General features: G+C 40.1%; 3 protein-coding genes across 9 annotated transcripts in view; all 3 read left to right on the forward strand.

Moving 5' to 3' along the window:
* Positions 1-9,840: 9,840 nt before the first annotated feature.
* On the forward strand, positions 9,841-24,328 carry IFNAR2 (interferon alpha and beta receptor subunit 2). 4 transcript variants are annotated; one of them, XM_080613695.1, is made up of 11 exons: positions 9,856-9,935; positions 11,220-11,564; positions 13,109-13,205; positions 16,404-16,445; positions 16,743-16,872; positions 17,061-17,224; positions 19,614-19,786; positions 20,526-20,688; positions 21,178-21,296; positions 21,602-21,739; positions 22,487-24,322. In XM_080613695.1, exons 3-11 carry the CDS (start codon positions 13,163-13,165, stop codon positions 23,165-23,167), a joined length of 1,653 nt encoding a protein of 550 aa, XP_080469821.1. In that variant the 5' UTR covers positions 9,856-9,935; positions 11,220-11,564; positions 13,109-13,162; the 3' UTR covers positions 23,168-24,322. The 4 variants fall into 4 exon arrangements, with proteins under 4 accessions (XP_080469822.1, XP_080469821.1, XP_080469823.1 ...); XM_080613696.1 differs by lacking the exon at positions 11,220-11,564 and having other exon boundaries at positions 9,841-9,935; positions 22,487-24,328; XM_080613697.1 differs by lacking the exon at positions 16,404-16,445 and having other exon boundaries at positions 22,487-24,327.
* A 562-nt stretch (positions 24,329-24,890) lies between these two features.
* On the forward strand, positions 24,891-38,842 carry IL10RB (interleukin 10 receptor subunit beta). Of its 2 annotated transcripts, XM_080613700.1 has the most exons (8): positions 24,891-25,195; positions 26,024-26,141; positions 27,241-27,364; positions 29,261-29,430; positions 31,631-31,794; positions 33,638-33,788; positions 35,303-35,460; positions 37,691-38,842. In XM_080613700.1, the coding sequence occupies exons 1-8, from the start codon at positions 25,085-25,087 to the stop codon at positions 37,901-37,903; spliced, it is 1,209 nt and encodes a 402-aa protein (XP_080469826.1). In that variant the 5' UTR covers positions 24,891-25,084; the 3' UTR covers positions 37,904-38,842. The 2 variants fall into 2 exon arrangements, with proteins under 2 accessions (XP_080469826.1, XP_080469827.1); XM_080613701.1 differs by lacking the exon at positions 26,024-26,141 and having other exon boundaries at positions 24,895-25,195.
* A 10,031-nt stretch (positions 38,843-48,873) lies between these two features.
* IFNAR1 (interferon alpha and beta receptor subunit 1) overlaps positions 48,874-70,853 on the forward strand; it is a 22,956-nt gene continuing 976 nt past the window's right edge. The window contains exons 1-12 of one of the 3 annotated variants that reach the window (XM_080613702.1): positions 48,884-48,970; positions 49,400-49,525; positions 57,583-57,703; positions 59,190-59,380; positions 60,068-60,225; positions 61,381-61,528; positions 62,438-62,552; positions 63,368-63,570; positions 64,677-64,831; positions 65,666-65,819; positions 68,178-68,332; positions 69,771-70,853. The exon at positions 69,771-70,853 is cut by the window's right edge and continues 976 nt beyond it. In XM_080613702.1, the coding sequence (XP_080469828.1) occupies positions 48,919-48,970; positions 49,400-49,525; positions 57,583-57,703; positions 59,190-59,380; positions 60,068-60,225; positions 61,381-61,528; positions 62,438-62,552; positions 63,368-63,570; positions 64,677-64,831; positions 65,666-65,819; positions 68,178-68,332; positions 69,771-69,998 (1,806 nt within the window). In that variant the 5' untranslated portion in view covers positions 48,884-48,918 and the 3' untranslated portion in view covers positions 69,999-70,853. Of the gene's footprint in view, positions 48,971-49,399; positions 49,526-57,582; positions 57,704-59,189; positions 59,381-60,067; positions 60,226-61,380; positions 61,529-62,437; positions 62,553-63,367; positions 63,571-64,676; positions 64,832-65,665; positions 65,820-68,177; positions 68,333-69,770 lie in introns of all 3 variants that reach the window. The other 2 variants (XM_080613703.1, XM_080613704.1) reach the window with 2 other exon arrangements.

The raw sequence follows: 70,853 nt of genomic DNA on the forward strand, positions 1-70,853 counted from the left end.
TTCTAATCCCATTCACTTGCTCTTTTCCCTGAAGCTACTCAAACACTCCTATGAAGCAAAAAAAAAAAAAAAAAAAGCTACCTGATTCAAAACTTAGGAGGAATATTCAAAACCCAAGGAGAAAGCAGAAATCTTTGCACCAGACTAACATGTAGGCCAGCCATTTGCAAACAAAATGATGCTGACAGCTTTTGTAGGCTGAAAATCCCGCTGCTGGGCAATGGAAGGTTTTACACTATTTCTTTACCATTTAAAGCCTTTTACTCACATGCACTCAGTAAGGATTTAGTAGTCTCATTTATTTCACTGACACAATTTGTGGGAGTAAGACCAAAGATGTATGTAAATGCTTGTAGGGCTACAGTAATACCTACATTTCATCACCTCTGTTTAGCAGCCATGCTGTGGTTTGCATGCATTTCATGTTAGGTACAGTGCCTGTCAAATACTGAGGAAAAACTTTGCAGGGGTCTAAGCAGGCAGTTTTCCAGATGCTGGAGTTACAGAAGGCAAAACAGAAATAAACCTCCCCCAAGGTACAATGTTCATCTGTCCGTCAAGTCAAGGATGTTGGGATTTTTCGTTCTTTTGCACCAAAGAGATCTGCTACACATCGTCGTTCTCCCAAAGGACTAAGACAATGGAGATTGTTACAGAGCAGCACCTGATACAAAATAAATCTGACTACTCTGTCAGCCTTCTGCAGCTCTAACAGTCTTTTTATTATTTTGGTATTTCTATGTCACTCTTAGTGAGTAAACAAAGCAAACCAGTTAAAATATAAGTGTTCATTTCATTTAGTGTGTAGAGTAAGAATAGTTGCCATCAATACCAATTAACCCTTGGGGACACCACTGAATTTAAAACCCGCAGACAGTGAAGTCACAGCTGATGCATGCTCTGCCTTGAGTAACACTTATTACATGCTTCTGTGTTTACATTTATCTAAGAAAACTGTGACACTAACGGTCCTACACTGGGAATAATATGTTGTCATATGCTCCAGGATTGTGCAGTTTCTGCAGCTCTCTGGCCCTACCAGGTGCTAGTCAGTGACAGACTGATTACAGTTCTTCCAAAACTGAGTATTCTGAAAATAAATAAATAAATAAAATAAAACCACTCCTGAGTGTTTAGCAGCCCCAGAAAGCATTTGATAGTCTTCTAGCTCAGTGCTGGTTTTTAATGAATATAAATCACTGGAGACCAGATTCTGTACCACCCTTCTGCAACCCGTACTAGGTTAATTGACTTCACTGAGGTGGCATGAGTTTATGCAGAATGTGGCTTAACAAGTCATACCTATATTAGTTTTACTTATTGCTCTATGGGTAGTGGAAACTATGGGCCAGGTACCAAATTCACTGCTGATGTGATACCAAATCCAATCCCACCTCAGTTATGGGATATACCAAGGCACCAAAGACTAGCAGAATCATTTGAATAAAGATGACAAGTTGTTCATGATATTAGCCAGGCAAATTAATTCTCTGTAACCTATCTGCCAATTAATAAGTATTAAACAAGAATTTTCTCACATGTATCTTATCTTTAAACTGTACAACAATTTAATCCATGGTTTACTCCACGTCTAGAAATGGATGTTTCCCTGTGGCTTTGTAGAAGAGTTCCCATGGTTGTTTTCATTATACTCAGTGCTGTTATGTGATGACACAGTATTGTGTTAAGTCACTGGAAGTACTCGTTATGGGAGACATTTTAAATGTAAGAAAATATTTAGTAAATGTCTTGATTTTGTGTGGGTTGTTTTAACTTAAGAACAGTTCTCTGTTTGCATTATAACTACCTCACATGCAGGAGAATGTATTTAATTAATAGGATGGAAAAGGGCATATTGCATTCAATCAAGTAATGACACACAAACATTGTTTTAAATTAAAACATTAAAGCTAAAAGTACTGACCTGTGCACTGGCTTGCAAACAGGCATGTCCAAAGCGCAGAGATGTAAAGTTGCACAGAAATGTAACCAAACTTTTAAGACTATTTAACAAGTGATAAGCTTCCGATACTGATTATCCAGCCAGAAACAAACGACTTATTCAGATCCCAATTTTCAAATGCAAACCACATTTTAGAGAGCACATAAAAGTCACTATAAGACTGAGAAAATGCTTCCCATCTTCAGTTCTTTTCTTACAGGAGCATGTAACAGATTTTGGGGTGAAAAGTGTTACTAGACAACAGGGAGTCACCATTCATTCTTCTACATCTCCCTAATCCAAGGAGGGAAGTGTAGCATCGTGTTTCCAGTTGTGATTCTCTATGCAATAAACCATGTAGAGATCAAATTAAATTTTGCAGGTCATGGTAAGCAAGGATTCAGTTTAGCACCTGCATATCCCCCGAGAAAATGATCAAGGTTACTTAAGGCAGCAGTTTTCAGAGAAAAGTTAACAGGTTCCCTAGAACAGTGTTGAAAGGTAGTGTTTGTCATTGCTCTTACAGAAGTGTCTCAAAATCCCAGCCAAAGATCAGAAATCAGCAGTAGTCATCTTTTATATGCACATGACACCCTGACAGCTGTCTTTACCCAGAGAGAGCTCATAACCTACGTGACCCAAAATACAACACAGGCAGAACGTTGAAAGGTAGTGTTTGTCATTGCTCTTACAGAAGTAATGTGTTGAAGGTAGTGTTGAAAGGTAGTGTTGAAAGGTAGTGTTTGTCATTGCTCTTACAGAAGTGTCTCAAAATCCCAGCCAAAGATCAGAAATCAGCAGTAGTCATCTTTTATATGCACATGACACCCTGACAGCTGTCTTTACCCAGAGAGAGCTCATAACCTACGTGACCCAAAATACAACACAGGCAGAACGCAGTGCGAGGCATGTAAGGCAGAAGCAGCAAGGACCTCCACAATGCAGGTGTGGAGGCTTAGGCAAGGACAAATCTGATGGACAATCCATTTTCTGCAGACATGAAACCGAATCTTTCCCTGTGCAGACAGTGCCACCAAGTCTATGAATTTTAAGTTTCACATGTCTTGGCATGCCTGCAGATTTTATTTCTTTTACATGGCAGTTGTATGTAGGATCACACTATATTCCTGGAGCCATTATGCTTATAAGGTTCATGTGGAGTTAGGGGCCTTTACAGTACCGGAAACTCTGCAAGGAACATCTGGGAGTTCACAGGCACTGAAACAACCCACATTCACAAAATCCTGTTATCCTAGGCTTGGATGTCCTGCAGTCTGAGTCTGTCCTCCACATTCTGCAGCTAAAAGGACACATACTCAGTCAGACTTCATCATACCCAAAATTCAGCTATACCCATGTCCTGTCTCATGCAGTAGTCAGCAGCACAGACCTCAGGAATGATGTAAAAATGAGTTAAGTGTCTAGTCATACCTTAACATTTAATTTCATCTGTCACATTAAACTATCCAGTATCCCACTGACAGCTGGAAAGTATTGCAAAATATTTCTACCCTGCATAACTTCACACTAGCAGTAAACTTTGTCTACCTGCTCCCTTTTCCAGGTGATTTCTGAACATACTGAACAGTGGAACATATGCCTATGCAGAAGAAAAGCATCCTGTACCCACTGTCTAACCTATCCTAGAATCCTGCACTCATGATAACAGAATGGTTGAGGTTGGAAGGGACCGTCGGCAATCATGTAGCCCAAGCTCCCTGCTTAAGCAGGGTCACCTAGATTACTCAGGATTGTGTCCAGACAGCTCTGGAATATCTCCAGGAAAGGAGACTCCATGCCCTCTCTGAGCAACCTATTCCAGTGCTCAGTCACCCTCACAGTAAGTAGTTCTTCCTCATGTTCAGCTGGAACTTCCTGTGTTTTAGTTTATGCCCATTACCTCTCGTCCTATTGCCTGGCACCAACAAGAAGAGCCCCACCCTCTTGGCACCCCCTCTTCAGTTACTTATATACATTGATTAGATCCCCCACTCCCAAGCCTTCTCATAATCATGGGCTGTGCTTGACATCCAACCAGAAATGTATGGCATCTCAGGCCCCACCACCAAAGGCGGTAGGTGATACCTTTCTCCACCTACCCAAGCTGAAGATAAGGCAAGCTCTCTCCCTCATCTTGATTAATTTGCCTGCGAGGTAAGACACAGGGGTGACACAGATGACACCTAAAGGTGACAGACCACATCCCAGAGATATCTAAAACTGAAACTGAATTTTAAGCAATCTTTCAAGAAACAGAAGATTTCTTAGTAAAAAGGAGAAGGATCTCTAAGACTACAGAAGGACAAGGAAGTTGGGTCAAAATTCAAACATATGCCCATATACTGCAATTTAAAACAAAAGACGGTGGTAAAAACTGAATCATTTCTGAGGTACTGAAGTAATACCCGAAACTTGCAGCTTTGCCCAGTTAAATTTCTCAAAACAAATAAGCATCCACATCTTTTGTGGGAACTTGCACAGAAACCACACTTCTCCCCCAGCAGCAGATCTGAAATCATGTCAGAGCACATGACCAACACAAGAAGAAGCATTAAAGATATGCATGAATAATAAAAGAAAAATCAAAATGGCTCCTATTTTTAGCGTGCTGGTCCATGATATGCTGGAAGGTTTAATAAAGTACACTTAAATTCTGCTGAGAGAGGTCACAGTCTTCCAAAATGTTGATGAAATCTTACTTACACAAAGTTGAAGAGCATAACTAGGTGTATATCTAACTTTAATGCAAGTACTTTCTACAAGATTTTCAAAGTACTCCTCTTCAATATCTTTTCCAAAGTTTTTTCCTAGAGAAACAGCATCACCTCCAGGCCAAAAAAAGATCACATTCCAATTTTTCTTTATTCAGGAAATACTAAAAATTACTTCTTAAAATCTTGTACATCTTTCATTTCTTTCTGATGCTAGATGGCAAATCATGAACATACAGAAAAAATTATAAGGCTGTAAACAAATAAAAAAACCCCCAAAATTAAAAAATATAAAAAATAAAACCCTAGCTCTCCTAGTTTTGGATCCTTGGAAGTTTCAGAACAGTCCACACAGCTGAGCTCAGAACAAAATGAAGATAGCAGGAACAGAAATAAGATTTTATAGAAAGAGACATGTCAGAAGTAAATAATCAGAGAAAGTTATATAAATATATATTCCTACATCTGGAAATTGTATGAATGTGCCCCCTAACAGTTGCACTGTTCTAATGCTGACAGTAAGCATAGCAATTGGAAGACAAGCTTGAAACACTTCAAACTACTTTTTAAACACCCAGCATTTATATGCTCAGTGAAACCCTGCCTTTAAAATAGTGGGGCTGTGGGGGCTGGAACTAGATGACCTTAAGGTCCTTTCCAACCCTAACTATTCTATGATTCTATGATTGGCTCTTACTAGAGGTATCAGCAGTGGAAAGGCAAAAGGATGTAAGGAGGAGAAATGAAATAATGCATGACATGGAAAAGTTGAAGGTATCTCATTTGAATGTGCAAGATGAAATGCGTGCCCCATGAATTCACAAAGAAAATAAGAGAACCTCAGTCCTGTCTTTCTACATCTTTCTTTATTCACTCTTTCTTTGCAATGGGCCAGTTTTACCAACAAACTTACCAGTAGCCAACTATTGTAGCAATTATTTTGCAACCTGAAATCCCCAGTAACAATAATACAGTTGAAAAAGTCAACACGGTGTATCAAAGGCAGAAAACAGGATGTGTCAGTGTGCAAGCAGAAGAAGCTACCAGCAGAAATTAGGTCAAACCAAATAAGACATGCACGCTAGGAATTTCCTTCATATCAGAGAAAGAAACAGAGGTACCAGTGCACAATTTCAAGACAAATACCAGCTTGTTGAGTTATTCTGAAATGATCATCTGAATTATTTTCATGCTGCTGCCAGTCTTGGGGTATGGCATACACACATGATTATCTTTAATAGTAAAAAACTATTGAGCACAATTAAGCTGAGCAGTCACAAGAGAGGGGGTGTGACAATGGTGCATTATTCCAAAAGGGCTGAGAAGTACCATTCTGTGCAGCATAGCGTGGGGACCACCATGGGTGTTTAGGACAGCAGCTTACTCCTTCAGATCTACAGCAGCAGTTGTGCCCACAGACCTGCCTACAGCTGGCAACTTTTTGGCTTGTCTAGATAACACAGTAGCTCCAGAGAGGACCTGAATGATCTTTCTGTCATGTCGCTGGCTGGCTGGTTGCGATGTACTGTGAATACTTTGGACCTCTGAACAAGCTCCACAAGCTTAGGCTTTTGCAGACAGCGGCGGTCGGACCTTGTGTCAGGCTAGACTGATGAGACTTTCCTTTCAGACAGCCCTACACTCAAAAACTGAACAGCAAAGTGTCAGCTGGAAACAGAGGGTGTGGATGATTTTCTGGCAAAGAACAGCCATGTACCCAGATCATCAAGTGCCTGTGTGGAGCTTGACATGGATTCAGGGTCACCCAAGAGCAAAGGAGGACACGAATAAGGGAGTGAGAAAGCAAGATAAGAAGGAGATGGAATTTACTGAGTTGCTAAATTGTGGACTGTTGGCAAGCTTTGAAGGTCAGGTTCTCATATCTGTGCTTAACCAATTATATGCTAGTTGTTAAGGGCCTTAAATCTATGTATCCAACCACAATGTACCACATTACTGTAAACAGTTTTGAGCTACAGTATATAAGGAGCTGATACTTTGTATTAAATGGCTTTTGCCTGATCACATTGATCTCCAACTGAGTCCATTCCACAACAAGAGGGTGTTTACTTTACCAGTGTTAAAATCTAACTTTTAACCCAGGTGAAGCATGAAATCAGACTGTACAACTCAAAGAGAGTTATAAAGCAGGTATGTTTATTACAGCGCCGGGTGCAAGGGGGATCACTCCTCCTAACTTGCACACCGAGGGGTTAAGCAAGCAGATATTTATTACACACAAAGATGCATATTCATTGGGTTCCCGAGAGTTTTGGGGGGGATATTACAATTAGTTGAGGTACTCATTATCATAAATCTCCTCCCTTTTGGCGCTTGCACAGTGCCCTTCAATGGTCATGGGCAGGGGTCTTCAAGATGAAGTAAGCAGTCTTCCTCATGTGGGCAGGGGCCTTCAAGATGAAGTAAGCAGTCTTCCTCAGGGTGCACTTTTCACCTTTGGCACAGTTAGATGCCCCAGTAATCACAAATTAGCTGAAACCAACTGTATCTGCAAGTTTCTGACAGCTGGCAAAGGTGTAGAACAGTGGGACCTTCGTAACAGGGTAGGGCAGACAAGGCGCATCCTAAACTAGCAGATGTTCAGAAGTCACTGTCTCCAAACTAACTGATAATCAGAAGGATGGTCCTCATTAGAAGGATGGAAAGAAGTAATTCACTCTTGTTAGTAGGACTACTTAATTCTGTTATCACACCACAGACTTACAACACAAACATTGTCCTCTTAGACCTAAGTTAAGTTGAAAGTATCTTAACCCTATCTATGTTTTCCAGGCACTTGCTTTCCTTATATCACAGGCATGGTGTGTTAAGATTCCTGCCCCAAAGTCAGACTTATGCACACAAATGGGTATTTATGAATAAACACATACATGTGTATATACACGCACATTAACAGAACTAACAAAAAAATGTGTCTGTGCAATTTCTTCCCAATTTTCTTTGAAGAATACTGTCAGTGTTTATTATGGCAGAGCCCAGGACCAGGCTCCTCATTTCACCTACAAATTCTACAGGCAGTTTTTCACATGAAGTGCAACAGATGGAGCTATTCTCTACATTAAAACCCAAAAGCAAATGGAAAAAAAAAAAAAAAAAAAAAACCAACAAAAAAACCCCAAACAAACAAAAAAAACCAAACCAAAACAAAACAAAACAAAAAAAAACCAAAACCACCACAAAACCCGCACACACACACAAAAAAGAAAAACTAAAAAACAACTGGAGTTTTCATTACAGACTTTTATTCTGTATATAGATGTTTATAGATATATAGCTGAGCATCCCTGTGCCTTCAGCACATTTTTTCTTTTATGGGAAATGCAAGCTGAGTTGCCAAAATAGAGAGGCTCTATATTTTGCACTAGCCACATCTTCACTGCTCCTTGCTCGTAGTCCTACCCTCGTCCCTTTCTGCCCTGGGTCATGACCTGAGTGAAAGTACTTTGCTGAGTGCTAGAATCAGCAACAGCTATGAGTGGAAGTAGTATTTCAGCATTCATGGATGCATTTACCTCTAAGTCACAGACAGATTGTTATGGGAGGCAATTTAGATTGGTAATAGCTATGACCTGCTGACTTGACCAAAATTTGTGAGAACTGAGTTCTAGGTCTCCTTCATCCTTCACTACATGTGCTTTTTCCCTCCTGTACATAAGTCAGACAGAAGACTAGACTCACTGAGTGCTGAGCGACCACAAGAGCCAGTGAATTTGTCTGACAGGCAGGAAGAAACTTTGTGGGAGCTTCTGCAAAAATGGCAGGAAATGAGATATTTTTGTAAAAGTAATTCTTAAAAAAAACCCAAACAAAAAACCCCAAACAAACAAAAAAATCCAACTCAAAACAGTTAACAAAAATTAGAAAGGCCTCGCAGGCAAAACAGCTTTAAACAGAAACTGGAAACCTCAGGTTTGTTTTTCTTTGTATGGCTTAAGGAGGTGCAGCATCACCTCCTGTCCAGCTGCCAGACAACTCCTAAGATTACATGTCTCCATCAGTGAAGAAATGGAGGCCAACTGTCCTGGGTTCAGCAGCAGCAGTCACTTTTTCTCCTTCTTAGTAGCTGTTGCAGCACTGTGGTTTTGACTTTCGGCCTGGGAAAATATTGATAAAGCCGATGTTTTCAGTTGCTGGTCAGAATGTTTATCCTGACCAAGGACTTTGTGAGTCTCATGCTCTGCCAGGGAGGAGGAGAAGCCGGGAGGAAGCAGGGACAGGACACCTGACCCAAACTAGCCAAAGAGGTATTCCATACCATAGCACGTCATGCCGAGGATGTAGAACAGAGAGTCCCCGGAAGGGCTGGATCACTGCAGGGTGGGGGTGAGGTACCGGTTGGTGAGCGGTTGTATTCTCTTCCTTGTTATTTCTCTTATCATTATTACTATTAGTGGTAGCAGTAGTGGTTTGTGTTATACCTTAGTTATTAAACTGTTCTTATCTCAACCCGTGGGAGCTGCATTCTTTTGATTCTGCTCCCCGTCCCTCCAGAAGCGGGGGGAAGAAAGGTGGGGGGGGAAGTGGACTTCGTGGTTCTGATTTACAGCCTGGGCTTAAACCACGACACCAACGGACAAGGAGGTGTAGTCAGTGGGGCTGCAGGTCCAGTGGGACATGGCCACTAGCCAGACCTGGTTTCTTACCCCTTGCTCACCTCAGGTAGGTACCGAGATCTTCTCATGAGGACCCCTCACGTTACATGATACAGTCTGTATTCAATACCACATGCTGTTGTTTCCACTATCAGAAAACACTACGGCAGAAAACGCCTAACTCATTTTGGCCTCCGTCAAGGCAAATATTTACAAAACCCCTATCAGCAGCACCGCACTCCCTCAACATTAAGGCGCAAGGAGACCAGCAAGCACTTTCACACCCTTCCGCAGACTTCCTTCACGACAACACGCATCGAACACCAGAGGATGGAAGTAAAAGCGAAACAAGGCTAGGAAGCGCTTTCCGCGGGTGCAGGAAGCTGTGCTTCACCAGCGGAACCTCCGGCCAGCGGCGAGGCGCGGACCCCGCTCAGGAAGAAGTGGCGCCCCGAAGCCGGCCCCCAACAGCCCTGTTAATGACCCAGCACCAACCCCACCGCGAGCTGCCCTATCCCCGTCTCGGGACGGCCGGCGGGGCGGGGCGAGCCGCCCGCCGCAGCGCCCCCTCCGCCATTTGCCGGGCGATGCATCCCTCGGCCTGACAGGACAGCCGGAGCGGAGCGGAGCCGAGCCGAGCCGAGCCGCCGGGATGCCGCCTGCTGCGAGGTACGGCTGGGAGGTGACAGGGTGTTCTGTGTCCCACCTCTCACCTCTCCTAGTGGGTCGCTGTCCGTGGTGCGGGAGTGCTCGTTTGTGTTGTGATTGTTGGAGATGTTTCGTTAAAGCAACCGGAGCGAGGGCCGGGGCGGACCGCAAGCTCCCTCAGGGCCCAGGCCGGCCGCGCCCGGCGGAGCTACGCGGTGTGCTCCGCGCTGTCTCTCAGCGAGGGGAGATGTGTGTGTGTGCCGGGCGCGGCGTCCCCAGCTGCGGGGGTTTCCTGGAAAGGCCGCTGGTTTGTGTTAGCTCTTCGGTGGGCGCGTGGCGGAGGCCGCTGTCGGCTGAAACCGGTGACCCCGCAGCACGGCTCGATGTAATACCAGCAGAATCGCACAAAAAAAACCAGCGGGTTATGGGGATTGTTCCTCCGGCGATGTCACTGGCTGCGAAACAGACCCTAGTGATGGCCTGTGGGTTGCGTTGTAGGTAATCGTGTAGCTCAGAGACAGAAATTTGTAAGGAAAAATGAGCAGCGGTAGAGTCTGACGAGGTTTGTTGGCACCGATACCGTTTCATTGTGTCCTCTCCGCCGTGGTGGAGCGGCACACCATAGGCGACGAGTCTGTCTGTCCATCGCTCTGTTTTAATGCTGCATGTCCCACGCTGGCTCCTCCAGAGGCACGTCTGGCTCGCCAGGAGCACTGCTGGCAGTGTATGCAAGATGGACTTGTGGTTAACGGACTTGGATTATTAAGGTTATTTCAATATCCTTAGAAGCGGCTTATCCAAAGTCCCCCAACAAAGTCAGGAATAGAGCATGGGCATAATACTACAACCCACAGCGTGATTCCAGAGTTCACATGGTTTCAGTAGTAAAGTTGTTTTGTACACTGTATTACCTGTGTGTAGATTTAGAACAATTCTCTGCTGACTTCTCTGCCTGAAACGTCTTCTGTGGTTTCTGTCTCTCTCTCTCTGTTTCTCACTCAATGTTCCAATAAGTAATTTATATAAATGAATATGCCATTTGATTATTTTGAAGAATAAGGTGTGTTTTCTGCTTTACTGATGTGGAGCTTTTCTGAAGTACAAGTCAGTGACTTTCAAAACCTGCTTTGTCTAGTTGGAGGCAAATACAAAACAACCCAGCCTGGGCTCCAGTTCAGGACTCAGCAAAGTTGAGTTTTGATAGCGCTGAGGGCTTCAAGCAGCTCTGAAGGGAGTTACTTTGAGCCCAAGCTGATGAGGTGAGCGAGGGCTGGACTCACAAGTATTTCTGTGGCTTCTCTCCAGGGATTGCTGGGGCTCTAAAAAGGAAGAGTAACAAGAGCTAATCGGAGTTCTGACAGAAATGGTTTTCTCCTGGAATTTCCTCTGAAATTTACCTGGCATTGATAGATCTGCAGATGACATCCACATTTAAATGACTGTGCAAAGTCGGAGATAACCTTAGGTTTTTTCACTTTTCTATATATATATATACATATATTCTATGGTGCTAAATACATAACCTGGCTCTGAACATGCATCATTTAAGATATTTGTGGTGTTCAGCATACAGAGCCCTGCAGGAGTCACTTCAGATTCCAACAGTGGGATAGTTGTTATCCACAACAGCATGTACAGCAAGGATCAAAGGTATGCAAATACATCAATTGCATAATACCATATATAGAGTGTTTTGAACATGGTTCGTGATTAAATACTAGGATTAAAACATAAAGGAAATATTTTGCTAAGTGAATTTGGGATCCTCAAAATTTTCCACTTAAGAGAAAATCCTGAACAGCCTGAAAATTCAGATCCCAGGGCTGTAGCTGTTCTCTAAAGTGACTGTGAAAGTAGTATTGTTTGGCACTATGTTTCTGTGTGACTTCTGAACAAAGCTGGTAACCTTGTTGAAGTAAAAAGGTTATTTTATATATATATACACACACACATATATATGCACACACACACTGTATAATCTGTAAACTTGATCCGAATGAGAAAGTTGAATGATTTTTTTTCTTCTGTCACATTCACTAGTGCCAAAACTAAATGGACTTGGTAGATATGTGACTTAACTGCTTTCTAGTTTGCTGATATTAATGATAAACTTTAAGATTTTGTGACTAGCAATTTATCTTCTTATCCATAGTTTTTAATTTTGATTGAAAAGAGGAAGACTGGTATTTTATATCTCCTAAATATTCCTCGTGCTTGAATGAATTAATAAATGAACCAAATTGAAATGAAAAGAACATTCTCTTTGTTTATGAAATGATGATTCTCAGTTGCACAGATACAGGTTCTCAACATTTATCTAGTGGCTTCCTATAGTCGTGCTAGAACTTCAAATAGAGGAAGATTGACATCTCCAATCAGATTTTAACATACTGTGCTAAGTTTGACCGTAGTATGCTTTGCCATGATTTTAAATTTTAAGCTGTGGTTTGTTTGGTTGTTATTTTCCAGAGAAAATAATATTTTTTAAAACACAATTTAAATTATTTTCTCTGGAAAATTACTTTCCAGAGAAAATAATTTAAGTTGTATTTAAAAAATAATTTTAAATGTAAAAACCATTTATTTATATTAAACCTGAGGAGAAGATTCTTTGGAAATAGTTATACCCTTGCCCAGACATCTATAGATTCATGGTTGTTCCTTCATACTTTGCCTGTAATTCAAAACCAGATCCTGCAAATATTAACGCTATGAGGATAATAAATAAAATAAAAATACAACATCAAGGAGATGAAATATTTTAATGGATCATCTGTATTAAAAAATGTAGCAGAAACTTAATAATAATTTTATAGTTGGGGGTTTTTTTCTAACCTCCCTCTTCATCTGCCCTCTTTCTGGAAACAATTTTCACAACAATGACGAGTTCTTGTAATATTTGAAATAAAGCCAAGTAGTGTTTATTTTCATTGTACCACACAGTGTTTTCTGTGTTCATTTAAAATGGTAGGAGACCTTTCCACTAAAAAAAGGGAAGTGATGTTGTCATAAAGTTGCCTGTCTGATGTGAGAATCCTGGTCCCACCCCCCAATAGCAGTAACTGTTTCAGAACCTCTGCCTCCCCCTAGACATTGAAGATGTTAAAGTAACTCTTTGTACATAGGCCTGCTTTTCTTGCAAGTAATTTACTCAGGTGATTTGCTGAATGTGGTTGGTTTTTATCTATTTGCAGGTACAGAAACAAAATGTTTGGTTTGCAATCAGTAGGTTATATTTCTTAATTGCCATGGAAGCACTGATGGATGTACCAATGCATTTTCATCAACTTGGTAAGTTGTCTGTACCTTTATATTGTAAGAGGAGTAATAACGCTAATTTTTCACTAACACTCCTCCTGAGTTACTGAAGTAAGATACCATCGTCTTATAGAGCTTTCGCTGGAATAATTCACAGTACCAACAATCTAGTGTATTGCATTCTACACACTCCATTCTATACGTAAACCTAGATTTTTCACATAATAAAGAAATGCTTTGACACAGCATACTGCATTCTGCCTATAAATGTCCAATGAACTCTTAGTTGGATATGTTGTTTTTCATCTCTTATTCCAACTTTTTCGGGATTCCTTAGTTTCTGAATTAGCAGGCACAACAGAACTAGCTTGTTAGCTAGGTTAGCTCCTAGCATGTTAGCTAGAAGCTGTAGTTATAGTGAGAAACTGCTTTGCTAGGAACATTTAATTCTGTAAAAAAGATAAGATGGTAAAAAAGTTCCACATTTGATTTGCAAATCATCTTTATCTCTCCAGTCTTAATTTTCCCTGTTATCTGGTCTAATTTTTTTTTTTTCTTGTCTGTGTCTCTTACGTAAGAGCGTAACCTACAAAGTTTTGCAACTCTCCAAATATATTTGCTAAGCATGTTTGTTTAATCAAAGTTCTGAGGCAGCTTGAACTCTTGATGAACGGAATTTGATTTTGAGCAGAGATGCATTTAAAAATTACAAATATTGGCATAAAATTGGTGTTGTCATAAGATTGCCTGTCTAATCTGAGGATCCTTGAATAGAAAAACATTATGTCGGCAGGAAATATATTGGCAAAATGGCTGACACATGTGAGGTGGCTGGTGCTAGAGAGAATGACAACAGACTGTTTACATCCCCTAATCTCCAAGGAAGTGTGTCATTACTAGAATCTGTACCCTGAAACTACCTGTTTCTATAATGGGATTAGTCTCAATGTGGTAAATGCTGTGTGCCTGTTAGTACATTAGGATTCCTCACATAAATGGCCGCAAATCTGAGCTTGTGTTCAGGTAAAGAATAATAACTGTTAAAGTATTGCTTTGTTATTCATACCCATAGGATGTTTTTTCCAGATAGGTGATCTATTACTATATGGCAGGAAATTAGTTGTTCTACTGTTAACTGCACTTCTCTAAGGGGATGTTTATTACTCAGTAATAATGTAGAAGAACAAGTACTGAAGGCAGACAGGCAAAAAAGAGGATGTCTGTGGTTTGGATGGCAAAATGAGGCTTGAGAGATGAGTTTTCTCACGTGAGTTGCACATGCAGCAAATTTATACTTCCACAAGTGAGCTGCTTAATCTCTTTGCATCTGATTTCAGAAAGGATGCTGGGAGCATAGTTTAATGTTTGTGAGACAGATATCTGAAGAGCCAGATTTATAAGAGATACTTGGCTAAATATCCATCCCAAATGACTTCCACCACCTTAGTGCTCAAGTGTATTTGTGTGTGCTTCTGTGTATGCCCACTGCTAATTAAAGGTCATCTTTTAAGACACTTCTCTGCAGCCGTAAAGATTTGGTACAGGTATCTCTTTAATTAACTGAGCAGGATTTTTTTTCCTTTCCTCTTCCAGCCCTCTCTGCAAAAGTAGACAAGGATTGCAAAATAACTGTATTAATCCGTCAGGAAATTCTCCCAGTGTCTTTGGGACAGAACAGTTCCACTGACCTGCTACTATTCTGAATCCCCTCTAATTGACCAGGAATATGTATTCTGGTATTATGATTCACATCACAGTGTGACACCTGAGAACCTTAGTTGTGGACCAGAGTGCTGCTGTATTAGTTGCTGTATAAATGTAAAGTCAAAGACATTTGTAATGCTACAGAAAATACCATTCTAAGGGAGATTAGGAGAATAAAAGAAAACATAAAGCAGTATTAATCAGCACAGTTAATCAGGCACAGCAGGCCAGTGGTGTTTTGGGTATTGCCATATTTTTGCGTAGAGGGTTTAGGTGTTAAGACAAAAGAGAGTTCATAGTGAAGAGTTTTAAGGAAAATAATGAAGTAATTTTGCTGATATTTCCGTGGAATTAGTCTATAGCATGAGAACAAGCATATATGTTTGAAATTAAACTAACTTCTTCGGCCAACTAAATATGGGAGTTGGCATCTCATCAGTAGAAGGATAGACCACAAAATGCCTTAAAAATGAGGATAGGAATTTTATTTTTGTTGCAGTCAGAAAGCGGAAGGGAAATAAAGGATCCTGAGGAAAAAATTAGAAAGGTCAGAACAATTATTTCAAGAGTGTCTTGAAGCACTGTGCTGAGATATGAATGATGCAAGACTGGGTTGATCAGAGAAAAGAAGTCTGGGTACAGTGAGGATGTGGTTGAACAGTCTCTTACAGAGGCTATACAAAAAGATGCGGGACATCTAAAATGTCAAGATCTGCAAGAAGGCTGGGTTCAAGAGTTTACTTGGATAGTAAGGCCTGACTAACAGTCTGAATGTGGCCTTAACCATGTTCTGTGGCAGAAGTGTTGTGGCATCTGTTGGTGGTATTCTTTCTGTTCTTTTGCAGGCGGAGAATAGAATGCTGTAGAGTTAAACACTACAGGGAAATGTTACTTCTGTAACATTTCAGGACACAAAATAGAGAGGGAGTTACAAAATAGAGACTGAGATAGGGAGTTACAAGTGTTAGCTGACTGGAGACAGTGAGTGATACACCGAAGTTGTTAAACTACAGCTTTGAGAACTCCCCACGTTTAGCAAAGAATTGCGTCTGTGAATTTGATTCAATAATGTTCTTCAAGCAGTAATAGTATTTTTTTCCCAGACCAGCCTTAAGATTCTTTTCATGACTTAAACAAGTGTTTAATAGGCAAAGTGAGCTACCTGAAATATAGGCAGAATCTTCTAAGAGGATATTTGATAAGAACATCCTAAGAACATTTATTCACACTGAGTCATGAACCTCATCTGGCAGGGATCAGCATAAGCCTGAAGCACAGTGTAGTTATCGAAGAACTAGCTCCTGGGAGCCTCCAATTAACGACAGATGTTGGAAGGGGTCATCCCATACTCTAAGGAGGGAAGGGTAGGGGAAAGTTGTAGGAAGAATATGGGAAAGAAAGAAACAGTTCCACTGATGGAATACTGAGTATTGTCTCTAATTGTTGGAAATTAGTATTGCTAATAGTAGGCTAGTAATCAGATATTGTAGACATACAAATGCATTAATACATAGTTTTATTTTCCAGTGTTAATCAGCATTCTGTATACAGCTTGTCACAGCTTGCCTGGTAAGAAGCTTTTATTGTCTTTCAAATGTTTTTCTTAACAGAGTTCAAAAAACTTGCATCATCTTAAAACTTCATGCTTTTTGAAGGAAGAACTTAACAAAGGAGGACAGTCCTTTGCATTATTGTTTCTGTTATGCTGAACTCTATTCTAGTTGCTTTATTTTGGGGCAAATGTGGGGCTGCTCTAATTGGGTTTATATATTAGAATTGCTGCAATCTCACATTTGTTTGCCATTCATATGGCAAACAATATGCCAAACATGCTGATTGTTTCTGGGTTCTTTTTCCCCTTTCTAGAAAGATTTCTGGGACAGCCACCTCAAAACTTACAAATGGAATCTTACAATTTTCAGCACATTTTGTCCTGGCAGGCAAAAAGTGATCCAATTATGCCAACATACTATCGTGTGCTGTACAGTGACCGCAGGCAAGTCATATTTTATGACACAATTTTTAATTTTAATGTTTATCAACTCAAAATATTAAGACTAGAGGAGGGTTTATTTGTCTGGTTTTCCACTCAGAAATGCTTCCTCCTCTCCCCCTGACACCTACTTTTTTATACCAGAAAACACAGATTATTTTGATCTTCTTTTAATTTGTCTTGATTTACAGGAACTGGAAGACTGCTAAACAATGTTCAAATATTACACAACTCTCCTGTAGTCTGACAGATGATTTTAAACATGTGAACACTCAGTATTCTGCATTGGTTCAGAGCTTTGTAGGAAATGAAGAATTCAATTCTTCTGTACTTCATTTTGTGCCAATTACTGACAGTAAGTTCTCTGCATTTGCTCATTTTAGTAGTTTTTATTCATATCTCATGTGTAAATTATATTCTGTTAACTTTACACTAAAATACAGCAAACTAACTGGGTCAGTAGCTTATTCTTTTATGTAAGAAAAGATGGATCGGTATATAATCTAGCACATGTGAGTTACAAGACCTGGAATATATAGGTAGCTTTCTAAAATTAGTGGCTACAGTAGTAGTTCTGGTAAATGACAAGGCTCGGGTTTTCAAATAAAATATATGTGTAAATATAGAGGATATAGGATCATATGAAGCATTGACAAGCAAAAATCTCTAAATGCTTGAAGTACATAACCCACAAAACATTTTTTTTGTGTATTCAAGTAGTCAGTGTTGAGAGTTAAATACTATGCCTGCACTAGGTGTAGGGGAAGAGATTTACTTGTTTGCTCATCAATGTGCTCTTCTCCCTTGCCTTGCTGACGGAAGATGCTTATTAGCTGTGACATCTTCTAATGCCAGAGGTGGCTTCACCCTTAGCTGTGCTTAGTATTCAGTTTTGAAGTAACAGAGTGATTGAGGAACAATTGGAGAACTATGGGGGAGAAACTGTATTACCCCTAAATTCAGCACAGAGTTAGCCACTGCTGTGTCCACTTATAGTATCGGAAATGATGAAAAAATAGAGGGGATGTGAAGAATAACCACAAGGATAACTGAAGGATTTGAGAACATCCCTCTAAGGTGGAGCTCTTCAGTCTTTCAGCAGTTAGTTTTTTGAAAGTGTAAGATCAGAAGGTGACTTGACCAGTAGTTAACATGGTGGCAAACTTCTTCAGTCTCAAAACCAAAGCATAACAGCATGCTCTGACTGGAAGCTGAAGCTAGATTTAATTTTAGCTAGGAACAAAAGCATATATTGAATTGACCACTGCAACAAACTGTCAGGTGCTTTGACTGGTTGTCCATTACTGGCAACTTGTAAATTGAAATTGGATGCTTTGCTAAGTAGTTCTCTAATTCAAACCATAAGCAATTGAGTAAAGTCGTGTTTTCCAGGGCAGAGGACTTAGATGAGCCCTGTAGCATTTTCTTCTTTTACAATGCCTAAATAGGAAAGAATCAATATTCTGAGATATTTTCCTACTCGGTATAGTTGATAGCTACCTTCAAATACCTGTGGTGGAATCTCACCCCCATTGACAGATGGATTTGAGCAAAGACAGAAAAGCTTCATAACAAAGAGCCAGCAATAAAAAACACTTCTGGCTGTAACCAGATTTAATATTTATTTGTAACTTAAAGCAAAAGATGAGAAAGGAATAAGTGTGTAACCATTTGACTAGGACATGCTTTCCTGTTTGGGAGTAGATGAAAGCTCACGTTTGTTCTGAGTATTAAACTTGTCTGGGTTTGGTTTTTTGATTGTTTTTTGTTTGTTTTTTCTGTTTTGTAGAAACACTATTTCAGGAACAGAAGTAGTTAGCAAATGTGTGTTGCTTTTTTGAATTTTGCAGAGGTTGGCAAACCAGCCTCTACCTTGATCAAAATCCACATGCCTCTGGAAAAGACAAAGTGAAATGCAAACTCTAAATTTTGATGTTTCCCCCCACCCTTCCAGTGAACTAAACAGAAATATAGGTTTATGGACATAGTTTGTTCTCCTGCCATTTTCCGACATTCCTGCTCCTTTATTGTGTAAAGATCTTAGGCTTGATTCACTATGGAAGTTCCTCCAATATTGATGGATATGTAGTTTTGAAGAAAGGACACAAGCAGCATGCACGGCGCTTGGAACACACGTGTGTTCTGAGGATCTGAATGCTCAGTGGAAGTTTCACAGAAGTGTAACTATGTTTCACTATGTTCTCTGTCCCACTTTCAGTAGAGTGAAAAGTCCCACTTTTCACTTTCAGTAGAGTTCTAGTATTTGGAGCTCAGCTGTTAAGTTCAGCCCTATAGCCTTCCTTGCAACTAGCATGAATATGTGCAGGGCTACACACCACTGAATTTCTACAAAAATTTCTTCCACAGGGTGGCTAGAAGATGATGATGATGAGCAAGAAAGTAAACAGCTTTTCCTATGCATTAACCTCGGCTTTGCTCTCAAATAGATAAAAAGCTCACATCTCTGTGGAGCTGAAGCAAAGCCTTTGTCACCTTTCTGCTTCTTCCCTCTCCTCCACTGCTTTCTGTTTTTCAAATCTAGTCATGTGGGAAAAGGCTTTTTGACTGTGGAACTCAAATGTTGCAAGGCCTTGTGGTTTTAAAGCAGTGAAATGCTCTGGAATCTGATTAGTCAGCTACATGTCTGTCACCAAAATAGAAGTGGTACTGAATACATAGTGCATATTTCTACCTTTTCATTTTTTCTTCTTTTTTTTTTTTTTTTTTTTTTTTTTTTTTAATAGCATTCCTGGGACCACCAGAAGTTAATATCAGTTCCTGTATAAATTGCATAAATGTCACCATAAAGCTGCCAACCTCTTACTTCAGAGAAAATGAAAAACTACTGTCTTTAATTGATATATATCAAGAGCTTGATTATGATATAACACTGAAAACACATGACGGAGAGCATAAGGTAAAGGATTTTTTTGTTTATTTATACATTAGAGGAGAAATATAGAAAACACAAAATGGCACTGATGGTTAGCAGATTCACAGAAGCAAATATGTGAATATATGAACAGAAGATACTTAGAAGGAAACAAAGAGAATGGCCATCATAACCTCAGTTTCCTTTTACTGCATAGTAGCAGGCCTAGAAGAGGAATGTTAATTGTCCTGTATCCTTACTTGAAATAAAACACAGAGCACTGGCTCAAGTGATTACTCCCTGAGAAGACAAGGGAAAGACGTTTTAGCAGAAACTGCTAGCAGGTGTAGGCACACTAGCATGGAGTGTCTGTACTGGAAGTTGTGAATGGTAGGTCAGACAGATACCTGTTGGGAATTTAATCTAACTCATCCTGCCAGGAGACACAGAATAAGGACTGCAGCTTTCCCACCATAGATGGTTTTTTGTCCTGATTTCTGAATCAGAATATCACTTGCAGTTTCAAATCTATAGCATCTATCTGAGGCTACTTCAAGGGGACATACAGTAACCAACAGTTGGGTACAATAGGCAATTTATCTTTGATAATACTATGTTTACAAACAGATGTAAGGTAGGCATCTTGACATCAGCTACAACTAGAGATGAAGCAGCTGTCTACGTAAACCAGTGAGTTACTGTGTCAGTCTTTGCAGTTTCACCAGTTGCTGGGGATCTTTTTTTAGGCACATAGCTAACTTTGAAACATTGTCTTTCATGGCAGAGGCCCCAAGAGAAAACCACTGAAGATGTTTTTAATATTGTCATTGAAGAATTGTATCCAAATAGAAATTACTGTATGTCTGTTACAGTCACAGCATCTCTAAACAAACATTCCATCCCATCAGCCTGGAAATGTGTAGCTGCAGGCTCTGTAGCTCAACAAGGTAACTGTCCTGTGGGGCAGGAATGGACTGTGTGACTTAGCTAGGTGCATGTGAGTTTGATTTTTGTTGTTGGGCTTTTTTCTTGGGTTGTTTTTGGTTTGGTTTGGTTTGGTTTTAATATAGACAGAATTACAAGTCAATTAATCCTAAAGTTACTAAGAGAGAAAGTACCTTTTCAGTGATAAACATTGTGGGGATTTTTAAATGAAACATAAACCCCCATCCACTTTGGGGCTATATATCTATTCTTAATCCTGCAAGCCATACAAATCTCCACTAACTGTGTTTATCTGCAGTTATCAATGATGCTGTATTTTCTTTTTTAATTCCTGAATTTGAGATTTGGTCTTGTTTTGACTTTAGACCAGATGACCTCTGATCACAGAGGTTCTGTGATTCTAAATAGCTGTTCTGAATGTGAAATATGAAATGCAGTTACTGGAAACTTCATTTATGTATGTTAATTGATTTTGGTTTTTTCACTTGCAGATCATCATGTAGTTGTTATCACATGTGCTGTATGTTTTTCACTGATGTTAGCTGGTACCTTGAAGTATATGCATGCAAGAGGCTATATTCTTCAAAATAAATCACTTCCACGTACTTTGGTGTGTATTAATTCTCGTTTTTAACTTTCCTGGTTGGGAGGAGGAAATTTTACCCTCTGAAATTTCTAGTCCTGTGCATTAGGTACAAGTTATAGATGTACATATGGTTTAATTTGCAGTTCACACATGTCAAAGATAGAACAGACATGATTCAGCAGCCTGTAGGCTATGGAACAAATATCCAGACATTTTCAAAACCATTTCTTGCTACTTCTGTGAGAAGTTACTAACAGATAGAGATCATTCCACCCTACTCAGCATTTGTCAGGCCACACCTGAAGTATATCTGTTTCTGGTCACCACAGTGCAGGACATATGTGTACAGAAACCTGAGTCTGCGGAGTAACATCACCAGTAGCTTCTCAGTCAAAGGAAAAATGCTACTAGAAAAATCTACTGAAAGCAGACATACTCTGCAAGTCCCCAACCTTCCAGTTTCACAGGTATCTCGTACTGTAGATTGGGATGCAGTTATGTGCAGATATGTCCCTGCCAGAAAAGAATCCTACTTGTTGCTTCCAGAAATGTTACTGATAAATTCAGGATTACTTCTCTGAGTCACCTGTCTTCTTTCTTCCATCTCAGTAATGGTTTTTTACTGTATTCTGATATACACAGGCAGTAGTGAAAAGAATGCCTGATTAGCAGAACACTTAGTAGGAAAAAAAAGGTAACTTGCATATGAATACCCCTGCTGGAATCTAGAGCTAGGCATAGCACCTTAGAAACTAACCCCTGGGCCAAGCTGTTGGGATCTACCCAAATAGTGGAGTTGGATGTTTCTTTTCCTTTATTTTTTATTTTCAATGTGGCTCTGGAAGAAAACATACTTGAGCTGGGGGTTGGTGGAAGGAGGTGCACGTACAATCAGATTGGTATCAACTCCTTGTGTTTCTGTCCTTTGCTATGTCCTTACCTTCACATCTGTAAGATTGCTGAACATGACTTTGCCAAGTAATGTCTAAGGTTATTTTTTTAATTATTGTTGGCATTTTCCCTCAGTGCTTTGAACATTCAGTACATCCGGGGAGGTTCAGAGCAAAGCTGAGCCCTGAAGTCTGCAGAAAAAGCCAAAAATGTGGCACAGAAGGGATAATTTGTTTGACAACCTTGTGACTGAGGGTATTTTTTCATATTTTGCATATGTGCAAATTTGGCTGATCTTTTATTTATTCACTTTGTTATTTTAGGTATTCATCAGGAGGTCAGCTTATACGCCTTGGACATTTGAATCTGAAAACATAGCCTCTATAGAGATCATTTACAAAGAGGTTAAAAAAAGGGCAAATAATTCCAGCGGTGGTGTCAGTGATGAAGATGAGAGTGATGACAGCGATGTCATAAGTAATCATGACTATACAGGGCGGGATATCTTAAACAGAGTACCTCATTCCTCTGATGTGCTAGATGCATCTGTGCAGTACTCTACAAATAGCATGTGTGACGATAGCAGCAGCCAGGCAAGCGAAAATCCAGACACTGACCCAGAAGATGTTGAAGAGCAGGAGCTGGACATTGAAGAAGACAAAGACACCAGTCGTGAGTTACTTAATCCTTTCTCTGAGGCAAATTGTAACTATTCTTTGAGGCCAAAGGACAGTGCTTGTTTTACCATTAACTTAAAAACTGTGCTTTTGGGAACCTCTGAAGAGAATGTGGATAGTTCTGCCGCTCTTCTTTCTTCCCAAGAGGATGCAGCTGACTGGCAATGTACTCATGCTGTTGAAGCAAAACTCCTGGATGACACAGAAAGTGTGCAGAAACCCCACTGTCATAACAACTCTCACGAGTGGCAAAACTCTTCTGATGATGATGAAAGTGACACATCAGATTCAGATATGTACCAAAAAAATGAATACATAAGAAGATGAACAAATAAAAACCACTATTGTTTTATGATGTACAAAAATCAATGTTGTCCAACACCATTGATTTATGGACTCGACACACAGATCTTCTTTTTGTTTTTTTTTTTAACATTCTGTGAGTAGATGCCTGAACACTGAAAATACACAACATTCATTTTTAACAGCTATTTTTCGGAGCTCACCAGGTTGCTGCAGGTATGGTTCAGGTTGGATGAGCCACAGAGAAACAGAAATGAGTGTTCAGATGCAGCAGAAAGAGTAGTTACTTCATTTTGCAGTTGGAAAGTGAACTACACCTTTTAGCTGTTCCAAAGCAAGTATTTCTTGTAACTGAAGTGCTGTTAGTTTGCAACACAGGGGCTGTGAGTGGCTGACCCCTCAACCAGACCACTTTTTTTTTCTTTTTTTTTTTTACTTTTTTTTACTTTATTAGCTCTGTTGCTGGATTACTCTGGAACCTGTTTTGCTGGATGGATTGCTGTGTTTGAGTCAGAGAACTGAGTCCTGCATTTGTGCAGAGAAACCTGATTAAGTGAAATAATTGAGACAGAGATAATAACATTCAGTCTTACAGAAGAGTTCTCCTTACTGTGAATCAAGGCATTAAATATACCTTTTTATAATTTTTTTAGTATAATTATGTGCAATTATTGGATACTACACTTTTAAAATATTTTTATTATGTTTAAAAGTTACTACAGTATGCAGTTTAACATTTGTGCTTCATAAAAAGAAAACTTTTTCATATCCCTGTCTGAATTTTTATTGTGGCTCTTACATGCTACATGAGTATGAGCATGTACTCCTTATGCTTTTAGGCATCACATCCTTGGAAAAAAAAAAACAAACCAGCTTTTCTCACCTGGGGTTGATCTGTTTAGGTACTAGTTTTCTTGCCCCAGTTCAGTAACTGCAGCAGTCAGTTATTCTTTTGGTCAGGATAGCTGAGACCAGTTTCAGAGGTGCTGGAATATATGCTGCTGCTGCAACTGCTTAGTTCAGAACGAAGAAGGTGTAAGTACCTGGCATCTTGAATATTGGCTAGCTAATTATTTGCAGATTTACACATCTGTAGCATTAGTAGATGAAACTTGCACTCACACTCACCCTGCGCCACTGCGTGCAGTTGGTGTGTGTATCTCCACAGCGGTTGGTGCCAGGGAAATTGTTCATATGTAAGTGAAGGCTGTGGGACTGCATGCGGGCCCATTTAATGACAGGAGGTGACAGATGGGCTGCAAAAAGTCTATTAAACCCTCACAAGAATTGGCATTTTCAGTCGGTGACATTAATCAGTTGAGAAACAACCGTTTTTTCTCTGTGATTAATAAAAATGCTCCCTCCTTCCACCAAGTTTATGCTGGTTTTGATCAGGGATGCTAAATGTTCTGTTAGAAGCACTAGTGCTGGCATCTGGTGCGGGCCACATCCTGAAGACAGAAGACAAACCTTTCCTCAGGTAACATTTGTACTGACTGCAGCAGAAATTTCACTCAAGATCAGGTTTGATGCTATTCATCGTCTGGCCTCTGTTTATGTGTTATTTATCTATTTATCCACTTTGTACCGAGCTCCCACCTCCTGCCTTCCCAGCTGCCCGCCTGAAGACGCTCTTTAGCGATCGTAAGTATCCGAGCAGCCAGCACCGCCGAGCTACTTTAAAGCACAGCGTCCATGACCCCGCTGGGAAGGTTTTACGCGCTGGGTGTGCTTCTGCTGGAGAGGCATCGGAACCGGTGGGATGAGGCGGCCGCGGTGCAGGCCGTGTCCCTCGTCGCTCGGAGGCGATCAGCCCCGCTGGCGGAGGGTTGAGCCCCGCAGCTGGGGGCGGCAGCGGAGCCGCACACCGCCCCGCCCCGCAACGGGAAGACGGAAGGGTTTCGGGGCGGCTCCGCTCCCCGCCGGAGAGTGCAGCGCCCGATGCCATGGCGCGACTGCGCTGGCAGCCCCGCTGCTGAGGGAACCCCGCGCCGGGAACCGCCATGGCCGCCGCTCTCCGGTCCGCCCTCTGTAGCTGCTTCCTACTCTGCGGTGAGTCCGCCCCAGGCCTGGCGGGGGACAGCTGTGGGTTGCGGGCCCCCCCCGGCAGAGAGACCGTCCTCCCGCGGGGAGCAAGGGGGGAGGCGGCAGCGGGGATCGCTAGAAGCGGCCGGCTTCCTTCTCCAGGGCCACGCTGCCTCGAGAGCTCCGGGACCGGCGGCAGCGCGGGGGGCGCCGAGGCGTCGGCGGGCTCTCAGTCCTGCTGCCGGCGGGCTTTGCCCCCACTCAAAGGCTGTATCTGTGCAGGGAAACTGAAATTGTCCTTTGGACGCTCTGCAAGTCCCGATGGTGAAACGCGTGTGTGGAAGAGAAACCGCGCTCCTGCAAGGCACAACGAGCGTGGCACGGGAACAGCGGTGCCTGCACGGCCGGCACCGGCTGGGCTGCTCCGGCAGCCGACGCTCAGCGGGGCCGGCCACACGTCCCCAGACAGGCCGTGTCTGAGGCTGCGGTGTGCTATGAGCAGTGTACAAACCTCCCACTTACAAAGTGCAAACCCACAGAAGTATATTCTCATCAATTTAGGTCCACAGTGCAGAGTAAAAAATTGAGCTGGGGGCTTTTCAAGTAGGAAACACGATCTGGGAAGCAAACCTTTCAAGGCATCACACTTACTGGGGATTTACCATCGCACTTCAAAGCTTTGGAGGGAGCTTTCTCAAAATGTAGCCAGCGCCCCAGCAAGGGTTCTTCATAGCAAGGATCACATCGTGCGGGACAGGAAAAGTCAGATGCCTCGTACTAGCCAGATTTTTCTTCAGCTGTGTTGTTCACACTGAGGCTTTGCAGTCCATCGTTACCTGTGCCCATCTTCCTTAGCGTCCTGCACACCTGGGGTTTTGCAGGGAGGAGACAACGTGGGAGCAGGAAGCCGGAGGTGCCTGCAGAGGGGCACAGTGTGTGCTCGGGCAGAGATCTCTGAAGGAGAGTGCCCGAGGTTGGTATGGGAGAGGGCATGTTTGTACAGGGATGACATCTCTCAAGAAGGCTGGGGTGTAGGGAAGCAGGCGACTCCTGCTAAGTGCATTCAAGTTGATCTGTTGGGTGCAAGGCGAACATTGTAGGAATTGAGTCTGTGAAACAGTTTTTATTTAAGCAGGGTCTAGATTCAAAACTCTTGTCTGCTAAAGGTGGGTAAGCAACATATTAATTTCATGCATTTATGCATCAACTATAGACATACAAGTTATTTATCTTAGAAAGCATGTAATTAGGTTTTATTCTTATGACGTTTAAGCACTAGTCTGACCTGATGGGGTTTCTTTGCATTTGCAAGAATGGGCCAAAATCCTTTCAATTTTATTTTCAATATCAACAACTATTTTAAAATGATTAAATCATAATAGTAATGGTCTGTTCATCAATACTAGCTTAGGGTTTCCTTTATTTGGTTTCAATAAAGCAAGACAATTGTGCCTCTGTCACTTGTGAAGAGTGCCAGTTAGTGATACATAGTGTATTTAATAGCTCTCTTGCCTTCCAAGGTAGTTTGTGTTTATCTCTTTCAAAAGGGTGGTTGAATAACACCATCTGTAAAGCGTTTAAAATGGCAATGCTAATCCATGCAGTGATGACACAAACATACTTATGGTGGGTGGATTTTTTTAATTTTGAATATATTTCAGTTTTATACACAGGTGAAAATAAAACCAAAACCAGCACATCAATCTGCACAGCATGTTATTTCCATAGTGCTAGGGAAAACAACTGATTTTGACAATCTCAGCGAGAGTTCGTCCACGTAGCTTTATGGGCCCTGAGTCTTAGGCAGTAACAAGTTAGTCATGCATAATAAATTATGATATCATAAAGACTGCACTTACTGGGAATCACTGATGCTGGCTAACTTGTTTTTGTTGCACAAGCTCACAAGGAAGGATAGGCATCAGGATTAAAATTAATTACATTTAAGTCTGTTTTAAAAATGTTTCCGAGGCAAGGTAGAGAAAGGAGGTTGTATTTAAGTTATGGATGATTGAGAAGTGGCTGGAGGAACATATGCTAAAATGTTTATTTGATTTTGATTGCTCCCACAGTATCTGGAATAGTGCCAAAACCCCAAAACACAAGGATTGCTTCAATTAATCTTCGTAGCATTTTACAATGGGATGCACCTAGGTTTTACAAAGAGAATATAAGTTACACTGTTCAATCTAAGAGGTAAGTCTGGGAAGTTTGCTTGCTTTAGTCCATGTTTTACAGCTGCATATGTTTGTGATTTGTTTCCTTTTTTTTTTTTTTTTTTTATAGGAAGGTCAGTAGCTGTCCCTTTCTTTTAGCTGGTATGAGGTTTATCTTCTGAGCTAAATAACAGGGCAGGGACATTTTCTAGACATTTCACACCCAAGGTGTTACCTGTTTGAAAGAGAACTCTCAAAACACAGTTTAGAGAGGAGACATTGTTTATTCTGCAGGGTGCTCAGTGCTGCATTTCCACAAATCAAGCGCACTGATGAGGCTTCTTTATTACATTTACACATAGAAGTTCCAAGGTAGTGCACTCCCGGTTACAGTGATTGGTCAGTAATCTACAATCGTTGGCTGCTAGATTCTCTGTCTCTGTTTAAAGGCACAGTATAGATTTCTTTCACTACACGTTTGTGAGTAAGGGTCTCTGTAGGCAAGGGTCTCTTATCTCAAGGGGGTGTGATTTTTAGTATTATAATGAAGGCAGTTCCCTTCAGCAATGCCTCAAAAGTTAGTTCCATTGCCAACTTCTTGCTAATGAGATGTATGTCATTGGTCTGAGGATGTTACCCTCCTCTGGGGCCCTTTGGCCGTTGTTCATTCAGTCATTATCTACTCAAAACAAGACAGTTCTTCTAAACCTTGACAGATATTCACATAGTTTCTCCTGAGGTAAGCTTCAATCTTCCTACTGCAAACCCAGCATCAAAGGCAGCTTTGTACATACTCCTTTTGGAACCAGAAACACTCTTTAATGTTGGCTATTATTAGCTGTTTGTGTGGGGTTTTTCTCTATCATGAAGCTGTTACCTATGATTCAAAGACTTAGTCCTGCAGAGTGTTTAGGACCTTATCTGACCTTTCAATCCAGTAGCAGTTTGTTCTCTGCTACCAATGCAGTCTTGTGCCTGTGCCCTTAGTGGAAATGCCTGATGAACTGCAGGCTGGTGGCTCATCCATTCAGTGCCTTAAACTTGGGACACATTTTCTGAGGTCTCTGAGGTTGATTTAGCTTTGATTTGGTTTTGGCACTGTGTCATTCCGAGTTGGTATCTCCTGTTGGGAAAAGTGGTCTGTGCAGCTGTACCAAGGAAGGTGGTCACTTCCCCAGCCCAGTGGTGGGCTCCCTACCTGCCTCTGTGCTTGGCAACGAAACCATGTGGTGGGGCAGAAGTCTTGTGTTCCTGCCAAAAGTTGAATTCTTTGGCCAAGACAAGGTAAAAGCCAAGACAGGATGTAAAGCGGAGATGGTAGCGCCCACAGGCAGGTGCCTTCTGAGGAGAAATCCCCCATCTTAGTTGAAAGAAGATTTTTCCTGGGTTCTGGTAGCAAATACCTTTTGATCACTACATTCCTGCATAGGCTTTTGATGCAAACCAGAAATAGTTATCATGTACCGAACGGCTGCAGTGAGTTTTCAGGCTCTGTTTTCTCAAGCTGGTCCTTATATGTGTATCTAAAATTTTCTCTGGCTTTTCCTGATATGAATATCTTAAAGACAGTTCTGAACAAAGTCCAAGGTAGACAGCAAAGCCATGCATAGTGACGTTGTCTTGATATTTGCAGACTTGTCTGATAACTACTACCTGTTGAATCAAGTTTTGTAACCAATGTCAATAAAAGGGCAGCTATTTACTGTATTGTAATTTTAATCTCTAACTTTACCATGGCTTTATAGATGCATATAAAACACTCGATGTGTGCGTACGCACTAGTAATGATGTTTCTTATACACTGGATCTCATTTTTCTTATTCATAACTGGTTGTATTAAAAAACAGATATTCCACTTTTCCACTTAATTAAGAGGAAACACATTTAGTCATATATAATTTAAACATCATAGACATGTTGTTTCTCTTCCATACAGCATCAATTTACCTGGAGACACATATGAAAATGTGAGCACAAATTTGAGACTCACAGAGTGTGATGTCTCATCTCTGTCTGCATATGGAGACTACATTTTACAGGTCCGAGCGGAGTCAGAAAATGACCATTCAGATTGGACAACCATCAGATTTAAGCCAATGGATGACAGTAAGCACTTTTGTAATCTTCAGGAAAATCCACCATATTGGATCCTATTAATGCACCTTTACGGTTTGGCTCCATAAGAAAACCTATAGCATACAGATCATATTTAAATGTAATTACATTGAAAAAAAATAAAACCTTAGTTGTAACATTTCCAGTTTTTGAAGGCAGAAGTTGCTGTCAGAAGGCACTGTAGATTCACTATTATAGCTAGATGTTGGTATTGGTACTTGAAACCTCTTTTCAGGAGGTTTTCAAAAATGTATGTCTTTCCCTTAAAACAAGGGTCATATAAAAACAAGGGTCATATATATTTTTCAATCAGGGAGAGCTTTTCTTCAAGGATTCAGATGTCCTGTATATCTCAATAAGTTCGATTACTTTCTTTTTCATTGCTGTGCCAGGCAAAAAGCTTTCTTTCATTTTTTTTATTGAAGAAGTCACAGAGAAAGGTTAATTTTTAAGTAAGAAATCTTCATTACACAATACTGCCATCCTTTTAGAGAAGCTTCATAGTCTTTCATGAGAAGCGATTTAGGCATTGCCTTGCATTAGAGTGTATAACAGAGATGTTAATCATGTTGCTGTCACCTGAGCTTGGGATTGAGAGGGTGATTTTTACCAAGTAGAGTCTTTTGTTTTGTACATTCTTACTCCACTCATAAGCAAAAATCAAATTATTTTAGATTGCGTAGCTAATGTTACCCAAGGCTTTTTTCCTCACAGCTGTTAATACACAACCATTCATGAAGCTTCTGTTGCATCTCACCTTTGAGAAAAAACTTTACATTTTTTTTTTATTCTCCTGTTCTGCCTCAATTTGCTGAAATTTCATCATTCTGCTCCTTGGATTTCAGAATGCAATTTTACAGTTTACAGCTTTGTTTTTCAAGATGCTTTTATTACCTCTCCAAAAGTGTAATGTTGATATAATTTAATCTGCCTATAAGGGAAGCACTGAAACATGGTAACATCAACATTTCAAGTATGAGCTACAGCCAAAAGAAGATGTAATACAAAAAGTATGGCTGGATTTTCAGAGTAGCGAGCAAACTTGTAAAACATTAACAGAGTTGTAGTTTGACATATAATTGAAATAGTGTGCGGCCTTCAGAGCAGGCTTGGCATTGGAAAGGCAGCTTATTCTTGAATGGGAAACTCTAGGTATAAAACTACTTGGAAAGAACTACCTGGGAGTACTGGCCAAATCTCTGAGGAGGACATGAGTAGTTTTAATGTCGCCATAACTGATCTGAGCAGGGTATCATGATCAAAATGTCTGATATTCCTTTCTGTGTTACTATTTCTATTAGTGCTTTTTTACTAAATTCCACTCTGTATTATAGGAATAGCCTAAGAAAGCAGAGCAACCAAGACCCTCCTCACATTATTTTTGTAAGTTCAACAACCCATTCATGAGCATTGCATGAATGTATGGTTCGGCGAGCAGCTTGTCTAAGGCTTTTTATTATTATTTTTAATTATAGAAGCACATATTTCTAGAGGAATGCAAAACCATCTTTTTTGAGCTTTTCCTTTCTTAGACACTTTATAGCGTGACTGCAGCCAGGCAGAACTTTGGTGAGGCAGCCAGGGCAGAGTTTTTCGCTGGAATGATAGGAGGCTTTAACGGAGAGCTCATTTCTGACACAACACAGTTAACTAAGGTGAAATCATGAAATAATTTAGGTAGCTGCACAGAAACATAATGAGGAAAAGCCATTTACAAATGGCAAGAATATAATATTCAGTCTAAGGAGTACAAGAAATGCAGAAATAATTCAAATGTGTCAGTTTTTCAAAATTATCACAATGACAGAAGCATTAAAACACTTCACTAGAGGTCTTCTCAGAAAAGACAGATGTTGCAACAGTTTGGCCCAGAAGGAGAAGTGAGTAATAACCTATAGAAATAGTCCTTCCTCTCCCAGGAGTCACACAGCTGGCAAAAGGGAACTGAGTTAACTTATTCTATGGGAAACATAGTCTGCAATAGCATCTGTTACCTAACGGCAAAAATAAATCCCTTTCAAGAGCAATTCTATAAGGAAAGGATTTATTTATGCCTGATCCATGACAGGAAATAACTTTTTTCTGATAAAATTCTTTAAAGTATGACTTGTCATGGGTTGTATAAAAATGTCAAACTGAAAACAACATGGAACTGAATTCTGTTCTTCTCTTCCACTGTTCTAATGTATAGCCATCATTGGGCCACCTGATGTAAAAGTGAAGTCAGAGTCTGGGTCCCTGCATGTGGATTTCATAGGCCCTTTTGCTGAGCGTGACAACTGGCCTCTGAAGCAGTATTACGGTTCATGGAGTTACAGGATACTGTACTGGAAGAAAGGCAGCACTGCTTCTGGGGTATTGTGATTCCATGATTTTGATTCTTGCTTTTCTTGGTAACATACCATACTGATGAATTTCTGAAAGCTAACAGTACTGAAGTAAAAATGTATGTCTACTAATTAGTGTAAGAAAGTCTAGTCACTACAACTGCAATTCAGAGCAAATGGCAGCTGTGTAGTTAAACGGTAGCATTGATATAATTTGCTCTTTCCATAATTAGAACTAACTGCTACATTATGCGAGTTTATTCTCTCAGTTCAGTGATGTGTTTATCTGTGATGCAGTCTTCCTCACCAAATCCCTGAATTTCATACATACAAGCAAGAGTAAATTTAGAAGCTGTAATGTCAGCAGTGTCTGTGATCACGGCTATAAACTGACTTAGATTCAAATCCCATGTCATTCAAGTATTTGTGCTCTTTGTGGGACTTTGCACTTTGAATACCACCATGGATGAGGCTTTATATTAACTGTGGTCACCTTCACCTCTTCAATTTCCATAAGTTGTAATTTGCTTCCTTCCTCTCATGGACAGCCTCTTCCACAGACAGATGTGTTACTCAGCTCCCCACAGAATGCATGAAGAAAGATCATAAATAATATATTAATTATAGGGTCATAGGTTCTATTACAGGAAAAAAGGAAGCTCTTTACTGGAAGATACCAGTCACAGTGTAATCAATGCTTCAATACATCAGTACAATTTTTGTATAATTGGACTCCACTACATATAATTGTGATTTGTATTTGTTATCCTGGAAAAATTCTTAGGGATTCAATTCCAGGAAATGAGGGATCATAATTTTCAAAAAACAGACTACAAAAAGTGAAGGTATTTCTGCATATGGAATGAAAACTCAGGCAAATATACAGAGAAAGCGAGAGGTTCAGGTAGAATCTGTGCTTATAACACCTCAGAGCAGAAGTCTGGGAAATTTCATAGGGATCAAAGAAGCAGAGGAATAGACTATGTAACTCCATAGGTTGTTTTTCAAACAGATCCTTGCTTATACTGTTAAAACCTAGCTATGCAGTCTCCTCATCCCTGAGAAAGAACCTGTTACTGCATAATGGACATCCTGTAGGAGCTCCTATACTCTTCAGAAACCCTATAGTTACATGGACATAACCAATCATGCCTCTAAAGAGCAAGTTGCATCTGCTGGCAGTCACCTAATAGCAGCCAGAAAGTCAGTGATATGAATGATCTCAGAGTGACCACAGCTGAAATCCAAGTAGAGTTATCAGTTATTTGACACAGGCAGGGAATCTCATTCTGCCTTTAAAAGCCTTGTTCACATTGCAGCTACAACTGCTAGGATTTGTCCTACTAAATGATGAGATGTCCTACTAAAGGATGATCAGAGGGCTGGAGCACCTCTCTTACGAAGACAGGTGGAGAGAGATGGGCTTGTTCAGTCTACAGAAGCGAAGGCTCCGGGGAAACATTGTAGCAGCCTTCCAGTAACTAAAAGGTGTCTAAAGGAAACCTGGAGAGGGACCTTTTACAAGAGCATGTAGTGATAGGATGAGGGGGAATGGCTTTAAACTGAAAGAGGTGAGATTTAGATTAGATATTAGTAAGAAATTCTTTACTATGTGGCAAAAAGCTGTGGCTGCCCCATCCCTGGCAGTGTCCAAGGCCAGGCTGGACGGCGCTTGGAGCAACCTGATCTAGTGGAAGGTGTCCCCTGCCTGTGGCAGGGGGTTGGGACTAGATGATCTTTAACCCAAACCTTCCAACCCAAACCGTTCTGTGATTCTAAATGTAACTGCAATTACTTAGCCAGACCACTGGACTCATGATTTTCTTTTTTTTTTTTTTTTTTTTTTTTTTTTTTGTATTCTCTGTTATTAGGTAACTCATGTAGACACTAAACATAACACTGAAATCCTATCTCAGTTGGAGCCATGGACAATATATTGTATTCAAGTGCAAGCAGTTATCCCCGAGTGGAACAAAACAGGGGAACTGAGTGAAGTGCTTTGTGAGCAAACAACCCACAACGGTAATATCTGGTACATCACAACAGGACACGCACTGTAGGGAGCTGGGAAATGTGTAAAGCCATTCAGAATGACTGTCAGTGTAACGTGAAACTTCCAAAAATGGATGTGTTTGTTACTTCGGTATTGTTTGGTGGTTAATACCTATGTACCTTTGGAGTGCAGGAATTAGAAACAAAGTGAAAACTACATGCAATATGGCACCTATAGCATGATGCTTTACTTCACTCCAGAGGCCTCTATGTTCCTCATACTCTGCAAATTAGAGTTAAATGGAGTATGTGCTCTTCACTGATCATGCTGTGTCTGAATTTCTTTTACTTGCAGCTGTATTTATTATCCTATGAAAGTCTTTGTTGTGTATTTATCACTGAGAAAGGAATTGGCCCGTTTTGCAGTCTGCTTCACCTGTGGTGACAGTGCCTGTGCCCGCCACTAGGGTAGGCCATGCTGCTCTTTCTCTGTGAAACGGAGCATTTCCTAATCAGTAATATGAACAAATATTTTGTTCAGACACTTTCCTTCTCATTTTGAAGGTAGTTATGTAAGAAAAGCACTTCCCAGCCATGCCACCTAGGCTGCTCTCTGTGGAGTCCAGCAATTAACTGCCATGTGGGTGACCTTGTTGCCTTAGCAGGGAACTTCGTGTCCCCAGTTAAAGAAAGGATGATACACATTATGTATCTGAAAAAGTCAGTATTTCAGCTAACACGCCCTCAAATAACGTGTGAAAAATCAAAGGCAGAGACACAAGAAGGAAGCTCTCTGCCAGAGCTGCTGGGCTAAGCTGTTTCTCATAAGTCTTTTTTCTTGTAAAAGGTTTCCTCACATATTCCTCCAACATGAATATTACCTGCATGTGCTGCAGTTGAATTGCACGTTGGTTTTGGTGGTAGTGTTCCTTGTTAGTTCATGGCTAGACCAGTGCTTATCATACATAGGTTGGTTTAAAACATTTATGCAGGGATGTATGGATACATCTCAATTCCCATTGCCTGTTGTGAAATCCCCAAGCAAGACCTTTATTTTTAATGGCTAAGCAGTTTTGAATTTTACGGTAATTTTTCCCTTGCTGTCTTTACCTTGCTGCCATTTTTACATGATACTGCCTTATGAATGCTTCTGTTGGTCTTTTTTCCTTTAATCATTTGCCTAGTCGCGCATGTAGAATCACCTGTATGTGTAACCGTAAATGTCTAAATATGCTGGCTTGTAAGGTTGTGTTGAGAACTTCAACTCAGCCTATTCAGGCTAAAAATTTTAAGAGCTAAGAGGTATTTTACATCTGGAAATGAAGACTTATTTTTTGCAGTTACAATTTTGTGATAGTTTGGTTTGGTTTTTTGGGGGTTTGGTGGTTTGGTTGGGTTTGGGTTTGGTTTTTTTTTTTTTGGTTGGTTGGCTTTTGGTTTGGTTTTAATTCCATGGAGAAAGTGACAATTTGAAAAGAATGTATCCAGAAATTCATAATCACAGTTTTAAGTTTGTTTTGGTTTGTTCTTTTCTTATCTTGCAGGTGTAACTCCTGTGTGGATAGTTGTGACCATTCTTATAGGATCAATGTTGGTCGTTGTGATATTTGTTCTTGTTTGTTTCTTTTTGGTTTTGTATCTGCATCGACTCATCAAGCATGTTTTCTGTCCTTCATATGTTTTCCCACAACACTTGAAAGAGGTTTGTTTTCTACCTAACACTGTTAAAATCAGCAGAAGCTGTTGCTTTTCAAAAGCTTTCTGTGCCAAAACCTTTAGAGCTTCTTTTATTTCGCCTTTTTTCATTTGCACCCAATCATGAGCCATCTGTGAAGTGCAGGCTGTTCTGAGGGGGTTTTAGACTAGAAGGAGCAATGCTGGTTATCTGTTGCCATACAGTTGTGTATGGTGAAACTCACTCTTCTGCCAAACACAAAAAGCCATTCAAATAAGTGTAAATGATGAAGTTGTGAACTTTGGGAAAAGCTGACAAAGGAAGGTACTTTTCCACGTGAGAAAGGTAGTGAAAGTTAGTTCATTTAATATTTAATTTCTGGCATTATAAGGTCATACATTTTGCATGTATGTTTTCTTGCATGTTCAAGTTCTGTGGAGCTGCACAGGCATAAGTAAGAAGCAGTGATATTAGACTTCTTTTTGAAGTATACTGATGTATAATAAACTCTAAAATACTGTCATCTTGAACTGTTCTGCACAGAATGGTCAAAAATGTTTAAAGCTGAACAATTTAAAAACCTGGCAAAGGCTTTTATTCCTAAAGTAACTGCATAATTTGCAATGTGAAGCTTTCTATGGCTTAGAAACAAGATGTTTTCTTTCATTTTAAAGTGAGAGAATAACAGGTGTTAACCTTCTGTTCCTCTTTTTAGATTGTAAACAATAGAAATAGGTCTCCCCATCTCATTTTAGACTTAAAATTGCACATTTAAAACGAGGTTCTTTCACAAACACGATAATGAGTCTTAACTTCAGTGAAGAATATAGTGAAGTCTGAAAGTTCAACATAAAATAAAAGCAGTGAATGTTAGCCATTACTACTGAGGAGTACCACTGACCCTTGTTACCCGTATCACAACATAAAAAGGCTGTATCAGAACCTCCTCCAAGAAACAAGGCTATAAAGACTGTTGCATACGCCAAAGTTAGCAGCTCTGCTGAATTTCCTGCAGTTTCTCTCATCTTTCATTTTGACTTAGAGTTCATCAGATCAAGGCTTTGCAGCAGACTTAGCAATTGTCTTGCCCTTTAAGTCGAGCGCATGCTCACTGCGCAGTTAAAATGCGGAGCAGAGCTGCTGGGAAGGTAGCATTGCTCTTATCAATACAGGATGCGGTCACATTTCATTTTGCTCACAGGCTTCTCACAAGAAAGGGAGAATTTGCATTTTGTGCTGGTGGGTTATAGTGGTAAATTAAAGTAATCAAAGTCAGTCTTGCTTACCTAAAATTACATTTATCAAAGGCAGTGGTTTCAGTACATGAACATTTGAGATTGCAGGTTACTGACAGAACATTTCAAATCACAGTTTGCTAGAAAAAGGTCTAATAGTAATATTAGGTTGGGGGGGGATGGTATTTTGCAAATACAGTGAGCGGGGCTCCTGGTACAGCATCTTGTTTCTTATGTAAAATAGGCTAAAATAATAGACAGAGGTCAGATCACAAGAACACAACACAGTTTTACTCCTCCAGCCACTACCATTAAAATGAACTGCCATTTCGGCTGCCAAAGCAAGTGGTTAACATGTTATTACGATGTTGAGTAGGTGTGCAGTTCTTGTTGACATTCAAGATGTTGACAGTCATGACATCCTGTGAAGTCCATGTTGATTCTTGAGGTTCCATCTTACCAGTAGAACAGAGAGTGGGAGGAAGTTGTGATTTTCTGGTTCTAAAATTAAGTCATTTTTCTCACTGAACTGCATAGCCCTGCATATTTCCGTCCCTCACCTTTACTTAACAAAAGGGTTATGGTTTATGTTGACATTTAAAGCATCACAATTTGATGTCTGCACAGACAGCTCTCTGAGATGGCAGGAAGAGTTCACATCTCTTGAATCTGTTTGGCAAATCTCTCTGTGAACTACTTCACCCACAGCCAAGTCACCATTTTTAGGGTTTTTTTTCCAAACAAAACCTAGGTATTTTATTTTTTTTAAAGAAAGTTTATATTCCAAAGAAATCACTAACACCTAGAGTATTTTCTTGCAAATAAAGGCACTTCTGCCTTGCTTCCAAGCCTTGCACGGGATGTTAAAGTGAGCAAGGAGGTTATTAGGTTGTTGCCACTCTGGGACTTCTTAGGATTGAGAAAAGTAATTGATGTGTGGAAAATAATGTAAAACATATTTCTAAGCAAACAGGATGGTATGGCTTGTGCTGTCTAACTCTCATTTCCTCTTCCCTTCACAGTTCTTGAACAAGCCTTCCAGTGGTTCACAGATTTTTTCTGCAGTCCCACAAGAAGAGCATCTTTCTTATGACAAGCTAACTGTAATTTCAGAAGAATCTAAAAGCCACAGTGATGAGACTGGAGGTGAAACCAGCAAGACACCAGAGCACCTTCAGGACTCCGAACAAGAAGATTCTGATTCAAGAATAGTATCAGTTTCAGAAAAGGCCTGAATGCACTCCTCATACTTCACTCAGACCAAAGGAAACTTGGCTAGGGATGTTAAGGATAACAGGAAGGGATTCTATAGATACGTAGCGAATAAAAGACAGACCAGGGATAACGTAGGCCCCCTCCGGAAGCTATCAGGAGAACTGGCTACCCGGGATTTGGAGAAGGCTGAGGTTCTTAATGACTTCTTTGCCTCAGTATTCAATGGCAAAGTCTTTGACCGCACCGCCCAAGTCTTGGAAGGCGGACGCAGGGACTGTGAGAATGAAGACCCTAGGCCCACTGTAGGAGAGGATCAGGTTCGAGACCATCTTAAGAACCTGAACGTGCACAAGTCCATGGGACCTGATGAAATCCATCCGCGGGTCCTGAAGGAGCTGGCAAATGAAGTTGCTAAGCCACTGGCCATCATATTTGACAAATCATGGCAGTCAGGTGAAGTTCCCGATGACTGGAAAAAGGGAAATATAACCCCCATTTTCAAGAAGGGGAAAATGGATGACCCGGGGAATTACAGACCAGTCAGTCTCACCTCCGTGCCTGGCAAAATCTTGGAGCAGATTCTCCTGGAAGGCATGCTAAGGCACATGAAAAACAGCAAGGTTCTTGGGACAGCCAGCATGGCTTCACTAAGGGGAAATCCTGCCTGACCCATTTGATGGCCTTCTATGATGGGGCTACGAAACTGATGGACAGGGGCAGAGCAGTTGACGTCGTCTACCTGGACTTGTGCAAAGCGTTTGACACTGTCCCACACAACATCCTTGTCTCTAAATTGGAGAGACATCAATTTGATGGGTGGACCACTCAGTGGATAAAGAACTGGCTGGATGGCCGCACGCAAAATGTTGTGGTCAATGGCTCGATGTCCGGCTGGAGACCGGTAACGAGTGGTGTCCCTCAGGGATCGATGTTGGGACTGGTCTTGTTCAACATCTTTGTTAGAGACATGGACAGTGGGATTGAGTGCGCCCTCAGCAAGTTTGCCGATGACACCAAGCTGTGTGGTTTGGTTGATACACTGGAGGGAAGGAATGCCATCCAGAGGGACCTCGACACGCTTGTGAGGTGGGCTGGTGCTGACCTTATGAAGTTAAACCATGCCAAGTGCAAGGTCCTACACCTGGGTCGGAGCAATCCCAGGCACAGCTACAGGTTGGGCAGAGAAGAGATTCAGAGCAGCCCTGCAGAGAAGGACTTGGGGGTGTTGGTTGATGAGAAAATGAACATGAGCCAGCTTCAGTGTGCGCTCGCAGCCCAGAAAGCCAACCGTATCCTGGGCTGCATCAAGAGGAGCGTGACCAGCAGGTCGAAGGAGGTGATGCTGCCCCTCTGCTCTGCTCTCGTGAGACCTCACTTGGAGTATTGTGTGCAGTTCTGGTGTCCTCAACATAACAAGGACATGGAACTGTTGGAACAAGTCCAGAGGAGGGCCACGAGGATGATCAGGGGACTGGAGCACCTCCTGTATGAAGACAGGCTGAGAAAGTTGAGGCTGTTCAGCCTGGAGAAGAGAAGGCTGCGTGGAGACCTCATAGCAGCCTTCCAGTATCTGAAGGGGGCCTACAAGGATGCTGGGGAGGGACTCTTCATCAAAGACTGTAGTGACAGGACAAGGGGTAACGGGTTCAAACTTAAACAGGGGAAGTTTAGATTGGATATAAGGAAGAAATTCTTTACTGAGAGGGTGGTGAGGCACTGGAATGGGTTGCCCAGGGAAGTTGTGAATGCTCCATCCCTGACGGTGTTCAAGGCCAGGTTGGATGAGGCCTTGGGTGGCATGGTTTAGTGTGGGGTGTCGTGCCCATGGCAGGGGGTTTGGAACTAGATGATCTTAAGGTCCTTTCCAACCCTAACTATTCTATGATTCTATGAAAAGCAAATGGTCTGTTGAATTTATCTTCTAATTGCCACGGTCTTAAGATAGTAAAAATGAATACACAAAGATGCGTACACAGGCTTTTGACAGACTCATACTATTTTTTTGAGTACAAGAAACTTGACTATAAATGAGGAATTAAGCAACACATAATTTTTGCTACGGTTTTAGTGGCTCACTGTTGAGTTGTAGCAATACCTAACACTGTGTCATGACATTAATTTAAAGAGCAATTACATATACTACTAGTTAATTTAACTTTGATGAACTATTTATTGCAAAAGTTAATAAAACTGAACTCTTATATAAGTTTTGTAAAAGAAAATCCTATTTTGTAAAGTAAGACCTGATCTGACTTATTTTTTGTAATGACAAATTGTGTGTATTTCTTAAGGATATCCCTAGTGGCGTGATATTTTTAATAAATGGGGTTTTTACCTGATGCGAAGCTGTAAAGTTATTCTGATGGTATGAACTTGGTATGAATAAACCAAACACAAATACTCAGTGTGTTTTGCAGTGCAAGGTGTTACTCATACCTCATTGCTAAGGATAATGGGAGCGTACCAGTGGACTGTCTGATAGCCCTCCACGTTCAGGTATTGCTCACTCCCCTGAGCCTCTGCCCCACAGTTTCTATGGCTAATTAAATTTTGGCTGCCTAATCCAGAGTCCAGTGGAAACCTCTGCAGTTAAAGTGGGAGTTAAAAGGTAGGTTCATTTTACCTACTGAAACATTGTCTTAATTAACAACAAAAGAAAATCCAGGTAGACTCGACTCCCATATTACATCATATAACCTCATTGGCTTTTGAAGGTTACATCTACGCTAACACTGGGGCATGAAGAGTGACTCTTGCACTGTGTACTGATTTTGTGATGTGAGTCTTTTTGTGTGTATTATTATGTCAAAGGAGAGTGAAAAAGAGAATTCTGTCAGCGGAAGTAATGAGTGAAGTTGTGCGTAAAGCATAACATTATGCTGGAATTGCAACATTTTTGGCTACGTTTTTGAGGTTTGTTAATTAATGCATACATACATGCTTATTGGAAACCATTGCAGGAAAAAACATGAGGAAAACAGGCATTGATTCTTTGTACCACTTTGTAATCTGCCACATCTTTTCTGCACTTTTTGGTTTTCATCATATTCTGGTTCAGTGTGGAATATGGAAAAAATGAGGAAGGGTTTTTCATTTGGTTTTTCTTTAAGGCATTTGTTTCATTGGTGCTTTTCTTCACATCTCACCAAAGCTGCTCTGTGAGTGCTGATCCCAATGACAGCCAATGTCCTGTGTCTCGTATGCCTCTCCACTGTAAAGATTCAGTTCCCGGTGTGTTACCACAGTGGCAGCTTATTCTGTGTAATGGTTTTGGTGGGGTTTTTTTGGCTTTCAGAAGACAAAAAACACACGGCATAGCTTGTGTGGCCAATGCATGCGCTAGCTGGCTGGCCAGCTGCTGTCAGAAGAGAAAAGGGTTGACATTTCCCTGCCTTTTCCTCACTCTTTTAGTAGAGCTGCTTTATCTATCTAATTGCTGATTTTCATAGAAGAGCAGGAAGTTGCTGTCTATTAAATATGGCTGAAATCAATCAGCTGGTTCAAAGGTTAGGATGACGGCATAGACAAGGCAGTTCTATGTGATTTGTCACTTCATTACAGGTTCAATAGTAAGCCAAATCGGGGGAGAGAAAAAAAAAATCTTGGCTATTCCAAGAGATTCTTTTTAGATTAAAGCAGGAAGAATGCGTGCAACTACAGCGCCTCTGAACTTTTTGAAACGTTGGCTTCTCCCATTTAAAAAGAGGAAGCGTTTCCCCTCATGTGTTTGCCAATACCAATTGTTGTGCTATCACATGAGAGGAGAGGGAAAGACTGTTCTCAGAATGCTGCTTCCTCTTTCAACGCATCAGACAAGGGGGGAAAGGAAGGATTTGTTCTGACCAGTTTCTTTGTTTAACTTTTCTTTGATATGGGACATGATGTCTTTAAAGAAACAGCTGCTTTAAGTTCAAGGGAGCCCATCTTCAACCTACATAAGATCTATATCATTGTCACAAAGCCTTTATATACTGAATTCCAAATTGCAAAATATGTAAGATTCCAGCTGCACCACAACTAGCACAAAATAGGAATGAATTCCACAACTCTGTATCTCAGTAGGTTGATGAAGTTTCCAGAAAGATCTGTACAATCCTAGCAAAGGTTCAACCCTCAGTCATATTGTCTGAGGACATCAAGCTGTTAGACTACACTGTCGCTGGTGGTGTTCTAATGCAGGTAAGTTGGTAAATAAAGTTAGGAAACTATATTCACACAAAACAGAAATGAAGTCTCCAATGCAGAATATATGTCTCTCTGAAAGGGCACAGAGACAACCTGTGATTGTCTGGTGCCAGAAATCTTACTTCACACAGAGCTAGCCTTGCAGTCAGGGCATCCTGCAACACTGATGTCTGCTTACTTGTCTGCTCATCCTTTGGTCATATAAGCATCCAGCATGTGCATTTGTGCAGTGCAGCAAAGCATTGTTAGTATTCCTGGTTATAAAGGAATTCAGAAGTAATGTAAAATAATGATTTGACTTTTGGAGGACTATGATGAATGCTTCGTTGCCGATTTCTCACCTCAGGTCATATCACTTGGCTGCATTGTCCTCCTAATTCCCTCAGCTCTTAAATGAGGGTTATGTTATGCAGGTACCACAGCGATGGGAGAGACAGATGCCTCCTAAGTAAGCAGACAAACATCATGTGAGTAATGACAGAGCAAGTAGGAGAGCAGCATGGCCTGTAGCTAACATACAGCACCCAAAAAATGTCAGCAAGGTCCTCGTGAAGGGGACAGGGGAAGCTGTACGTACAGTAACTGTTAGCAGACAAGTTAACTTGCTGAACCAGGCAAGGTATTTCTTGGATAACTCCAACGGTCTTTGCTAAATTCCACTCTTCTGACCTCAGAAGAGGGTTTATGACTAAAATAACAGTGACAAGCTGTACTTCAGAGCTCCTACATGTGCTGCTCATTGGGACCTGACTTGCAGTAAACATGGAACAAGTTCACCTCCAGGCATGACCCACAGCAGTTCAAGGAACCTGCCACAGACGAACAAGGTTCTTCCTTGCCACAGAGCAATCAGTCAGATTGAACTGCAAATTAGAATGAGAAGGGATATTGAAATATTTTGGAAAACTTCATCTGCTATTATGTGTCTTTCCCCAATGTGAAATACTCCAATCCCAAAGAGAATAAAGTCTCAAAAGCAAATTTTTTAACACATGAAGAAAGAAGGGGGGGAGGAAGGAGAAGGCACATACCCATTTTATGAAGTGGAGTTTCATGTAAGCACAGGAGTCCAACCTCACTTTGTCCAAGAAATGTAGAAATAGTGCCCAAACTTCCAAACGCAGTGCTGGGAAAAAAGTGGAAAGAAGCAGGGTTTGGTTTGGTTTGTTTTTTAATATATACTTCACTGATAATGTTTCAAGCTTCCAAAACAATGTAGAAAAACTATCACTCAGCTGCAGAGTATTAATATATTCACAAAAGTTTGCTCTAATTCCTTTCAATGAACACCAACAAACGCTGTGCAAGAGGCAGAAGCAGTAGGTGATATTTTTACTTTAATAAGATTTTTCATAATATCTTACAAGACACTGTCACAGACACATGAAGGAGTAATGAGTAATTTGTGCTATGTCCATGACAAAGATGAAAGCAGTTAGAAGACCACAAGACAGAGGTGAGGAAAAGTTTTCTAATGATGAAAACAGAAAAAGTATAGGAAATATTGTCTGAGAAGTGGCATATTAAAAAAAAACCCTACCAAACAAAAGCAACAAAACCAACAGCTAAGCCCAAATGACCATTAGGAAGGGGGGAGATACAACTGATCCTGCCTTGAGCCTGTACAATGAACCACTGGACTCCCTAAGGTGCTTCCTTCCTGAACTTACATTTCCATGCTTTTCAAACAAGATGAAATGCTGTATTTCCTTCTTTTATCCTGTTCCAGAGCTGACATGAGAAGAAACAGGCAAATGATTTCTCCTTTGTCTGTCAGCCAACTGAAATAAATTCAGTGAGGCCTGAGTGGCTTGGTTTCCTCCATCACATGTATGTTTTAGTATTGATGACCACAGGTGCACACATTGTCTTCCTTTCTGTTTGATTGCCTGTGTACTGGAGATAGAGCATCTCTTCTAACAGATTGTACCAACATCAGTTGCTGTTTCTTTATTCTATAATATCAGTGAGGAAACATTCAAACTTACCAGAATACAAACTGTAAATATTATGGTATATTTGGCAGGTTATGAAATATTTCTACACATAATAAAATAGTAAGCTACGTGTAGTTCATTAACTGGAGCACAAAATAGTTACAGTGAAGTGTGGTTTACATAAAATAACTTGCCATAAAAAATGTTTCCCTATAAACTGCCTGAACACAAGATAATAAATTATCACAAAATAAATCTGACTCAAGATCAGAAATGCAGTGCCATATCCCCCTAAGCACCATGTTGTAGCTGTGTATCTATCTTATAGAGGCTCAACCATAATGCATCACTTATTCTGGTAATAGCTCACTCTTGATGTGCAGAATGTAAATTTGGTTAGGTTTGGGTTCAGTCTGGTTTTTTTCTGGCAAGGCTTTCATAGTTGAGCAGACTTTACCACGATCAGCTCTGCCTTATAGAATCATAGAATCATAGAATAGTTAGGGTTGGAAAGGACCTTAAGATCATCTAGTTCCAACCCCCCTGCCATGGGCAGGGACACCTCACACTAAACCATGTCACCCAAGGCTCTGTCCAACCTGGCCTTGAACACCGCCAGGGATGGAGCATTCACAGCTTCCCTGGGCAACCCATTCCAGTGCCTCACCACCCTCACAGTAAAGAACTTCTTCCTTATATCCAATCTGAACTTCCTCTGTTTAAGTTTGAACCCTTATAGATGTTTTTAACCAAACATCATTTTAGTATCACAGTACTCTATACCTTTCAAGAATATATTTTGCATAATTCCTGCAGCCAACTCCTACATTCAACAGGCACAGATTTCCTCCTACTAAGATGAAAAAAACCCAAAAAGCACTAAGTATATATCTCAGCTTTTAGCAATTCACAACAGTTCTAGCTAAGAGCTGGTAGTCACGTACACTCAGTCACCAAAATCTTCAGTTGTCCAGAGCCTTCCTCTCGTCCCATAGCAACTGCTGCTAGCACAGCCCATAGCCCTGTGCTCCCTACCTTGGTCCCAAGAGTCTGTGGGAAGCTGAGAGAGGCCCTATGAACCATTCCAATAGCAGCAGCCTGCTCCTGCTCACCATTCATCCAGGTGTTGCTCACATCTCTGCAGCAACAGGCTGCAGGTGCAGAAGGTATCTGTCCAAGTGTTCCTGTAAGTGCATCTTGCATCAGAAAACATGACACTTCCAGGAAACAGTGAACCTTGTGTGCATGTTTTGCACACATGGTCTGCACACGTACAGGAAATCCAGCAGCCCTGGGAAAGGGAGGAATGACCCTTGTGGGACACATCTGCTGCTTGTTCACAGTAATGACCATCTTATGATGGGAAAGAGCTGTCTAACACTGGTCCTGTTGAACCCCATGAGGGTGTATTCCTCCTGATCTGGAGAAGCACAGCATCAATGATGCACAAAGTGAAGGTCTGTTTGGTGTCAGGCGTTAACACCATGGACATAACAATGTGCCACTTGAGTTACTTCTCAAGGAAACTGCCAACCTAGAGAGCCCTAGTTCTTGTAAGGAGCACAGCCACTCGAGATCAGTATTAGAAAACTACCAAAGAACTGTCCACAACAGACTGCCACCAGAAAGACTTGTCTCCCGAAAATGGCATTCCTGATTCCTATGAGCTAATAAAAGGTTGCCATTTCACCCAATTTCTCAAAGAGCACCGACAGTACAACTGATACGCTGAATGTTACTTTGAAATCCTCCTGTTGAGATTGCAAAGGCACTTCAGCAATGCCCATCTGCCAAGTTGGTTTGTTTTGCAGCTTCAGAAAAAGGATAAATAACAGCCTTTGTCTTAAAGAGCAATGAGTTTACACACAATCACACAGGAAGCTGTGGTGAAGCTGACAATACTTTACAGATTATGTCCTACTTTGCTACCTTCATCATAACATGCTTTCTCCTCACTGACTGTCTACTGACTATGTCATAGGATAATCATGCAAGACATAATGGCCCACACCAAGTGGTATTTAATAGCCTATTATTCTCTATTATTCTGTTACACAATAAATACAATTCCACAATGTATATTGCATTGCATATTTATTGATCCAAACAAATCAGTAATGGAAACTAGAAACTAAAATTACATTGATTGTTTAAACACTCCATAAACTGTTTTTTGTTTAAAGAAGTTGTGCTAGGTACAGGCACTGGTAGCATACTAGAGAACATTAGACATTGTGTGTTTCAAAGGACATGGTTATCCACAACCTCTTGTCCACAGAGTTCACTGTAATGGTATCAGCCTCTTCTCAATCATCAGATTTTTTGGTAGGACAACTTTGCAGCTTTTACATCCCTGAGTTGGCTAATGCTGCATATATGTTCATTCATTTACAGGAATCAGTAGCATCTGCATTTTGTAAGTACAATTAGATAGTAGTGGTATTGGCTTTTAACAAGCAAAACTGACATTGGGGTTAGCTGCTGATGACCATCTCAGAAAAGGAAAACATTGAAAGGTTATCATATAGAAAAAGACAATGCAAACCATAGAAATACTTTGGATCAAATTTTGCCATCTTAGGTGGTAGAAGTGATTTGCCTCATGGACTCAAGAAGGATGCCTGCACTTATAACCCAACATAAACTTAATTTTGTGGATTTTTGCATCTTGCCCTCTAGCTACCCTCAAATATTTCTTAAAACCTACAGGCCAAAAGAATAAAAGCTCCAGTTATGTATCACTTTATCAGTCTCCCAGGAGAGCCTGGGCTTAGCAGATGTGCTCAGAGCATGTGTAGCACCTCACAGGAAAAGGTGCATCAACCACAGCTAAGAACACTTTTATCCAGAAGTATGCCTGGAAAGAGTATCATCTCCTTAAGCAACAAAAAACTGTAATGTTTATTAATACCTAGGATGTAGAGGACACAGACCTTTGCCTACCAGAGTTTCAAATCCTCATCTCTGAACACATTGCTGTGACCACTTAGGAGCTTCTTGCTTTGAGAGGGTAGGAAGCGAAAGGTAAAACCTGACTTCTACCCTCCCAACCACTGCAGCTGGGCAATCTCATGAAAAACATGAAACAGAAAAGATGAGCTTTTTAGGCATAAAACCAGAACTTCTGCCTGCAAAAAGTGAGCTGGGTCCAAGCCCCACTTCAGGGACTGCAGCATGCATGCTACATTCAATACTCGCTGGAGTATTCTTTCAACCAGACTGCAGTACAACACAAATTTCCCCCAGACAAGTGCCCCATTGAACGAGAGGAATTACATTCCCTCTCCATGACTCAATGCATCTTGTGGTTTCCCAATTTTTAATTTTATTTTTGATTAAGCTGAATGGGGCATTTTTTGTAACCTTTGTGAATGGGCTCTATTGACATTTATAGAATCATAGAATAGCTAGGGCTGGAAAGTGCCTTAAGATCATCTAGTTCCAATCCCCTGCTGTAGGCAGGGACACCTTCCATTACACCAAGTTGCTCAAAGCCCTGTCCATCCTGGCCTTGAACGCATCCAGGGATGGAGCATTTCAAATTCCTTGGGCAACCTGTTCCAGTGCCTCACCACCCTCACAGTAAAGAACGTCTTCCTTATATCTAATCTAAACTTCTCCTGTTTTAGCTTGAACCCATTACTCCCTGTCATATCACTACAGTCCCTGATGAATAGTCCCTCTCTGGCATCCTTGTAGGCCTCCTGCAGACACTGGAAGACTGCTATGAGGTCTCCATGCAGCCTTCTCCAGGCTCAACAGCCCAAATTTTCTTATCCCAGGTTTTCTTTTTCATAGGTTGGGAGGAAGTAACAGTGACGAGAAAAGGGCAGAACAACGGGTGGGAACACACGTGCTGTTAAGACAGCACATCAGAATTGCACAGCCACTAACCCCTATCCGGAAGGGGTCCTGTTAGCCCTGCTTGAACCAGAACACCAAGCATCTGCGCTGCCAGTACCAGGCCACCTGCCCCCACCGAGCACAGCATTAGCTTGCATTTCTTGGCTCACACCCAGCAGCGCGAAGGCTGCTGCGCGCAGATAAGAAAGCGGAGCTGTGCCCACAGCGGGTAAAGCAGCCCTCCGAGGGACGCTCCTCTCCTCCACCCGCCGGGAGGCACGGGGCAGCTCGGCACTGCTGCCGCTGCCCACACACCAGGGATCGGCCCCTCCGCTGCTGCTTCTGCTTCAACCCGCCGCAAGGGACAGGTCCCCGTGCTGGGCGAACTGTACCAGTGTGACGGCAGTGAAGTGCAGGAGCGGGTCCAGAGAAGGGCAACGGAGCTGGTGAAGGTTCTGGAGCACAAGTGTGATGAGGAGCAGCTGAGGGAACTTGGGGGAGTTTAGTCTGGAGAAGAGAAGGCTCAGAGGGGACCTTAGCGCTCTCTACAGCTACCTGAAAAGAGGATGGAGTGAGGTGGTTGTTGGTCTCTTCCCCCAAGTAACAAGTAGTAAGGCAAAAGGTAATGGCCTCAAGCTGCATCAGGGGAGATTCAGACAGGATATTAGGAAAAATTTATTCACAGAGAGGGTGCTCAGGCACTTGGTGGACTTGGCAGCGCTGGGGTAGTGGTTGGACTTGATGATCTTAAAGATCTTTTCCAACCTAGCTGATTCCGTGATTCACGAGTAGGCGGCAGAACCTGGGAACGCGCGCAACTGCCGCAGCTTTCCTTGGCAGAGGAGCACCCAACCTCCCTTCCTCTGCTCAAGCGTGTTCCATTGCCGCCACCGGACAGCAAACGCCTAAAGCAACCCGGCTTCCCGCCACCATCCTCTGCCCACGGCAGGGAGCTCAGCGCTTCCTGCCCCGCCCCGCCTCCACCCCTTCCCGCGCATGCGCAGCCGCCCCAGGCTTCCTGTAAAGGGTGCGGGTGCTATTTGCGTTGAGGGATAGATGGGTGCGTGGTTATGGCGGCGTTTTTGTTCTGTCTTCTGGTCGCGCTGCCTCTGCGTTGCGCAGGTGGGTCTCGGTGAGCAGGCACGTCTCGGTGAGCAGGCACGGCACCCGGCTGGCATCTGGGGTTGTTGTCGTACCCGTTCTCAAAGGGTGGGGTGTCGCCGGCACCCACTCGCGGAGACGTGCCGCTGCGGGCGCTCTCGTTTCGGTCCTGCTGCGCTGGGAGAGGGAACGTGGTCGCGGAGCCCGCTGCGGGGGTGCAAAGGCTTGGGGTCTGGGTGGGTGTGCCTGTCTGCCTCGGTAAGTGGGGCCAGCTTTGTGTCGAGGGCCTTGGGTTCAACTCGAGTTTAGTAGCTGTCTTCATCTCGTCTGTCTTCATCTGTCTCCGTCTCTTCAGGCTTAATTTGCTATCTGTGGGTCGTAGTGGCTGTAGCTTGAGTGTGGGAGAAACAGGTTTTGAGTTTTATTGATTTGCTTCTGCTTTGGGTCCAGTGGAGGTCCGCAGGGATGGTCGGGGGTCTGGAGCATCTCTTATGAGAAGAGAATGCGGGAGCTGTGCCTGTTTGGTCTTGAGAAGACTGAGAGGGGATCACGTTAAAGCATATAAATATCAAGAAGGTGGGTGCCAGGAGGATGATGCCAGACTATTTCCAGTGGTGCCCAGCGACAGGGTGAGGAGCAGTAGCCATAAACTAAAACACAAGAAGTTTCATCTCAGCATAAAGAAGAGCTTCTTTCCATTGAGGGTGGCAGAGCACAGGAGCAGGCTGCCCAGGGGGGCTGTGGAGTCTCTCTCTCTGGAGACATTCAAAACACGCCTGGATGCATTTCTGTGTAACCTGCTGTAGGTGGCCCTGTCTTGGCAGGGGGTTGAACTGAATGATTTCCAGAGGTCCTTTCCAACCCTAATAATTCTGTGATTGAAAGGCATCTCAGTCTAACCTGACAGAGCCTGAAGTATAAATGAGGAAATAAGAGGAGTAAAATTTCAGGGTGAGGATTTTTTCTCGCAAGATAGTAATATGTGCCTCTTCTTACTTCCTTAAGCAGCAGGAAAGAACTATTGAACAAAACCTTTTTCAAGCAGGAAGTATTGTGTAGCCTGGATGAGCTGGGCTTAAGTAAATTCCTGCGTATTTAGAGGATATTGTGACATGCAAGAGAGAGTGTATGGGCTAAGCTAGTTTGACTAATGGAAATATCATAGCTGTGGGCTAGTGTGTGCGTGCTGCTTCTGATGCCACCTAAACTCTTGAATTCTGTAGAAGAGTGTATTATTCTAATTCAGCGTACCCAAAAGAAGACTAGAGAGAGGCTGTTTTCAGTGGTCTACACTTTACATTCATGATAGGATACAAACAGAGAAGCAACAATGGGACCTCTTTTCTCTCTATTTTCTTTCAGCTGCTTGGTTTGTAGGTGAACTCTTTGTGCATCAGCCCCAAATTTCATCTCCAAACTGGAAGCACGTGATACGCGCAGCTACTTTGATCAACCCGCACATGTTATAGCAAATGACTAGCATGCCACATACTAAGTTTAAAGTTGGAAGTAATTGCTCTGCTACAATGACCTCTCGCCTTTTACCTTGTCAAAACCAGCAGTTCTTCTCTGCTGCTCCTGTAGAAAAGTTCTTGAAGTGAGAGTTCTGCCTGGTTCTTTAGAGCCCCTGTGTGCCCACAGAACCAACAGCAGTTCAGTTATTCTGGTGTGTGTTTGGCTGTGGCTCCTTTTTTTTTTTTTTTTTTTTTCCTTCTTCTCTTTTAATGTCACATGTAACAGGCTTCCTTTTCTTCCTATGCTGAAAGGTTAACTTAAAGTTTCTATTGGTTCTGCCTCATACTGACTGTGATAATCATTGAGCCATTATGTACTCGTGGTGGGATTTCCCCTTTGCTCTCTCCTGAGGGAGTATACTTCTGTCTTGCTAAGACTTTCTTCTGATGCTGAATGTTTTTTGCTATTCTATAATGTTATTATTTTCAACCATCATTTATTGAAAATATTACTTAAAATGCTGTAAATTGTGATCTTTATTAGAACAGTTTTGTGTTTATTTTAGTTCATTAAAATTTGCCAGGGGAAGGAAGATAGGCAACCATGCTAAAAGCTTTTCTTTAACCTCTTCTTTCCATGAAGTCTTATCTCTCAGTGTTGTCCTGAACCCCAAAGTGTTGTTATGCTTTAAGTGTAGAAACATTAATTCAGTTTAAATTTCTGGCTTTTAATAATTGATAAAATAAGCAGGAAGATGTAGTGATTTTTAGATATTACTTTGCATATCTGGTTTCTAGCTAAATCACAGAATTTCTCCAGTAATTAAGCTTTACTGAGTTTACTCCTGCATTCCTGGATTGTTGTTCATTGGGATTTCAGAAAATTAATTAGAGAAGAAAACACAAAACACTGAAACTAAGGAGTATTATGTGAAAGGATGGTTGGGTGTATTGTCTATGCATGTCTGTAGTACTGAGAACAAATATCATATTAAATGAGTTTCTGCTATACTAAAGTAAAAGGCTGTTCAGATACAGGAGCTCCAGTTGCATGTATTTTGGTTTAGTATTGCTTTTGAATCTGTATTGTATATTAAATTATTTTTTCCAATATGCTTAAGATATTATGTATGATTTTTTCCCAGCTCACCAAAATTTTTTTACAGTTCACTGTCAAGAGGGAAGGATTTGGGTTCTGCTAGTAATATGCATGATAGAACAGTGTAAACTTATTAAATCCAGATATAACTAAGTGGGAGGAGCTCACAATGGTTTTGAAAAGCAGGCTTAGGATTGAGAAGTATCCCAACAAACTAGAGAAATACTCTAGGAAAAAGTATGCTAGTACTGGAAAAGGACATGTTGGGGCCTTTTAGAGAGGATGACAAAGGGTGGTCTAAATATCAGTTCGAGGGAGAGAGGGGAAGATGCAGTGTTACAATGCCTTGTAGTTTATGTGTAGAAGTTTAAGTGCAGTGCTGTATAAAACCCCCAAAATATTGGGGCACAGCAGTGCTAATTAGAATGAAGATGGTGGGTCATGTGTTTTATAAGCTACATTTCCATTTATTAATCTCAGCTGGAGTATTGTAATTTTCTGAAGCATACTGTTTCAAGCAAGTTCAACCATTTGAAGAGAATGCAAAAGAGAACAATAAAAGTCATTCAGAAAGCTAGAAAACTTGTCTTGAAAATTGAAAGAATTGTTGCTGCCATTCAGTTTTTATTGTTAGTCATGTTTAACATAGTTTTCAAGTATGACTGACTTAAAGAATAATACACTTTAATATCCATTGACAAAGTTACATGGGCTAAATATGCTTAGGGGAGATGTAGGCTTGACTCTGGATTTTGCAGTATGTAAACTCATGGACTATGAACAGCAACTAAGCAAGTGTCCTTGCTGTAAGGAAACTTGGATCTGTTCTGCAAAGATTCAGGCCTCCAGTAGAATCTATTAGGAAATCTGATTTGGGAGTTATTTACTTTTGATTTACAGAAAGCTTTCTCTAATTTGTAGTGGTAAGGATAGCAAAATATTTCAGATCAGACACTGGTAAAAAATAGATTATTTAGTGGTGGAAACCATAGGGCATCTTTTCACAAACATCTGTTATGTACGTAGAATTGGCCACCTGCTTTCTTCAGCGTGAAATACAGGTGACCTTACAAGGTTTCTTCCAGCTCAGTTTCTGTACTTCAAATATATGAGTGGGTGATTATGAAGTGTTAAAATTTATGGAATCACAGAATGGTTTGGGTTTGCAGGGATCTTAAAGCTCATCTAATTCCAAGCCCCTGCGATGAGCAGGGACACCTTCCACTAGACCAGGTTGCTCAAAGCCCTGTTTGACCTGGCCTTGAACAATGCCAGGGATGGGATATCCACGGCTTCTTGGGGCAATGTGTGCCAGTGCCTCAGCACCCTCATAGCGAAGAGCTTCTTCATAATAGCTAATGTGAATCGTAGAATGGTTAGAGTTGGATTTGATGATCATTTAGCTTTTAACAAATTTCAGCCATAGACATTCCTCAGCGTATAAAATTACAGCTGTCTCTCTGATTAGATCCCTCTTTTTACCTGCAACAGGAGATGAACAGATGAAAGAGCATAATTGTGACCTGGAAACCTCAATAAATAGGTATTTGAATTTGGATAAGATTTGATTTCGTGGTGAAGGTAGTTTGATTGTCAGTCAGGACTGGGAGCCCCTTCTGAAGCAATCACCTGGTTTTCTTACCAGGGCAAGGAGGAAAGTACCTCATCAGGCTTGAGATAGATCTACAAAGAGTGCTGTGGGGTTTTTTTTCAGGGTGGTTTTTTTTTTCTGTTACGTTTTATACTAGATGGAGGCAGAAGGCTGTCCAGTCCAGTGTTCATCTACAGTAGTGGTTGGTAGCTGAGTAGGTAAGAATAAAAAATCAAGTATATAGTGACGCTTCACAACATAGTGTTATGGCAGTCTGTAGTGTTGAGACTTTGTATTTCACTCTTGAGTTCATAAGCCTGGTAAGAGTTGAGCATTCAGAGTCCTAAGGGAAGGAATTCCACAGGTTGACTAAGCATCCAGTAAAGAAACAGTTCAGTTTGTTTGCTTAGAGCAGAGTGGTGCTTGATTTGATGCTTCCAGCTTAGTGCTAAGAACAGCAAACTATCTTTGGCTGCTTGCATTCTTCATGCCACTCACTAGGTGCCTGTAGATCTGTCATAGCCTCCCTTCCATCTCATTTTCAGGCTGAAGAATCATGTTCTTATTCCTCCCAGGAAAAGAGCTGTTCCGTATCTTGAGTTGTCCTTGTCACCCTTCTCTGTCTTGTTCTGTTCTATAACGAGAGTGGGCACTTTACAGCTGCATGCCGTGTTGGGAAATAAGTCTAAAATGAATTTATATAATGACGTTAAGCTTTCTATTTTACTCCCGTAATTCCATATGAGTTTCTAACTTTCTTCCTTTTTGACCATTGCTGTGCACTGACTGTAAGTGCTCTCACACTTGTACATTGTTGTTGAACATAATACTGAACAACTTTTTGAGAATTCCCTGAATTGTAATTGTTACCGGTTACTTTTAACCCTGTAGTGGATTTTAAGTTAATTTTACAGGTGATATCTCTGAATAGCATGTTTCTGTTTATTAAAGTAAAGGTAATTGTGTGCCATTGAAAACAGCTCTTAATACCTTGTTTCAGCAGTTTGTAAGGAGGATTAAAAAAGGGTAAATGTCAAGATGGAGTCCAGCTTTGTTCAAACTTGCATGAGGAAGTTCTCAGAGAAAAAGGCAGTCAAACCGGAGGCTTGCGACAGTCGTCTTTTGGGCCTGTAACCAAAGCTGTTCAGGAATAAATCCCTTTAGTTCTCTGTATGTGCTCCTACTGCAGGACTGGAATACTGCATCTTCTTCCAAATGTTAGAATCCAGACCTGTTTTTTTCACAGTACTGTTCGTATCCAGGGAGAGGATATGATTATTTCCTGTGGTATTTACCAGCTTTAGAAAAAGCTGGCCTAACTTAAACGTTATTTGGATGTCTTACATAAGCATGTTTTTTGTAACTTGGCAAGAAAGTATACCTTGTTAGAGCACGAGTCTTGAAACCGTTTTGTTTCTGCTTCCAGGCTTCCTTTTTCTTGTCTGACCTCAAATGAAAAATACTTATTGTAAAGCTTTATGCTGTGTATAAGATAAGAATTTGAAAATGTGGAAAGGCTCCTTTGGAAGTGCAGTGAATATTTTATTTCCTAACAAGACAAACAAAAATAATAGTCTTAAGACACAGTAGCATTTTTTTTCTATGTTGGAGCTCTGTAGGTGCATTGTTGTTCTCAGCTAATACTATGTGTTATCTAACCTTATGTTTTTATGGTTTACTCTGAGGTTTTATGTTGTTCAGGGTAAAGAATCTACGTTGGGAATCTCCTGTTGTAAAGACTTTTACAAGTTTAGTACTGCTATGGCAGGTTTTTAAACCTGGTATGTGTGCTACTAGAGAATTCAGGAAACCAGATCTTACTTTTGGTCTGCTCTAGGAGGCTATTCAAATGTCAGAGATTGAATTACATTCCAAACAGATGGTTTGAAACAGGTTTTTCATCATACTGTTTAGTGAGATAAATATTTAAACAGTTTGAGTGTATAAATTACTGGTTTTTTTAAGTCTCTGCAAATACATGAATAGACATATTTACGGGGAGAAGTGCTACCCTGGACTTTAGATGTGAATGATGTCAAGCTATTGATGTTTCTTTACAACTGAAATTGAAGGTGTTATGCTGTATCACAACACTTAAATAATCTTCCACTGGCTCATGAAGCAATGAGTTTTTCTAAGCAAGATTATAATGTTCAATCTCTCAATTCCTGTAGGTGGTGGTATTTTTCAGACAAATTTGGTGGCTCTGACAGGCTTCTACTTTCCATGGTAATAGTAGAGTTGGGGGGGGGCTTGCTTTAAATTATTATTATTGTAATTATTATTATTATTAAAAGCCAGTGGAACTTTTTTGTTCTGGACTTTTTGATTCTTAATCCAAACATTCTGAAATAAAGTGAAAATAATGTTTTCCCATGAAGTGAGCATTTCCTTTGTGAAGAGCTATAAATATTCAAAACTGCTAGTTTTTGCAAAAATCTGAACTAGCTGCCTTTGTTATCATAAGCTTTTTGGCTGAACTGTAGCCATCTGTTAGATAAATGTCTGAAAAAAATAGTTGTTTGCTTTCTTATTTTCTGATAATCAAATGTGGTTTGGCGCTCTCTGGGCTTATTTTAGTCTTTCAGCTTAGAGGAGTAACAAATTAATGCATTGTGGAAGAAACTCCTGTAGTGGGACCCACAGGGTTTTATTGAATTACTTTTCTTTCAAGTTTTGTGCTTTCAGGAGTCATTTCTAAAAGTCTGTGGATACCGCTTCAACTCTGAGACTCCAAAAAGATCTTGGATACTTCAGTTTATAGATCACTTTTCCATATACCTTTCCTTTTCATAAAGAGAACTTGGTCATCATGTAAAATATGAAACAGTTTTTGCAAGGAAGGGCCAGTGTGAAAATCAAATTCAAGATAACCCGTTAGATGTGCAAACAGACTTTGGTTGCCCGGGAGAAATAGGATGTATTTATTGATTTCTTCCTAATATAATCAAAAAGCAATTTCAGAAACATGGTCACTAATGTATGTTTTTAGAAGTTGTAGCCATTGGGAGGTGATAAATAATGTGACACACAAGTGGTTAAAAATAGAGAGTCAAGCCAGAAGTGTCTGTGATGATTTGATTTTTTAAATTATTTTGTTGATTTTATTATTTTTCCCCTGATGTGTTAGAAGATTGAAGTGCATTCCTAGAAGACGGAGGTATTTGCTGGCTAGATTGTACATAGCCTGGGTTGTCAGCAGTACCTGGTATAGGGTAGCAGGCAGAAGGATTTAGGTGAAGCTTAAGCTCTGTAAATCTTGGTTTGTGTGTTTGGTATAATTTTAGTGACTTCTGCCTGAGGTTTCCTCAGTTCACACATACTCCCTGTGCCTTCACACTGTTTCCCTTTGCTCTGTAAGCCGCAGCCTGGTTTAGTTTCTCGTAAAGAAAACTTTCGGTCCGGACTTTCAGCCTGATCAGAACTTTCTTGCCTCACCGCTTTGAAGCAGTGCCATATACTGCTGTGAAGTAATTCAAAATAAAGTACCTTAGAAATAGCTGGATAAGCTTCAGTTTCTGTAAGTATCAGAGTAATTCCTTCTGCCACAGCATTGTTACCCTCATCTGTCCTCTGATACTTGAATTGTATCTCAAATGGGACACCTAGGATTCTGCATATCTCAAAGTTAATGGTAAAGGAGTCTTCTGTAGGAAGTGAAATGTAAGGTAATTATGAGGCAGTTGGGGTTTTTAAAGTATTTTTGAAAGGTGGAAAATAGAGGAGAGAGCAAGCTCTCCAGCAGATGATCTAGCATGCATGCTTCTCTCCTGTTGGCAAACTGCTGGTTAAGCTTTCTCTTCTCAAGGGCTGGTCCGTTCCTTGATGTTATGGATGTTCTTATACATGTCCTGAGACTTAGCACTTGCCCTCCATAAGTCCACAAGCACTGCTCTTTGTGTAAAAGAAAACCCAGGATTACTGTGAGCAAGATACAAGATCTGCCATGTGATGAAGCATTGCATGAGGGGGTTTATGCTCAATACATTTAATTTATGGGAGTAACACGTGACATAAAACAAGTCTGCTGCACTCAGTCTCTTTTGCAACTGTAAAATGATAGTGTTAGGTCAATCCCTAGCAGTGTGCAGCTGAGATCCAGATGTTGGATCTAACTAATAAAATACGAGCTTAAAGGCATTTCAGACTGCTTATGATTAACAGAGAACACAGGCCTCGAATGTTACAACTGTATAGACCTTTTTTAAAGGAGTGTGGGGAAAAAGATTTTAAGCACAGAGGAAGGTGCTGTGTAGTCAGACAAGCAGAGGAGCTACCTGATGCACCTCTGATAATACATATATATGACACTTGAGTATATACCTCCTGAGCTATATATTGAAGTGTCATTTGAGTAGTGTGGTGTTTTCTTAACTCTTTTGTTATCTCACTGTAAAACTCTACTTCTTTTTTTAACAGAAGTTACTCTTGAGTCATTTACAAATTATTTATCCCAATCTTTATATACGTTTATGTTACTTTCTTGTAGGCCAAACTAATCTGAGGAGTCCAGAGGATATTAAGGTCTATGTTGTAAATACAAATTTCACTCTAAATTGGAACTACACTGGGAATGATACCAGTGTGACATTTTCAGCAGAATACAGGTGGTAAGTAGTAATTTTATTCTAAGCCAGCAATGTCTGACACGTATTTGTGTGTAAAAGAGCATATTAATTAATTACTATACTTCTCAATACTGTCACATAAAACTCCTGGAGATGGTTTGAAATCCAGAAAGTAGAGGCTGGGAAGACCAAGTCTTGAAATGAAGTGGAATCTGAGCATTGTCCTTCATTTCTCTAATTCATATTTAAAATTAGACTGTTCACCAGTTGTGACATATTATAAATGCAGGACACCCCTGGTAGTAATGCTTAACAATCAAGTGGTTCTTCAAGAAGATTAACCTGTGCACTTAGAAATGTAGTATTTAGATTTATTTATTCTCTGGTGATTTGGATTGGGTTTGGTGTTTTGGTTTTCTTGGGGAAGGTGGGGGGGGACACACATTGTGTGTGTTTGTTTTGCTTTTAAATTAAGGTATATTGTGGCCACACACAGATTTTGAGAGAATTTTCAGTGTATTTTTTGAGTAATTTGTTGGTGTTTATGAATCTAGATTTCTTGTCTGTTTAATCACCAGATGTGAAATCATTTTTGTTCTTAAATGTTTTCTTGGTTTTACACATTTGGTATTTTTAAAATATTTGTATTTTTCTGACAAGAAACTATCAAAAAACACTTCTGTGACAAAACCCCTGAAGTTCTTTATTTTAGGATTGCCTAGTGTATAATTTTAGGTTTATTTAAAAAGAAAAAGCCAACACCAAACACCTCCTCATCTTCAATGTGTAGATGAGAGAGCTGCTTTGAAAATAGTTTTATTTTAAAAACATAATACTGGTCTGAAAGATAAAATAGGGATTGAGGATAAACAATTACTATTTCAAGTCTGTGCCTCTTTTCTGGGCAGGACGTACTTAATCTCTGTACGAAATGTCTCTTTCTTAAGTAAGGTGTGTATGTTTGTTAACCCACAAGAAAAATAGCTTCTGTAAAGCTAATTATTCCAACACTTAGTGCTGAACTCCCATTTTCTCCTTTCTTTCTTTTCCCCTAATCTACATTCTTTGCTAATGTCAGAATTTGGATTTATTTTGGCTGCTTTTATGCTCTTTTAAGCACATCTTGCCATCAAGACTTTTAAATTTCTTCCGACAAATTGTAAAATCTTTGGCAGCCTGGGATCGTGTGCTAAGGATATAAGTCTGGATTTTGACCATTCTTTGATGTTGTTTTCTGGCACCGTGTGTTTACATGGTGACTAAAGCAAGCTGGTGTCAGACTTTTCAGAGTGATAGTTAACCTTTGGCAATAAGGTTAACTTAATACATTAATAGATTCAACTAATGAATTAAAATTGCAATATGAATTCCAGGGTAACTGAGTAGATAACAGTGATTGCATTGGTGTTGGTGATAAAACAGCATTAAATGATGTGACATATGCTAGCATTAAGAAGAATAGGAAAAAGAATCTCAAGACTTAAATTGCGTCTTAATTTTATTTTGGGGTGTGTTTTCTTTCTTACAGGCTTGATACTGAGACAAATGGAACGGAGTGGAAGGGGTTGCCTGGGTGTCAAAATGTTACTTGCACAGAATGTGACTTTTCCTCAGCAATAACTGAATACTATGATAAGTATCATGTGCGTATAAAGGCCGAAAGAAGGGAAGAAGTGTCTCCGTGGTCTAGCACTTTTGAAATGATTCCATATCTTATAGGTATGAGCTCCATATATACTGTAACATTAAATGTTCTTCAGCACATTATTGTGGAAAAAACTTGTATGGGTTCCATTGCTCATTACAACAGGAGCTGGTGGTTTTCTCAGCCTTAACATAACTTAAGGTGTTTGCCGGTCATGGAATGTTATGATTCTCTCTTTCCAGAAAGGGGAAAATATTGTAAGTGATGCTTCTTCCTGACAGAGTTTTCTGTCAGTCTGTATTTTTCTAGAATTCAGAAAAATCCTTTTTGACATCGGACTTTTCTGGAAGTTTTCTTCCAACCTTGTGACTTTTCAGTAGTTACAGTATAGTATGCCATTGAAGCCTTCCCTCAATATTGGATTGATTTCTTTGAGCTAGGTTTCTTGCCTTGCATGTTTGAGAAAAACTTATGCTGATTTTCACTACAGATTCTAAAAACCATTTAATAAGTAACACTGCATTTTAACTCCATTGCTTTTAGAACCAGGTAGCAGTGCTTGGTTGTTAGAATAGATTTCTATTAGATGCTGACTGAGATTCATGAAAACTAAGATCCTATAGGCAGTTACTGTGATCTTGTTATTGTCTTAGAATAATTAAAAATAAGATACTATAGGCAATTAGTGTGGGTTTATGAATGTAAATTACTTTGATGTTTTTAAATAATCACGCTTGACTTTTTTCTTTTAATATTTGCAGCTCAGATTGGACCCCCAGGAATAGTGTTGCAGTCCATGAATGGAGTCATAAAAATTAAGGTTTCTCCTCCAGAAGAAAATCAGGACCGAAAAATGTGGATAACCCCTCTAGATTTTAAATATAAACTAGTTCTCTGGGAAAATTCATCAAATTCAGAGGTATGATCACTTGTTTTATTATTATTATTACTTTTTAACCTTAACATAACTGTCAGAGATGTACTTTAATTGCTTCATGCTCTAAAATAGAGTTGTTTAATTAGGTAACTGTGTATAACTGTTGTTATGCAGGCTAAAATTTGGGAGAGGGTGTTTGCTTTTTTGGTTTTGTTTTTACTGGAGGATTGCCTTAGATATTTTGTGAGATGAGTCTGTATTTCTATGAATCCGATTTCCAGTGCATGAGGAAGAAGGTGAAACTATCTCAGATGTGTTGGATCAGGAGCTACCCTCAGCCAGCAGGAACGGGGAGGGAAAGAGTTCAAGGCAGTGGGAGGAAGCATTTACAGTAAGGCGTAGGTATAGGGGAGAAGTAAGAGGCTAACTTGATCTTACTGAGGCCATACAGCTTGACTAAAGCTGTCAGTATACTATTCTGTGTCATTAGCTATGGTCTGTGTTTCTACACTGTAGGTTGGGGTTTTTAGGGATTCTTTTGAGGTCTTGACTTTGTGAACTAGTTTCCAAGCTATAATGTGCATCTCATACAGCAGCTACAGCTGTTCTGTAAAGACCAAAGTAGAAGCAGTCTTTTTTTTTTTTTTCCCCCCTGTACTTTTAGGGGAATGGGTGCCAGCTAGCGTAGGGCAGGAATTGAAGAGTATTTATGTTCCTTTTGAAGACCTCGTTATAATCATTACACATCAAAGTGTGGGGGGGGAAAGCTTTCATTTAAGTACAAGCTGTGTACAAAGGTTAGTCGCTGGAAGGTCTGGTAAACTGAAAGCAGAGAGGTAGCGGGAGGGGGAAGGGGAAGTTTTTGCGTAATTAATTGAGGGACGGAAGTGTACTATTTCTCTTCTGATTATATGCCTGAATCTGTGTGGTGAGTAATGCATCATGTAGAGTGGTGCCACAATCCCTCCACACTTTCATGTGTTTAAAGGAGCACGATGTATTCCTTTCAGTCACGCGGCTAAGTTGGAACTTCCCTTTAGCATTTATTCAGCTTATGTATTGTCCTCAGTTCCCTATTTTAGCACTTTTAAGGCATAATACATAAATGGGCTGAAACCTGGAGAATGAAAAAAAAAAAATACTGCTCACAAGGAAGAACAGTTCTCTTCAAATGCTGTTTGCAATTGTTTCTTACAGTTCAGAAGTCAAATTATTTTTCCTACTGACACAATTGATGATCTTGCACCAGACACTACCTATTGTTTGAAAGTTCAAGCAACGCTTCCTTTGGAACTGCAGGAAGGCTTATTCAGTCCCATTCATTGTATAAAAACAACCCATAAAGGTACAGAGTAAAATCATCTTATCTTAAAATGCTTACTTAAACTGTTGTAAATTGTTCTAAAGCAATAGAAATAGGCAGAAGTGCTACATTCTTACTCATTTTGGTATAACAGCAATCTTGACAGGGATGTAAATTTTCTATTTTAAATCAATATAAAATATGTTACCTATCAATATTAGCCTTAGTTGTACAAAAAAGATTTTGCTCTGAGGCAAATTCTGTCCATTAATTTGTATTGCAAAAGCTACTTTCTGTATTTTGGAAAATTGAATATTTTGAATTTGTGACTGAATCAGGAGGAAAGGGATGTGTATGTAGGCAAAACAAAAGCTTTTGGTATACTTGGCAGTAAGTGAATGCATATGAAGTTGTGCTAAGCTTAAAGTAATACTGGTTTTTAAGCAGGCCTTGGTGAGTTTATTATTACAGATTTTGAAGAATGGCTTAGCGGCAGTTTGCTATCAGTTGCTTGTTTTGAATGTCTAAATTCTTTTGTGTGTGTTTCAAGTGTGAGTTTAAGTACTTCTAAATGTTTGTTTCAGGAAAAAAATTACTGTGGGAATGTCAGAAGTGAAACATTGGATTGAATGGATGGTACATCAAAATTACTTCATGTTTATGCATGTGTATTTTACACATTCTTCTCATCAAGTTATTGCTCAACCAGTTTGTTTCTACTAATCTCAAGTTTCTTATTTTTTTCTGCATTGATTTAAGTGTTTTTACTAAAGGCTTAATATGCTGTATATTGTATCACTGACTTTGATTTGCCATCTTTATAATGAATGAAAACAGACTATTTTTTTAAGTATTGGATCATTTACATGAGAAATACCCATTCAGTGAGAAACTGTTGTACATAATGTAAAACTTTTCAGTAATTGTATATTTCCTTTTCATTTTGAGCAGTGTATGACCTACTCTGTGCAACAAATCTGAGAATTCTTGCTTTGAATATGGAATTTCATCTACATTGGACTAATCAATATAAACAACATGTGAGCTACAATGTACAGTATCTCATGTGAGTTAAACATTTTCCATATCTCTGTTTAAAGAGGCTTTGTCATTCTAAATGCCATCCATTGTATTTTGCAAATAGTTACTAGAAGTTAAAGTGAAATACTTACAAAAAGTAGCTATTCATTGTTACATTGGGGTACCTCACCTGGACAGTGTGGCTTTTGAAAGGATTGCATGCAGCATCGTATTCTAGAATTTCAGGGTACTAGGCTTCTTTAAGAGTGTAAATACCAGATGGAATGGACTGCTAAATACAGCTTAAGTTTTAAAAGGTGCTTGCATTGCTTCATTAGAAATTAGATGACTAGAAGTGGGTAAAAATGCAGGTATTCAAGGTTTCAGTTGTCAACGTGTTTGATTACTTATGGTCAGATCCTAACATGGAAAAAGCCCCATCACGTGTATAAAACTGTCTTAGTATCCAATTGTTGCACAAATATTGTGGTCAGCATCTAAATGAAGAGGAGAGATATCTCTAGCATTGTTTTAGAATTCCTTTGTCATGACAGAAAAATATTCAATTTAATGGAACTATATGAAAACTTACTTGGATTTTAAAAATCTATAAAACTGATACATAACCCTTCTGTTGAGGCTTGGTAAAGCACTAATTCATATTTCCTGATCCAGTTAACTTCATTGTTTCAGTTATAAATGAAAAAATGATATTTCAAATATGGGAAATTTCTAAGAAGCCCATTCTTCCAAAATTAAAAAACCCCTATGTAACACAAGTCAGCGTGCTTTTCCCCTCCCCCCCCTTTTACCCTGACTTCAAAGGCCTCATGTCAAAAACTATTAAAATATCTCTTGCAGTGGGTATCTGAAGAAACTTCATGATGATTACTCAGTGAAGTGGCTCAATGTACGTGGGTGTGAAAACATCACTGATACACAATGCAACTTTTCATCTATCATAGCTACTACTTCTGGATCTTTTTACCTTCGTGTGCAGGCCATAAATGAATATAATAGATCATGTTTGTCTAACGAAGTAAAAGTAGATCCTCTGATAACAAGTAAGCAACATGTTTTCTTAAATTTACATTTCTCAACAAACTTGTACTTAATGCTGTTATTTGCAAAAAGAAATTTGCTAGATTAATAAAACTGAATACATAGTTCCTCTACAGAAACTGTTGTGAATTCTGGCCTCATCAAGTTAAACAGGAGTTTTTTCCATTGTCTTCTCCATTCAGCACAGCCAGTATTTCACTGTATTTAGAATTATATCATTTCCTTTACAAAACTGAACCATGAAACTGCCATTATATGGCATTTTATAATCTCACTGTGTACAACGTTAATCACTGTGTGTGTTTGTACTAGAAATATCTCTCGTCTGACTTTTTCCATTCACAGGGAGCACTTCTTTATCTCAGAAAAATTATGCCAAAGTTGAATGATTTCAGATTCTACTGCCTTTATTTTTTTGTGCATCATCTCTCATCTCTTCCTTCTCTCTACCACTGCACAGTGCACCCTGAATTTTGTGCTGACACAGTATTACATTGGCATACAACCCTGAAAAGCTTCATGGAAAAGCAATCTTAAAAGATAGTGACTTCTAAGTCAAAAATACACTTTCCAGAATGAAATTACACTTTTTTTTGTGAGAAATGTGACCATACTAAAAGATTTGACTTCAAGTCAGTCATAAATGTCAAGAAATGTTTATCTCCAGAGTCTTGGTAATTAGATTATTCTTCAGTAACATAACAGAACCTAGGTAAATAATGCATCAAGAGAAAACAAAACTGTTATGCTTCTCACTTTTCAACTACACTATAACTGTGTAAGAGGGTATATTTGAAAAAGAGGGTCCATATCCTGATGAGTCGTTTCACTTTGGCATGCACTTCATGTCACTGTGACATGACATGACATGTTTCATGTCACTGAAACTTGCAGAAGCAATAAATGAATGTGGAAAGAGAAAATAACTGAAATATTTCTTAGGACTCGAGATTCTGAATAAAGCTATTAGTCAAGTTAGACTTTGAAATACACATTCTTAAAAATGGACACAGATTTAATTTACAGGATGTTATGCATTTTTTTTTTTAATTATTATCATTTCAGTCTTATTTTTAATTTTTTTTTCTTTTTTTTAAAACATCTTAAGATGAAATTGGCCCTCCTGGTGTAAAGCTGGACATCAGTAACGCTTTGCTCCATATCCAGATTTCTCCTCCAGGAGGATCTGAGAGTGAAGTCATGAGGGACCATTATGACTTGTCTTACCGGGTTCTGTATTGGAAGAATTCATCAAATAATGAGGTATGAACTAGTTCAGTACTTAAAACAGTAGATAAAATGTTATGACTTAAATAAGGAGTTTGAGCTCTCCTTAAGAAGCTTATTTTCAAAGAGGCACGTATATGGTTTATCTATCCTGCAGTTGATTTGCTTTATTTTGGTTTTCTGGAAGATTCTTCTAAAAATCTGGTCAAGATGACTTTTATCACAAAGTAATTGAGATTTTAATCTTCTTCCATTGATGTGGCTAAAGTGTAATGATTTGCAGAATTGCACGGAGTTTAGTACAATCTGCTAAATAGCTTACTCTCGTATGGAAGTTGTAGGGTTCTTGTGCCCTGTTTTTGTTACCGTATGACTGTGTGCACTGTCTTAATTAAATGTAGCTTCCAGCCCCTCAAATTCTTTTCTTTTTGTATTTGTAGTTTAGCTATATGATACATAACTGTATGTATCATAAAACAATGAAGTCTTGCATGCTTTTAACTCATGTTTTAACAGATCTTTCCATATTCTTTAAATGCTACTTACAGTAAAATATTTTACAGTAATCAGTAAATGTGTGTGTGTAAATGCATGGAAGAAGAAAAACTGCAACAGGAAAAGGTTTTGCTTTGCACACCACTTTGAACTGTAAAATTTCAGTGTAGTGAAAGCAGTTGTGTTTTGCCGATAAGTGTTTCCTGAATGTGTTTGCTTAGGAGAGAGTTGTGTGGTTTCTTTTATTTAATCGAAGTGCAGAGCAGTGCCTGACCTTACAGAATTACTTCTTCAGCAGAGGCCAAAATTCTAATCTTTTGGGTGACTCTTGTACTATTTATGTGCATCTTATTCTTCCAATTTTTTCTTTTTTAGGAGGAAATCAAAGTGAAAGAGATAAAACAGACAATAGGGTCAATCTCTGATCTAACACCCTCAACTTTGTACTGTGTAAAAGTCCAGGCATTTTCAGTAGCTTATAACAAAAGCAGTCATTTCAGCAAAGAGGAATGCATCAAAACACCTGGAGGTAGGAACAGCTTGGGAATTGTTACACCTCTGGAAGGAAAATTGTTAACCCTTTATAGGCGTTTGCAAGTCTCACTGGTTAAAAAACATTTGCAGCATGAATTGATGGCCTCACAGAGTTGGCACCTAGTTGGGCAGAGATCAAAAATGTCAGTCTTGTTACTTTGCTGCTCTGTGTTCTCTCCTACAGCTAAACTGCTGCTGTTCTGACCTGATCACAATTACATTTTGGTTATTCTAGAACACGGCTCAGTTTAGAAATTATCTCAGGTTAATAACTGTAATGATTATGAATTACAATGTATAATGCCTTGTTAATAGGCGGGCTTTAATTTCCAGTGCTTTCAGGATATTTTAGGGGGGTGCGACGAATCACTAAATGCTGTTTTCAAGAGTATTTCTTTTTAATTGTCTTAATTCTGCTGTGAATTAATTGTATTCAAAAAAACCTCCTGTGCTACAGTGTGAAGAGACAAATCGTCAGGCTCGTTATAACTGAAAGCTTACCTTTTGCAAAATGAGAATTCGTTTGTAGATGAATTACACTCAGAACGTAAGAGGCAGTTATCTGTTGAATTTAATTTGGCCAGTTATCTTGTATTAGTAGCTGTAATGCTAGAAAAATTACTAAATACCCAAACTGACTTAAAGCTGAGAAAATGTAGTAATAGTAATGCTATTTTCTCATATCTTAAGCTTTTTAGGGTTCATTTATATTGCAGTCCTTTGTCTTTATCAAGCCTAAGAAGAAATAGGAGTTACTTTTTTGTCTTCATAAGATAATTTTTTATGTATTTTACTAGTTAGCTACCAGTCTTTCCTGTATCCTTCTATATAGATATCTGTCTATATCATATTATAATAATGAGGCTATTTAAGGTCAAGCAGTACATCCCAAGACTCAGTATTGAGAGACAGCCCTGTACTTCTCGTACATTCTTATATCCCAGTGAGGAAATCTTTCATTCTTTGATCATTTATACTAACTGGAAATAGAGATTAAAAAGACCTGATTTTCTCAGCTTTTTTATTTGTAAAGTGTTTCCTGGTATGTATTGGTTTGAGTATGTTTAAACTCTCTTCAGTTTGTTTAAGACATAGTGCCAGAGAATATGTTGAGAAGCAGAAGGGTGGAAGGGAGAAGGAAGCTTGCAAAACTCTTGCAACTTAAGCGCTGAATAGCTCATGAATATACAGATAAAAGGTTTCTTTGACTACAATATTTTGCTATCAAAAGCTGGATTCTGTCATGTAAACTCCTTCTACCATAAGGTCTCACCCTTAAGTCCTGGAATTGAGCCTAGCTTGTCACAAGGTTTTCCACATTTCCTGGGTTAAAACAGGAATGCAGGACCATAGACTCACAGACTGGTTTGGGTTGGAAGGGACCTTAAAGCTCATCCAGTTCCAATCTCCTGCCATGGACAGGGACACCTTCCACTAGACTAGGCTGCTCAAGGCCCCATCCAACCTGGCCTTGAACATTCCAGGAATAGGGCAGCCTGTTCCATTGCCTTACTACCCTCTTCGTAAAGAATTTCTTGCTTATGTCCAACTTAAACCTACTCCCCTTCGGTTTAAAACCATTGCCCTTTGTCCCATCACTACAGCCCCTGGTAAAAAGTCTCTCTCCATCTTTCTTATAAGCCCCTTTTAAATGTTGAAAGGCCGCAATATGGTTTTCCTGGAGCTTTCTCTTCTCAGGGCTGAACAACCCCAACTCTCTTGGCCTTTCTTGCTAGGAGAGGTGTTACAACCTTCTGACCATTTCTATGTCCCTCCTTTGGACCTGCTTTAACAGGTCTGTGTCTGTCCTGTGCTGGGGGCCCCAGAGCTGGATGCAGTACTCCAGGTGGGGTCTCACAGAGTGGAATAGATGGCGAGAATCACCTCTCCATCACTTGTTTTTAGGCAGCCAAGGACACAGGTGGCTTTCAGGGCTGCAAGCGCACACTGCCAGGTCACGTCCAATTTTTCATCCATCAATACCCCCAAATCCTTGTGCCTTGGAGTTAGACCCTGCATGCATGCAATAGCACAATAGATTTACATTCATCAAGTGCTTCATGGTAGCTATGTGCAGCCTTTTTGTCCTGCTGTCGAGTAGTGACATATAACTAGGAATAACTGGATGATCCTGTCTGGAAATGTCTGTGTTCTTATAAAGAATGAGTATTTTGTGCTGGTTTTTTAATAACTTTCAGGTATTGGAATGGCATCATTTCTGTAATGATCATCATGGCTGGTTATAGTACTGTAGAAATGTGAAGCGTACTGTAGCTGATTTGGAAATAGTGTGTTCTGTAACGTTTGTAGTTCAAGAATACCTAAGCTGAATGTGTTTTATTAACTTTTTTAGATAAAATTTTGCCTCTGGTCATTTTAGCAACGTTTGTAATTGCCTTGATTGCTGTCTTCCTTGTGACTGTGCCTCTTGGGTTTGCCCTGTATCAAGCCTACAGTAAAATCAAATACGTGTTCTTTCCATCATGCCAACCTCCTTTGAATATAGAGGTAAGATGAGATGTATTTTTCTTATTTGTTAAGCAGATGTATTTTTAGAAAAATTCATGCAAAATATTATTAAGAAGTGTTTATCTGTTATCCTGTGGTCTTATGGGTACGCCAAGATTAATTATATAAGTTTTAACAGAGTGCAGATATTCCTATGGGAAAAAAATGGGTACTATCAATTTCTAGCATTCTGCGATTAGCAAATATTTTAACTTCTTTGGTTTTATTTCTGTCTGTGCAAAAGAGTTGTTAGCAAGCTTCATGCCACAGTGTGTGCATGTCTACCCAACGTGATACTATACTTTTGCCCTGCTGAGTGAGACCAGAAATGCTTTCCAGTTGTGTTACCTGGAAGAGCATGCTGTAGCCTTTTTGCCAGCCTTTAACGCTCAGAGGAGGTGGAAATGCAAGCCCAGTCTTCAGAGGAAATTTTAGTGTAGCAGGCAGCAAATATTTCTACAATGTCCTGACCTACCAGCCTGACTGGTCTCTCAGAAGGCAGATGTTGTCCAATTTCCAGCTGAGCTTGGCACAGGTAGTACTTTATAGGGATCCTGTTCTGAAATGAACAGGGCGACATGTAAGTATTGGTGTATTTTGAAATGCTTTTCGCTGTGCTTTCGTCTGTGAGTCTCCAAACACTGATGTTGAGCAGTGTATTACTTTCCTACATAGGTCATTGTGCCATCATCTCCATTGAAGCTCCTAGGATAGGCAGCATACAAAGCTTTCTGAATAAAGTGGTAATTTAAAACCAGTCTTGTAGCTTACAAGGGCAAATCTGAATTTAAGTTATCTGTAAGGCAGCATTTTAGCTGGTTAGTTTAGTAGAATGGTAACATAATGCATTACTGGTAAATATAATAATTGGCAGTGCATATTTGGAAACTTTTGTGATGGGTTTGATATAAATGACCACTTCAGAGAACAGATTTAAAGCACATAGGATAGGCAGGAGTGCACTGTTGAGAGCTTTATAAGGCTTGCAGCAGCTTACTTCCTCTTTGTTGTTTCAAACTTTGCTTTATAACTGATGATGATTTGTAGACTTTACAAGCATACATCCCATTCCCATGCTACCATATGATCTTTGAAAGTCGTCTAAATCAGGATTTTTCTTTAGGTCTTCTGTGGCCTCATAAGCCTATAGTCAGTAAAGTACCACAATTATATAGATGATTGACAACTACAGGCATAGTGGAAGAGTTGAGATTAATGGTAGTCATTCTTTAGTGTTCAGTTTTATGAATGCAGCTAAACTTCACCCTAACTTTGAGTTTGTGAACTTAAGGAAACAAATGGTATTATAGGTAGAAAACCTCATGATGCTGCTGAACATGATAAACCAGATTTGTACGGCTGTGGTGTTAAGCAGAATCATTATTTAGGTGTTACATATGAATGTTCATCTCTTTTTTTTCTGCTTCTCTTTTTGCAGGGTTTTGGAGGACAGCTTTTTAGCAGTCCTTATCTGTTAACTGCAGAAGAACCAATAGAAAATTGTTCTATAATTGAGACTGTCATCACAGAAGAAGTAAATCAAATTGTTTTCAAAGATTACCAACATTCTAAACAGAGCAGTCGAGACTCAGGAAATTATTCTAATGATGACAATACTTCAGGAAGCAAAGTATCAGAAGACATGTTAGAAAAGGAAACAGTATAACATCTAAGAAAATAAAAGCCATAACGGGACTGGCAGCATAATAAACACATAAAACTTGTAACTCTGACAGTAGCAGTGTCACTTCGGGATCCTTGTCTTCAGGTTTCCAAATCTGCACTTTGTTAGTGGAAAGTTACGTGCCCTCTCTGCTGCAAGCTAACTGTGAAGTTCCATTAAAGCACAGTTGATTCCTCTGATTCCTCATACCTTACAGCATTTTGACTGAGTCTTCATCATGTGAGAAAAAGAATACTGTCTGCGTAAAGAGGAGCAGATCTGCACACTTTATATGTTTGAACCTGATAACCTCAACAAAAGTTTACTCTGTTCCATGAGAAGAATTTCTGAAGATTTGTTTTAAATGCCAGTGTGTACTGTGACAGAAGCCTTAAATTCCAGTATTGAATCTTCTGATGCTTACACAGGCAGAAGGAAATAGATGCCTGATACAATTTTAGGAACTTTTCTGACATTCTCTTCCAGCCCCCTCAGGGGCTGTGCTTTTTGGTTCAGCTGGTCCGGAACAAGAGATGCAAGGAGCCCAAGAGTAGCCTCAGTGAGGTAGCTGCTCTGAGCCTACTTGTAGAATTCCTTATGCCCACTGGCTTGTTCATGTATCTGTGTCCCTGTGCCCGGGTGCTCTTTTCCCATAGGGTGAGTATGGAGAGGGGAAAAGGCAGGAAGGAGGTTCACTTCAGTTTACCATAAAGGAAAATTTCAGAGTGAAAGTTCTTTGTAAACAGAGGCTGGGTCAAATAGATTTTCACTGCATTTAGGATGAAAACCAAGCAGAAACTAAAATGACAAAAGCATGTTAAGAGGCCTTGATTTCATTTTTTTTTTTTTCTCTTTTAT

The sequence above is a fragment of the Psittacula echo genome, assembly GCF_963264785.1.
Source record: "Psittacula echo genome assembly, chromosome: 3".
NCBI lineage: Eukaryota > Metazoa > Chordata > Aves > Psittaciformes > Psittacidae > Psittacula > Psittacula echo.

Excerpts from the sequence above, each read along its gene's own strand:
- IL10RB (XM_080613700.1), top strand. The coding sequence starts at position 25,085 with ATGCCATGGCGCGACTGCGCTGGCAGCCCCGCTGCTGAGGGAACCCCG. Across the intron at positions 25,196-26,023 it reads TAGCTGCTTCCTACTCTGCG|CGTCCTGCACACCTGGGGTT; the intron begins GTGAGTCCGCCC and ends CATCTTCCTTAG. Across the intron at positions 33,789-35,302 it reads TGAGCAAACAACCCACAACG|GTGTAACTCCTGTGTGGATA; the intron begins GTAATATCTGGT and ends CTTATCTTGCAG.
- IFNAR2 (XM_080613696.1), top strand. The coding sequence starts at position 13,163 with ATGGAAGCACTGATGGATGTACCAATGCATTTTCATCAACTTG. Across the intron at positions 13,206-16,403 it reads AATGCATTTTCATCAACTTG|TGTTAATCAGCATTCTGTAT; the intron begins GTAAGTTGTCTG and ends TTTATTTTCCAG. Across the intron at positions 21,297-21,601 it reads AATCACTTCCACGTACTTTG|TGCAGGACATATGTGTACAG; the intron begins GTGTGTATTAAT and ends TGGTCACCACAG.